Source organism: Mustela nivalis (assembly GCF_964662115.1).
Source record: "Mustela nivalis genome assembly, chromosome: 3".
Classification (NCBI taxonomy): Eukaryota; Metazoa; Chordata; class Mammalia; order Carnivora; family Mustelidae; genus Mustela; species Mustela nivalis.
Window position 1 is genome coordinate 149,399,667 of NC_139022.1, and position 72,089 is coordinate 149,471,755.

At 36.1% G+C, this 72,089-nt stretch overlaps 1 long non-coding RNA gene across 1 annotated transcript; it reads right to left on the minus strand.

Annotated features, from left to right (window-relative positions):
* Positions 1 to 26,817: 26,817 nt before the first annotated feature.
* Positions 26,818 to 57,368, minus strand: LOC309862211. Its single transcript, XR_014310357.1, has 3 exons — positions 57,274 to 57,368; positions 55,594 to 55,662; positions 26,818 to 26,931 (listed from the first exon to the last, which is right to left on the minus strand). It is a non-coding gene; the product is annotated as an uncharacterized lncRNA (long non-coding RNA).
* Positions 57,369 to 72,089: the final 14,721 nt, after the last annotated feature.

Sequence of the window (72,089 nt, forward strand, 5' to 3'; positions counted from 1 at the left end):
CCAAAAGACCACCAGAAAAAGAAAAAAAAAACTGGTAATCAAATGAACTTAAGTTAATCAGACTCAACTACAGATACAAAAGCTAGAGAAAATAATAACTGTATAGAGTTTGAACTATGTCTTAGGCTGGAAAGTTTAAGGGAGAGTTTTGTTTTGTTTTTTTAAGATTTTATCTATTTTATTGACAGAGAGAAATCACAACTAGATGGAGAGGCAGGCAGAGAGAGAGAGAGGGAAGCAGGCTCCCTGCTGAGCAGAGAGCCCGATGCGGGACTCGATCCCAGGACCCCAAGACCATGACCTGAGCCGAAGGCAGCGGCTTAACCCACTGAGCCACCCAGGCGCCCATAAGGGAGAGTTGTATAAGGTTTGAAAGTTTGGGTTCCAGTGATATAAGGCAGATCTTTCAGGTGAGGAAGTGAATTGGGATTGAGTAAAGTCTGAGATGGAAAATCTCTTGCTGAAAATTAGTTAAAGGACTTTGGATTATGCCAGTCCTTTTTCTTATATATGTTCTATAATTACCATGGATATGAGAATGATAATAGTAATAAGCACCTAATGATGATAATTTTAAAATGTGGTTTTCCTGTTCATTACCTGAACAAGCATTGTGTGTTGTTTCCCCCTGAATACCTATCTTGTGAAAACCTGAGCAGAAATAATAAAATTTTAAGTGTTTTCTACTTTGAATTAATTGAAGATACTAAGAAATATAAGGTATTGAGGAATTAAGGAGTGGGCCAAATGAGGATTAAGATTCCTAATCTCATTGTACTATTGCAGCATGCATTGTAGGAAATATCATCATCATCATTATCATCATCATCATCATCATCATCATCATTATTATTTTGCCATGTACCAGGTGATGGATTCCATGATGAGGGAATAAGAATTAAATGTGACTGGTAGTGACTCTTGACTCCATTGTAAGAAGAAACTGAATACATTGTTAAAAATCTTCCACTAAAATGTGTTTCTTACTATAAAGATATTGTTATGTATAATATAAAATATACAATAAGGGGCACTTGGGTGACTCATTCAGTGAAGTGTCTGCCTTCAGCTCAAGTCATGATCCCAGGGTCCTGGGATCAAGGCCTGCAACAGTCTCCTTGCTGAGCAGGGAGACTACTTCTTCCTCCTCCCCTTTCACTCACGTGCATGCTCCCTCTCCCTTTCCCTATCCCTCAAATAAATAAATAAAATAAAAATTAAAAAAACATATTAGAATATGTAAGATATATGACAATGAATTAACAACAGAAAGCCTTAATCTCTTAAGTGTTTTGTACAGAACACAGAACGTTAGACTTCCAACCGGAAATGTGAAAGATTAGTTTGCACAGCTCTCTGTTTTTGCTGATTTATTTTATTAGGTTTTGTTTCATTCTACAATAGTATATAAACTAAATGTCTCTTTTCATTTTTCCATGGTTATGCTTTTCTTGAGATATGTCGCACCCTTTCTTGGATTGCCTTCTTGGCATTCCATTTCACAGACTTGATCATGAGTCCTTATTGACAATATGTGTGCTTCTCTGATGCCTGGATTATCTTCGTGGAACTGATTATAATTCATTTCTCATTACGATTAACTTCTACAGCTGATCCTGTCACTGCTCTTCATGTACGGAGTATTTCATTACTCAGTATTTTAATGTTTGTTACTGAAGCTCGCAATAACTATTTAAAGTAAAAATGTTGATCTCTTTTATCAGAATCCTTCCCAAATATTTGATAATCATTGCTAAAAAGCCTGATAACCAAAAGAATGTATAACTTGAAACACACGCTGAATACCTGAAAGGTATGAAGATTCTTGCCTTTGCTTAGGGAAATGCTCAAGAAGGAAATGAAGGAGCCTTAAACTAAGCCAACTGTTGGCAGAGCATTGTACATATGAATGTAATATAAGAGCAAATATATTTTTTCTGGACAACTGCAAGCCAAAAATGTGCCAGGTTCTTTCATAAATATTATTTTATCATTTTAAAATGTGAGGAAATAGCTTCATAAAGGTGAAATAACTTGCCCAAGATTACACCATTATTATATGATACAATGAAACTTCAGTTATATTCTAATCCCTCAAAGTAATTTTGTTCCCTATTTTGTCATACTCCATTGTTTCTAAACCCTATTCTGTGACTTCTAAAACATGCTCTAAGGGCAAAGGATGTATCCCATGATGCCGATATAAGCCGTTCAGATAAGACAACCAGCTAGAGCTGATTTAAAGTCCATCCAAGAGGGCTTTCTGGAAGAATGTGATCTCAGCAGTACACAAACACATAAACACAAAACTAGGGATTCTGATAGATGCAGAGACGTATTTGTTCCTGACAAGGATGGATCTGTGAATGTTAGATTCCCAGTAATGGGTCTGAGGCTCAGTGGTCTTCAAAGCACTCATGGAAGCTTTTCAGAAGAGAAAAATGGGTTCTAAACGCCTACCAAACCCAGAGAGCACCAGTGCTGGATAACTTACGAAATACAAATCAGATTTTTCCCTCTGTGGCGGGCAGAATCATGCCTGCTCTTCCCCAGAGATGTTCCTGCCCTAATCCCCAAAACTTGTGAAATGCACCCCCTACAGCAAAGGGTCTTTGCTGATGGAACTAAGTTGAGGATCTTGAGATAGAAAGATTATACTAGATCATCCAAGTGGGCCCAGAATAATCATAAGGGTCCTTATATGAGAGGCAAGAGGGTCAAAGGCCACAGAAGGAGACGAGAGCAATGGAAGTAGAGGTTGGGATGCCACACTTTGAAGATGGAGGAGTTGCTGTGAGCCAATGAAAAGATGTGACCTCAAGAAGCTAGAAATGACAAGGAAAGACTTTTTTCCCTGAAGCCTCCAGAATGAACACAGCCCTGACAAGACCCTGATTTTAGACTTCTGACCTCTAAAACTTTAAGAAAACAGTCTCTTATGGTTTGTTTCCCTCTCTCGTTTCATCTTGTTTCATTCTTCCCTTCCTTCCCCTATGACCCTCTGTCTTGTTTCTCAAACAGTGAAATCACATGATAATTGTCTTTCTCTGATTAACTTATTTTGTTTAGCATAATACCCTCTAGTTCCGTCTATGTCATTGCAAATGGCAAGATTTGGGGTTTTTTGATGGCTGCATAATAGGGGAGTGGTAAGGATGGGGTGGTTGGACATTGGCTATTGGAGGGAGATATGTGCGAGTGCTGTGAATTGTGTAAGACTGATGATTCACACATCTCTACCCCTGAAACAAACAATATATTATATGTTAATTTAAAAAGGGAAAAAAATCTTTAAGAAAACAAATTTGTGAAATATGTGTTATTTTAACTAACTTTGTAGTCTTTTGTTACAGCAGCAGTAGGAAACTAGTATTACTTTCCTTGTCTCTTCTTCTTCAATTCTAAAGGGTTCAATGAAGAAATTTAGTGGAGAAGGAGAAGGCATGTAATTCTAGCTTGGAAATAATGGTAGAACCAGAGAGGTGACATAGTCCATGGCCCCTTCTTCCAGCTGCAGGGGTCCAATCCAAAACAGTGCCTCACTGACCTGGATAGGTTAGTTGCTGAACTGATTGAGAACTGATTGACCAAAGGACATTTTGTCAGCTAGGAGTTATGAGATTTGTCCCCAACTTCACCCAAGGCTCAGGGATGGGCAAAATCATATGAGAAATTGAGAAAAGACTTTTCTAATTACATCCTATGAGTCCCACTTTTTCACAATTACAGCAGCCATTGGAACAAGGCTCACTTTGAATTAGGTGACGGCTCTGTTGCCCCTTCATTCTGTAGGGCTTAGATTTCCTCTAAACACTCCTGGTTTCCTGATTCCTGTGAAATGTCTTCGCAATTGCTTTTGCAATTGCTTCCTACATTACACAGTTCCAATGAGATTCTCAGATTCCCCACATTCAGTCCTACCTACCTTGTGTGTTATCAGCCTTTGAAAACCCCTCTTGTTTGTAAACATAATAATATCCTTGTGGTAATTGTCAAAGCACAATTTTCAAAATGTTAAAAACATCATTGAACGCACAGAGACAGTGAGCATGAGCATACGCAAAAATTGTGTTTAACTCATTAATGAGGGAACCAATAGAATTAAAAATAGAAATTTTATATGGTCAGTGAAGAATGGTGTTAAGATTAGATCACTGAATTTGATTCAGATTAGATTATATTCTACAGAACAAGAAGACTATGACTGTGGAAGTCATCAGCTCTGACAGAAGAAAACCAAATCATTGTACCTTATCAGTTTTCCACAACTTAAATTCTATACTTCAGAGCTATACAATGCCTGGATCCTAGTCAGTTTTGATTACTACAGTGAAAGTTCTGTTTTCCAAGGGACTCAGGTGTGTTGGATAATAATTTGGCCTCATGTTAAAATATTACACAATCATCTCGCTTATTTATTTCCAAGCTCAGAATAATCCTTTGTAACATCCTTAACAAATATTAAAGTATCTAAAAAATTAAAATTACTAAATAAATATTGACATGAAGGAGATCAAATTTTGCTACAAAATGTGACCTAGTTTAAAATGAATTTTTTGTTTATCTAATCCCTGTACTGGATTGAGTTACATCTATTTGGTTAAGCTGGAATTTGTATTTTTCTGAATCTCCTTCTCTGTATGGTTCTAGATGTGACCTGGAAGGGGAAAGGTAATTAGTGGCTGTGATTCGTTGAAGGACTCGGGGATAAGTTAACAGTGATGTTCATGTGCAGAGGTGCCTGGTAGATCCCAGGTAGCCCGTCACTCCTCCTCCCTGCTCTCTGATCAGCTTGCCCTCCTGACCGAGCACTGGGCTGAGCACCACTCTTCCAGACCCACAGACAGATGCTTGGCGATGGCTACACAGAGGCTGAGAGCTTCTTGTTGACAGTTTCTCTCCCTGGTGTCCTTCTCTGCCCTTATTTCATAGTCTGGTATGCTTAGCTTCTATATTAACCTTCAAGTTCTGACTCTCCCATTCTTGCCAGTGGTTTTAACAGATGAATTTAGTGACTCTGTACCCAATCCCTAATCTCTGCTCCAGATCTTCCCTTCACTAGCTCCTCCCACATTTCCATAAGATCTAATATCTGTAAGAAATCTCTTACTTCCCAAATGCTCAGAGTGGCTCTGCTTTCCTAGCTTTACCCTGACAGATTCATTCCTATTGTCTAGAGCTATGATCTCTAATTTCAACTCTCTCTTCTCATCTGAGAAGATGAGATATTTCCAAACATATTCTGACACTAAATTTATGATAATAATAATACTGACAGTAATAATGATAATAGCTAACACTAATACTCATGAGGGATTAGCATTATTATAAATGATTTGCTACTAAATGCTTTGATGTTTCTCATTCTCTTTAAGACTGTATCCTATGTTTTTGGAAAAAAATCATGTTTTAAAACATGAAAATATTCTTCCTATTCCTGAGGTCGTATTAGTATAAAGGGATCACAGGGAAATCTAGGGGTGTAATTAGTAGTATGGAGTGGGTAGCAAGGCTAGCCTGGAGCTTGTTTTATTTATGTGGTAGAGCCATTCCTAGTTAACTGTCATTATTGGCTCTCTAAGATGTAAAGAACCATTGCTAAGAAGGCCCCAAAATGCCATATATTGCAGTAACAGAACTTGCTGTGAATTTGTCATGTCAGATGCTTTGCAAAGCTGTTTACATTCTATTTATATTATCTCATATAATCTTGCCTATGACTCCAAAAGATAGGAACTACCAGCCTCTTTATATAGGTGAAAAACTGAGATTGAGAAAAGTAACTTGCTCAAGGTCACACATTATATATGTAATTAAGACTTCCTGTTGTCTTCCTATATCTGTTCTCTCCTGCTGCTAAACCTCCATCTTAGCTGAAGAGATATTCACAATAACAATGACTACATTCCCATCCTCCTTGCAACCAGGTACATCCATTTGGCTATATCATGACCACTGATATAAAAGTAGAAGTGGTGGGGGTGCCTGGGTGACTCAGTGGGTTAAGCCTCTGCCTTTGGCTCAGGTCATGGTCTCAGGATCCTGGGATTGAGCCCCGCATCAGACTCTCTGCTCAGCTGGGAGCCTGCTTCCCTCTCTATCTCTGCCTGTCTCTCTGCCTACTTGTGATCTCTCTCTCTGTCAAATAAATAAATAAAATCTTTGAAAAAAAAAAAAGTAGCAGTGGTGGAAAGTTGTCCTTTACAGAAAGACTACAGTCTTTCTTGCCTCTTTCCTGATTGCTATAATGCAGATAAAATGGTTGGATCTTCAGCAGCCAGATTGGCTTTCAAGATGACATTGGAAATAGCACTCAAACATAGTATGCTGTAAGAATTTTGAGTCCCAATACTGGAACACCTCAGACACCCGCATCTGAGCTTTTATCTAAATGAAAAATTAAATTTCCATTCTATTCAAGCCATTGTTATTGGGGTTTTCTATAACTTGCAACTGAACCTAATTTTAATTAGGTTAAATTAAATTAAATTAAATTATTTAATGAAATAATATAAACTTTTTATGTACACATGCAAAAATAAAACCAAAGAAGCCCACTACCATTCATTTTTACAATTCTTTTTCCCTGGTGGTAGATTGGAAATTAGAAATATTTCTCAGCTGTTATCCATTTCCAGCTTCGAGTCTGAGAACTTACATTTATCAGGAGTCCCTGAAAATGCCAATTTTATGCCAACATGAACTCTCATCAGAGTACTAAGAATGGAGAGCTATTGCTAAACTTCAACTGATTTTTTTTTTTTTCTGTAATAGCACATTGGTGGGAAAATGCATGACTCAGGATCATGAAAATGAAAATGGCTTCTATCCTAAGTGACATTCAATTGTAAAGTTGGACTGGATTTCTTTTTACAAACTTTAAAAGCATAGCCCTGATTCACTTCAAAATATGACTGCCTAGGAGGTTTTTTCTGTTCCTTTAGACCTAGGACAGGCTGAACTGGCTTGCCTTTGGCTTACTAAGAAGAGTATATAGGTTATATCATAAGAGCATTTTTTTTTTTAGCATAATGAAAACCAGACTTGCAGTTATAAGTACCAGGGATGTAAAGTACAGCACGATGACTAGAGTTAACACTGTTGTACGAAATACAGGAATGTTGTTAGAGTAGATCCTGAGAGTTCTCATCACAGGGAGAAAATATTTATTTCTACTTTTTTCTTTTCCTTATATCTTATCTGTATGAAGAGGAGATATGTAAGCTCAACCTATTGTGATAATCATTTTACATTTTATGTAAATCAAATAATCATGCCATTGGGTTTTACACTTTTCCAGTGAATGTATATTAATTATTTTTCAATAAAATGGGGGGAAAGTTATGAAAATCAAAAGAGAATGCTTGGAAAACAAAACTCTTATAAATGTGACGTGTAAATGTGCAGACAGCAAGGCTCGTACACAACCTACCCAAGCTCAGAATAGTTTTTGTAATTCTTGCCATTCTTGGGGCCAAATATCCAAGATCATTGACTTTTGTTGCCAATTGCAATTTGAAAGGCAGTGGGTCTTTAATTTACCAGTTAAACTGATTTCTGCTGGGCTTTAGTAAATATTGAAAACGTATACATGTAACTATGGCTGACTATGCACTCAGATCTGGATGAGGGGAGAAAAAGAAATTCTGTGTTAAGAATTGATCTGGGTATTGTCTTGTGATGACCCTGTAGGAAGTAGAGAAAACCACCTATGTTTGGGATTTAAGGTTCAATGAGACAATTTCTCTGTAAGTTAGCTCTCCTTAGATTTCTAGGTGTCAACATTTCATCATTAGAGCTTCATTTGGTTATAAGATTAATATGTCTCTTGTTTAACTTTAAACACTCCTGAAGTGAATAACTTGTTAAGTACATCAATCATCAATTTCTAAGTATGTACATCAACAGTAAACTGTAGGAGAATGAGAAGCATTGGACTAGCACAGAGCCTTAGCATTCCTGTAGGCAGACCAGCTCAAAGGGCTTTGTACTTGTGGGTGGAAGTGAGGAAAAACAATAGAGCACTGAACTGACTGCTCACTGCAGTGAAAAGAGGAGGTGGTAGGATCAGAGATTTGTTTCTCCTACTGACCTCCATGTTGATTTCAGGTCACAAAGCTGGCGATTGAAATCAAATCAATTTCCTTCTCAGTAATACTCTCTCCATGTGAGGAAATACACCGTTGAACCCAATTGAAAACTGAAACATAAACTACTCAATCAACTGAATATCTAATATATCAAAATGGCTTTAGTAAAATGTTTTCCTGAGTTCACTAAATTGAGCAACTTTTTTGGCATCACCAGAACTAAGCCAGAAAAGGAAGACATAGCCTTTCTTTCTTTCTTTCTTTCTTTCTTTCTTTCTTTCTTTCTTTCTTTCTTTCTTTCTTTCTTTCTTTCTTTCTTTCTTTCTCTCTTCCTATAAAGACTTTTATATATTTGGCAGAGAGATAGAGAGAGAGAGCACAAGCAGGGAGAGGGAGAAACAGGCTCTCTGCTGAGAAGGGAGCCCAATATGGGGCTTGATCCCAGGACCCTGGGATGATGACCTGAGCTGACGGAGCCCCTTAAGCATCTGAGCCACCCAGGTGCCCTAGATTGTGTCCTTCTTTGAAAGCTTAGGAAGAGCATAAAGGGTGAAGACAATGGTTAACTGAGTAAGTCCTCCCACAAGGAGCCTTGTACCAGTGTGTTTGTCCTTGTTACTAAATAGCAATTCCTCATTTACTTGGTGTGGCATCCTGCTTCTTTTCTAGAAGGAACCAAGTTTTCCAAAACTTAGAATCCATTTCCACTTCATCAGAGGCAAATAAAAAGATACATTTCTACTTTCAGGAACCCTTTCAAAGAGTTGAGTAATAGAGAAGAAAAACATAATCCAGGAACCATTTCCCCACTTCTAACTTATAATACTGGGATCTATTCAGAACTGAATAACATAGAGGAAACACAAAAATAATCTTATGAGGACTTGGTCCAACGCTGGCCTCGCTGGGAGTTCTTTATCCGAATCCTGAATCCCTACCCCATGCCAGAAGGATGCAGGGAAAGGCCCAGTGGAGCCAGAATTCATGCCTGTAAAGATCCAGGTTGTTCAAATGGGAAGCAGGTTTCACTTGCCAGTCGTTTCTTTTTGGTTCTCACTATTTTTTTTTTTTTCATTCTTAGATAAAACAAAAATCTAATGGTTTGTTTATTTAGAGGTATAGGACCACTTCCTACGGCCCCTTCCCTATGAAAGCAGATAACTCTGTTATTGCACATTTGACTTAATAGAGCTGCTGCTTTTAACGTAGTAATCCTTGCAAATGAAAATTGAGTTAAGGCAGCCAGTCCGAAATGGAGACTCTAAAATAATGAAAAACAAATGCACAGTAGATGACAGGACCCAAGAATCCAGCAGTGTGCACTTGTCTTCATTTGGAAAATTCTGTTTCTGTTAATGTATAACTAGGGAGCCCGACAGGGGCTACAACAAAAAATAAGCTTCCAGGAACTCTCTTCATGTTCATGAGCTTGAGATCACAGCCCGGTTTCCTGTTTCTTCATTAGTAGAGTGCCATATGGCCTGTTTCTGCGGCAAACACATTAAAGACCATGAGAAAAATTGCCCATATTGCTAGGGCTTTAGTCCAAATTACACAGAGAGACATAAGAATTTCTGAGTGGTTGTTTTATCTTGTTTTCTTGTGTATAATAATCATCTCGTATTAAAGTTCCTGCTACTACAAGAGGTGACAGTGTGCTGGATTCAACTGTAACTTTCAAGAAAGAAAATTATTGGGGCTCCTGGGTGGCTCAGTGGGATAAAGCCTCTGCCTTCAGCTCAGGTCATGGTCTCAGGGTCCTGGAACTGAGCCCCGCATCAGGCTCTCTGCTCAGTGGGGAGCCTGCTTCCTCCTCTCTCTCTGCCTGCCTCTCTGACTACTTGTAATCTCTGTCTATCAAATAAATAAATAAAATCTTTAAAAAGAAAAAAAAAGAAAATTATTTTCTGCTTTCAACTGGCATAAATTTATTCACATAAAATGGTTTCACAAATATCTTCCAAGTTCATGTTTGTAGGATCAGCCACCATACGTATTTTAGAAAACATATATTCCTGGTCAGAAAGGAGGGGGAAAAATGCTCTTTCATTTCTCTTTACTTAAATGTGTGAAAAGCTTTCTCTGTTCTCTGCTACTCAGAGATAAAGCATTTGGAAAAGACAGTTATTTGTCAAGAAGGTCGACAAGGGGTCCAGACTTCGGAAGACTGACTCACCAAATAAAAAATAAAAAAGAACTTCCTGATCAAACTTCCAAAGTTTAACCATATTAGCACATTTAGACTTCCTCTACTTGTAATGGAAAACAACAATTTTCTTCCAGGAACGTCATAGCCACGAATGGCTTTCTATCATCAAGACCTGCCCTGTAAAACAGAGGAAAGAGACTGTTCACAGTAGAGAGCAACTTCAAAGAAATGTTAGAGTTTTCATTGCTTTGGAAGACTAGATGTTGGACTTCTATAAGGATGCAAAGTGAGGTTCCATCCATAAGGCCACAAGGCAAGGGATCGTTGCTTGCACAGTCGGACACACTCAGAATCTTTACATTATCATTGGGAGGAACTGAGGAAGAGCAGAGGGAAGAATGGCATGGAGAGTGGCGTACAGAAGGCAACAGTCGACGCAGTGATAATTTAGCCTTCTCAGAAATATGGGGGGAGGAGTCAATCTAATCCCGGGGAATTCCAGAGATTTGGGAGACGTGGACACCCCTCAAAAAGTGTGGACTGAAACTTCAGGCTCTTTCTGTGGATGTTAAGAGAAATCCTATGGGAGGATTTAGATAGGGTTAGGTGTCCTACTATGGCTTCCCAAAGTGCCATGTTCATAGTATAAATGAAAATGTACAGGGGTTTAGAAGAAGAAGAAAGTCCACATACATTCATTCCCTTTTAGTTAAAATCTGTGCTTTAGTCCCAGACTTCTGAAGATCATCTCTTAAGCCAAAGGGGCCTTTGAATACCATATCAAACCAAAAACAAGAGGGCATTTTTAGAAAGGAAAGGGAAAGGCTTTTATTGTGTTTCACATTATTCTACATAAGACATCAATTCTATAAGTTGAAAGCTGTTTTATAACTTAAAAAGCCCCCAAATCTCTCTTTAGAGGAATTGTCCTAATGTACATAGGGCTGCTCTCCACTTTATGACTCTCCAAGCTACCACTCAGAGACAGTATCTTCCATATCTTTAAGTAGAATTGACCATTTCTTCTCTGGACATGATACCTACATGGTACCAGTTCATGGAGGAAAAGGGGAGCAGGACAAGGTATATCAGACCACCTAGCATAGTCTTGCTTCTTAACAAACAACTCTCAGTGGCTTAACACAATCCACTGGGCATCCACATGGGGTCCATCAGAGCCCAGTGGAATCTCCCAGTGGGTGACTCAGGGACACAGGCTCCTTCTATCTTATGACCATGCCACACCCAAGGCCTTCTGAGACACACATACTTAATAATTCTGTATAAAATAATTTAAATTTCCAGAATCAAAGACAGGCTGTGGTCAAATCCAAGAACTAAAAATGCCGCACCACCAACTACACCATTACCGCTGCTGTTCTGAATGCTCCCCACCCCTGCTCACCTCTTCTAATGCCGACTGTGCTCAGAATATGAAGTATGTATTTAATAAAAGGACATCTGGCTCGTTTTAATGTCTAAATTATCAAAATTTTATGCGTCCATGTCAGCCCCTGGTGTGTTTACTTTGAAACAGGTTCAAATAAAGTTCACTTGACAGAAAGCTGTGATGACTTTATGGCATTTATTAGCCTGCTCTACTGGTCAGAACATTAAGTGAAGTCAGCCGTCCTGTTCATTAGCGCCTTTTGGACATTATCTTACTGTAAGTATTTTTGAAAAGTCAGGGCTCGTTTTCTCTAGCTGTCACACAGAGGTGATCCTAGGGTAAAACAGGGCATTAAAATACTCTGGACTCCGGGGTATGACACACTTCAGTGCTGCCATAGTTTCTGCCGTGACTCAAAAGGGTAGCAGAGTTGGAGGGGATGGGTAAGATGTTGCCCTGGGACCTGATGTTTCATAAACCCCAGACTCACACCTTAATTGAAGCAGTGTTCCAACCCTTGAATAATCCTATCTGGGAGACTTCTGCATTCGAAATGCTTGATGGTCAATTGTGATGTCTCACGTCACCCATGTTGCTCTACAGTAGACGGTAGGCAAGGACTGATAGACATGACCATCCACTAGACTGGAACAAAAGAAGCAAATTCGAGAGCTATGATGTGTATTTCATTGTTATGAAAAAAAAAGAATAAAATTAAGCTCAGCTAATATTAATATAAAGCTTGTTGCTGTCAGACTTACCCAGACCTCTGTAACAGAAAGGGGTGAACTATTCTGAAGAAAATGTGGAAGTCCCACAGCCTTCAGGGAAAGCAGTTAAAAGGATTATACTGTAATTTTAATTCAAGTAATCCTTAGTTTAAAAATGGGAAAATTCTATAAAATATCCTTCTAAGAAACTGGGAATTGAATATAATAACATTGCCCCTATAAGCCCAAGTGATCCATTCCAAAGTCACAAAACTGACTTCTCCTGGTTTTGTTCACCTCGTTGGGAGGGGTAGAGAGCAATGGTCTCATAAGCTGATGTCACTTAAGATGTACCTGGGAGAAAAAATTAAAAGATAATTGTTTTATTTCTTTATTGTAAAGAAGGCAGTTTTTAGATGATTGGTAACACTTTTTAAAAAAAATCTCTGCTGTGGAAAGAGTATTTTGAAAATGGATGTTTGAAGAAGTTTCCATCATTATATGATTTTGAGGCAAAAAACAATGAAGTATGCAATGTTTAAAAACTTTGGAAAAAATCACCTGGATCTAAAATTTTCTGACTCATTTAAGATTTTTTTTTTTTCAAATGAGGGGTTTCAATGAATTTTGAACTCACTGGTAAAATTGTACAAAACCCAATTGTTTTGTATGAGTAACAAATTGACCCTGAGGACTATACAAATTAATCAGATCACCAAACAACCCTTTTATTTAGTTTGTGACTGAGATTTTAAAATAATATCTTGAGTTATTAAACATAGCCAATCATGCATTTGTTTTATTTGAGTTTGCATACATTTGTGGGGATGGTCCTCTACCATAATCACCAGTAGTAGTAAGTGTCACGAGGAATTACATAGAAATCAAGGGAAAAAAATACTGACTTACATTCAATTACATTCCTAACCTCCCCCCCCAAAAGCAAACAAAACAAACAAACAAACAAAAAAACAGTCCACCAGCCTGTGTGAATTCAGTTTTGTTTTTATTTTAGTTTTTATTTTGGTGGGGGAAAAAGGGTGGCTGCAAAGAACTAAAATTAAAATTAGTTTAAATTCATTTCTCCATATTATTTTTAGCTTCCATTTCATTTTTATTTAAAATTTAGTGCATTATAATAAAAATACATATACAATTATAAATTAATCAATATACATATTGATTATAAAAACATGCTTAACAGATACATGCTCAAATATTTTTTACTGATGAAGGAGTATAATAAAAATTTTAGAGGTACAATATAAGGCTACAAAGAAGGGTATACCAGTTTATGTATTAAATGAGCCTACAGTATAAGTATCATTGATCTCTGTGTCTCACCCTTACTCCTTAAAAATCTTGCTTCAACTTGCAAATTTATCCAATATGTCTTATAGAGATAATGAAAGAGTATACAAATGAAATTCCTATAATGTTCCCATCCAACCTACTGATTCTTTCAAGGAAACCCTAAACAAGTTCTGTGAAAATCAAGTATGGTGCCTAGTTAAACTTGTTACAAGTTAGACAAATATTTTTAGCATAGATAATTGTAATCCTATCAATCCTCAGATTTTTAGCCTCTGTCCACAGTGTGAAAACCAACGACTGCATTATAAATGACAATAATAGTAATAAATACAATTATTATATGTCATGTCATTTCACAAATTAAAAATAACTGAGTCTCTGAGAAGGCTATCACTTCAATGACATGAGCCCTAGATTTAGATTAAAGGGACCTGCTTTTTGTACTGATTCTCCTTATTATTACCTAATCGTAGATGAATCATTTACCTTTTTTCTGCTTCAGTTTCTCCACATGCAAATTGAAGCTATCTGCTCTATCTCAAAGGCCTGGTGAAGGCATCAGATAATATTTACATGCTCTGTATAAGCTATAATAATTAATATTTGATATAATTTGATAGGATCATGTTATTATTTTATCTTATAACCTATATACCACGATCAGACGTGAGGCTGTAGAAATAGAAAGATACACAAAGAACAGGAATATAGGTGCACCTGGGTCGCTCAGTTGTTAAACATCTGCCTTCGGCTCAGGTCATGATCACAGGGCCCCGGGGTTGACCCCCACATCGGGCTCCCTGCTCAGTGGGAAGCCTGGTTCCCCTGTTTGTGTTCTCTCTTTCTTTCTGTCAAACAAACAAATAAAATTTTGTCTCTTTCTGTCAAACAAATAAATAAAATCTTTTTTAAAAAATAGGAATATAAAGATTAGAATACTCAATCAATAATAAGAAAAAAAAAGCATAGATTGGAAAGGCAGATGTGTTTTGATGGATTAAGTCCAAACCAGGTACAGATCTATGAAATGTACATTCTGCAATTGTAGCACAACTACTATTTATTTTCTACTTGAGTCCTAGATGAAGCTGATATTTGCAAGCACTCAGGTTATTTGTTATATAAACACTCATCTAGTAAATCAATCACAATTCAAAGCAGATGTACTCGTGGACTGTTGTTTTGAAAATAGATTGCTGCCCTAGGCTGTAATCATTATATCTAGCTGAGTTGGTGAAAGAAGTCACAAAGGTAGTTCTCTGAATTATTTAGCTTCATAATGAGTGATGTAATTTCTCTGAATTTTGTATTTTTACAAACATTTGGCTCCCTGGATCTGGGTTCCAAGAATTTTGCAGTGTTTAGTTGAGGTCATTATCATCTAACCCACTGCTGGTAGTAAAAAGCAATATAACTCATGATCAGCTTATAAATCTAATTCTCTTGCTCAATTTTATATGATTCTGAAGTGCTTTTACTGGACCACTGTCTTAGAATAACAGAAGTTGGCCTAATGATGACTATGAAAGGAGAACAGCGAACATTTTTTTTTTTAGAGTAAGCCTTTTTCTGTAAAGTATCAGATAGTAAATATTTTCAACTTTGTGGGTCATTCAGTCTTTGCTGCAACAACTCAAACTCTGACATTTTAGTGTAAAAGCAGCCATAGACAGTCTATGAACAAATGGGCAACACTGTGTGCCAATAAAACTTTATTTACAAAGAGAGACCATGGGCCAGATTAGACCTGCAAGACAGTTTGCCAGCCCTGATCTAGAGAATACTTGAGCCCTATAACAGGCATTACATTAATGAGTTTTATAGATTGTTTCATTTGCTTTATTCTAAAATAAAAATTAGCACCTACCTATTCTCAAACTAACTTCTTCATATTTTAACTAGTGCTGCACACATCTATACTTTTTGTACTCATTAAATATTTCTTAAAAGGAGGTATGTAGCTTCTTCCTCACAACACTTAATCTTACTCGAATTCGCTTTCTGCCCGGAGTAATTGGCTTTTACCTACAATCATTGTGCTGAGTTGAGTAAAAAGTGATGATGCTTTTCTTCTTAGAGTTCAAACTCAGAAAAAATATAGTCCAGACAAAAACAAAACATATCAAAAAGAATGAAATCTTGCCATTTGCAATGACATGGATGGAGCTAGACTTTATTATGCTAAGTGAAACAAGACAGTCAGAGAATGTCAATTGCCATATGATCTCACTCATATGTGGAACTTAAGAAAGAAAACAGATGAACACGTGGGAACGGGGAAAGGAAAAAAAGAAGGAAAGAAAAGAAAAAAGGACAGGGAAGAAAAGAGGGAAACAAACCATAAGTAACTCTTAACGACAGAGAACAAACTGAGGGTTGATGGAGGGAGGCAGGTGGGTGATGGGTTGGATGGATGATGGGTATTAAAGAGGGCACTTGTGATGAGCACTGGGTGTTGTATACAAGGGATGAATCACTGAATTCTATTCCAGAAAGTAATATGGCACTATATGTTAACTATTAAAATCTAAATTAAAAATAAATTATATTTAAAAATTAGAAAAAGAAAGAAAGAAAGAAGAAACAAAAGATACAGACTTCGGAGAGGGCCTGGCTCATGAGAGGTCTGGACCTCCCACCAGAATCATAAACATACAGGGGCCTTAACTGGGCTTTGCCATGTGTTCAGTCCAGGTGGTCTCAACAACACCATACTCAAGGCAGCATCCTTGGAGCAGCTCCCACTGTGGGAACAGTGGGAAAAATGTATATTTTGGAAAAGTAGGAGGTAAGGAGCCTCTGGTTGCCTGGATCCAGCTCTCAGGTCAAGATGTGGTCATGCTTGTTTGATTACCTCCTCCAACATAAAGCACCATACATAATTTCAGATACACATAATATCTGTATTTTATCTTTTCTTTCTCTTTTTTTTAAGATTTTATGTATTTATTTGACAGACAGAGATCACAAGTAGGCAGAGAGGCAGGCAGAGAGAGAGAGGAGGAAGCAGAATTCCCGCTGAGCAGAGAGCCCGATGTGGGGCTCAATCCCAGGACCCTGGGATCATGACCCAAGCTAAAGGCAGAGGCTGTAACCCACTGAGCCACCCAGGAGCCCCTCTATTTTATTTTTAATAATCCTTTTTATTTATCACATTTAGAAAACTTTTTATTAAAGGAGGCACCTAAGTCTTCACCCTATTTTTTTCTAAGTATACTTTCTTATAAATATTCAAATAAATCAGACATTTAGCTCACATTAGCTTACCATATTTTCATACTGTGTTCAATATTAACATGTTCAAAATTTGCTTTTAATATAAAAGTTAATTTTAAAATTCACCTTTTTTTCAATTTTTATAACGTGTTCTGGGATTTAAAAATCCTAATATACCAAGACTATTCAACATCTAGAAAATAATATTGATCCATTGAGGATCTTTTATAATTGCAAAAATAATGTTCTCTCATGGGAATAAGTTATCACTCTGATCTCACATTTATCTCTTTGGCCCCTCTTTCTAGATACCAAGGAAACCTTTAGTAATTGACAACCTATTGATGTGGGCTTGGCATTCAGCTCAGAATCTACAAGGACTGAGTACAACATAGATACTATCATCCTCTCATTAAGCGCTTTTCAGAAGAGTTCCTTTTAACACTGCAAATAACTATGATGAACAGGCTTTGAACTTACAGAAATGGGTATGTAAATGCACTTCCCAGAATAAAAAAGTTTTGTGTTTCTTACATGAAGGCTTGAATTACCTGCTTGATTATAAACAGGATAGTCAAAGCTTTAGCTTGTATAACAGTCTTGTCTTATGGTGTGTTTCCAATTTGGCAGACTACCATATCCATACATGCTTGATGGAGAAACTAACTTTTCCAGTGAACCACAGAAAGTCTCAGCTTATCTTAGTAGTTTTTATTATAAGTATTATATTCACACTTGTGTTCAATGTTCGTCTCAAATTCTGATGTATTGCTTTGCAGTGCCCGGAAGCAAAACACCTACTCTTGCCTTCTACCCTTCCAAGCCGATTCAAGCTTCCTCATGATTTGTTTCTAGTGCTTCTGTTTCATTAACCATAGATCTTTTTTTTTTCCTCACTTTTCATCTTTGCCTTCTACATTGTTTTCTGTTCATCTTTACTATCATACTTTTTCATTTCCAGTCAACCTAGCTTCTGTTTCAAGGGCACTTTTACAGTTTCTCAGTGGTCGCTCTCATGGGTCGGTTATCTGTATACTTCTTACACTTAACAAACATCTTACTAATTATATTAATGGGAAGAGAGGCATAACATTATTTGTTTAAGTAAATAAGCACTTCAAAATCTGTACAAGTACTAAAAACACTCTTAAACATGAATGCTTGTGTATTTTTAATTATTGAACAACTTAAATAAATGCTGAGGATGATACAATTCTTTTCAACGGTGACTACTTCCCACTTCTCAGAATCAATATTTATAAAAACAATGCATGTTTTCCACGTGATGGCAAGGAAGTGGAGTGCTTGCTGGCTGGATTGGTCAAGCGAAAACCATACCCATTTGAATCTGAGGGAATTTTATGGCACACTTAAGATGAAGTAGATGACAAAATTTTATATGCTATATTTTTCAAATTGTGTTTTGAAGGGCCTCTGCAATAAAAGAGCGTATCTAGTAGTTTTTAGAGCACTGAAAACACTGTGAGTGTGAGAAAAACAATAAAGATGTATTGCCAGCAGCCCAGAAGAAGGACTGCTTTTGTGTCAAGTCCTTCTTTGTTTTTAGTGTGTGGCAGGGTGCCTAGAACTTGGCCATCCAGAAAGTGTCTGTTCAACAAATATTGACTTCGTTACAAAGCAAAACCGAACAGCACAATGATCGAAATACCCCTATTACTAAAACACTATTCTGGACTTCTGAGAAACACAAAGTCCTTGAGAGAATTTATGGGAGGGGGGTATGCTCTTTCCTATGTGGTTTTTTATTGTGGTGTGTCTGATCCAAAGTGAGTTATAATTCTTACCAGGTCATTTAAAAATCCCTTCTTTTCTGAATTTTGTTGTAGAACTATTTAGTCGTATGAAGTAATGATTCTGAGTATTTTGTAAAGCATTCTTTCTATCTCAGCCCCAACTGTGTATCAGTCGTTTATAATTCTAAGTATTTATATATTTCCCAAAACTTCAATTTCTGGGCAGACTAATGAAAACTGTAACCAGAAGACCCACCATATTTAAAAATAATGCCCTAAGATTCTACCTTTTAATAAAGCACAGACCAAATCAACCAAATCAAGAATAAAGAGTGAGAATAAATGCTAGTCCTTAGCAAGGGGTATGGTTTCTCCCATTCCCATGCCAACCATCATTAGTCTGGGAATGACGGAAACTGGCTGACAGAAAGCAGAGAAGTATCTTTGGGTAATGAGATGGCAGGCATGTGGGGCATGGTTGGGTGGCTAACTTACCTGGCCAGTCCTTGTCTGTGACTTATTCATCCTAGAGTCCTCCTCTGCCTCCCTACATGGGTTAGCTCTCCCTGTCATGTGTTCCCATAGCAACCCGTCCTTCACAATTCATTTTATGCATCAGGTAAGTGTTTTTTTTTTTTTTTAAGATTTTATTTATTTATTTGACAGACTGAGATCACAAGTACGCAGAGAGGCAGGCAGGGGGGAGGAGGGGAGAAGCAGGCTCCGTGCTGAGCAGAGAGCCCGATGCGGGGCTCAATCCCAGGACCCAGGGATCATGACCTGAACCGAAAACAGAGGCTTTAACCCACTGAGCCACCCAGGTGCCCCACTTCAGGTATAATATTTGGCACATGCATCAACGTCTGCCATGTCAGATTATAAATTCCACAAAGGCAAACACCTCACCTATCTTGTTCATTGCTGTTGGCCCAACCACTGGGACAGTGCCTGACTTTTTGTCAGCATTCAGCAAATATTTATTGAATGCGTGAATTAATTAAAATGCAAACCACCTGGGAGATTAAAATTATGGGAATTGATCAGCTTGCTGCGGCGACTGCCAATATAATTTGAGTACAGGAACTAGAGAGGCTTTGCACATTAAAATCATCTCCCCTCCTTCCTCTCCAGGGTGTTTGAAATTCCACCTTTAAGGCATTGCCTCTATAAGACACAGTCAGATCAGATGAAATTTAAAACAAAGAACCCTGTTTTCGGTCTAGTAGCCTAAAATTATTTCTAATGGGAAAGTTCATCCAGGGCAAACTACACTGGAAGTTAGCAAAGAGGGTGGTGAAGAAGACCACCAGAAAGGTGCAGAGAGAAGGGAAGGGAAAGATGAATGGCGGTTTCACCTGGAGCCTGTGACCCTGCCTATGGCTGACTCCCGACCAGAAGGAGCCAGGGAAAGCTTGTGATAGCTCACACGTCAACTGATCTGGATGAGAGGCTTAAAAAATAGAAGTGCGGCTCAGGACAAAATGTGTCCCTTTGCTACTTTTCATCTGTCTGTTCCTGTTTATGCACATCGTATCATGTAGGGAACAATCTTTTCACACATCCTTCTCATTTTTTCATGATATTACCCTGAAAAGTGAACTTTGTGTACTTAAAGTTGTAAGAAAAACAGTCTAGAGGACAACTTGCTTTTAAAAATTAGTATGTAGTGCATTTACCTGGAAATGAATGGGTTTTGTCTACACTAGCAGACTTTTGTCTGCTTTTAAAAAGCACTAAGGGCTCAAAGTAAATGTAATATTCTTTGACTGAGAAGAACAAATTGTTCCCTTTCATATCATCAACCACATAACAGGATGAAAAGGGACATCCTTGACCCTGGAATCATTTGATTTTGATTTGTTATTGAATGTACATTGAAGGCCATTTTAAAATATAGTCATATACTATTAAGGAGTACTTAGATTTCTTAGTAAGAAGTCCAAAATGCATAGTTTTTTAAGTGTGAAATGAGAGATGAATCTTATCATTAAATATCAAGAAAGTCTTTGGATACTGGTGATGCGTATTGAAGTTCATTCCTTGAGAAATTAGACTTTAAGATGTGGAAAGAATACAAATTCGAAAAGAAAGTTAAAAGCAATTAATAACCGATGATTAGGGCTAGAATCAAATTCCAAATTTTAAAAGTTATCTTAAAACTAAAAACAAAACAAAACAAAATAAACAAAAAACCTTCTGGGACATTTTATAAACCATTAATTTGATTCTTTACTACCTGAAGTAAGTAAGACATATGTGTTCCTACTCCTGGATAAATGACCACTAACAGATAAAAGTAACAAGAGGCCACGCCAGGGTTGAATTTAATTCTCTTAATATGCCCTTTTGCCTCAGAACATTTCATGGTTAAAGTGAATTCATTCCCATGTTAATATCAGTGAGACATGAAAGTGATTCTTTTCCCTAATCATACCATTGTATTCAACCCAACACTTGAAGAAACAATATCATTAACTGTGTGGAGAAACCAAGTAAGAATATTAGTCAAATAAAGGTATAAATCATTGCCTTCTTATAATTCAGCAATACAATTTTTTCTTTCCAGAATTCTTTGATACGAAGGTTTGGAAGCTGAAGTCCACCGAAGACAATAATTAGATGATGTCTTCTCTCTCTCATCACTGAACTAATAGGGCGTTTTGTGGATAAACTTCAAGAGCGCGGAGCAATGGTGTGCCCCCCTCGCATCCAGTAGACCCAGCCATAAGTCTAGGTAAGCCAATCACTAACGGTGCAACCAGAGGCAACCAGCTGCAAAATTTAAAACAAAAACATTTCCTGTGTTTAAAAGGAAGTATCCTGTACCCTTACCCTCACTTTCAGCCTCCTTACCCCCCCGCCAAGGCAGAAAAATCCCACAGAATGAAACTAAAGAGTGAAACAAATGGACCATGATTCCATTAATCATCCGTCTTCTTTTAAGCAAGTTGACTGAGCAAGAATTCACATTTGCAATATCCTAAGGAGGGATATGAAGATGTTAGGGAAGAGTCAAGTGAACAGAGCAGAAATGGAAAGGAAGGGGTAAGGTATATCAGAGTCTAGGGAACCCAGTCTGAAAAAAAGTGATTGGTGAACATGCAGTCAATTCACATATATAGCAAGCTTCTTAGAGAAGATGTGCACAGTATAAACTTCCAAAGCAAAACCTTTATCTTCTTATGACATTCCGTTATATTTAAGAGTATTCAAAGTTCAACAAAAAATTTGCAAAGTAAAGAACAGTTTTATATAAACCTAGCTCAGAAGTCAGTATGCCAAAGTACTTCAAAGATCTCTCTCTCTCTTTCTTTTTCTTTCTCTCCATATATATTTATATATAAATATATTCTATATATTCTATATATTATATATTCTATATATAATATATTACTATTACCATTTATTGCATCCTGCTTATTGCAGAAAATATTTTCATAACCTCCATGCAGCCCATCCCACCCCATTTAATATATTAAATATATATATAGAATATATTTATATATAAATATATATGGAGAGAATATATTATATATAAATATAAATATACTTATTTCAAGTCCCGAAGCCTATATATATAATATATATATATATATATATATATATGGATTTGAAAAGAGAAGCTTAAATATTATCTAGTCAAGCCTCTTAATTTTAAAGGAAAAAAAATCGAAGCCCAGATAGTTTATCATTTGCTAACTCACAGAACTAGTTAGAAATGAGGAGTTCTGATTCCCAGGTGGAAAAAACCACACACATCAGCAACCATGCCCGACGTTTCATTGATTCTAGTAGAAGCTTTGGTCTCACTCTCTCCAAAACTGTTGATCCATGGCCATTAGGCAGGTCTTCTCTTCTTCTAATTCATCCCCCCCAACACCAACTTTAAAATCAGATTATCCAAAATTTCTCTGCATGTCCAGTTTCCTAAATTCTCTTCAAGATTCTCCAATAAAATAATTTGCTTCAAGTTTTCTATTTAATGAAAAAACTCCACTCCAACCTCTAACAACTAGACTCCAACCAAGATGAGTCATCAGGTGAAACTATAGAAGCAAGAGAGGAACTTGTTTCAAGTCCTGAAGCCTTTCCTGAGGGCAGGGGATCAGATGGTTTAGCTAGAAGAACAGTGCCACCTTTTGGGAAAAGAGAGTATTGTTCCCTCAGATGCTTCTAAAATGGCTATTTAAAGGAATGTTCTCAAACTGAGAACACTCAAATTTAATCCTCTCTCTTTCTTTTATTTTCATTTATTTTGCTGACATCAAGTATAGAGAATTAGATTTGGGGTTAGTCGTAATCCTTATTCATGACATAGTCATCACTGTTGCATTGAAGGCAAGGTCTGCTTTTAGTTAGTTAGTTTTTGAATTAATAATTTTTAACAATGTAATAGGCCTGATGAACCCACCACCCCCAAACAAAGGCAGGGCCCCTGGCAATAACCTCCATGCAGCCCATCCCACCCCATGTCCTTGCCTGGCCCCCACCCAGAATGACGGGGCTCATGCAGGCCTGGACCGGATTTGAGGCACGTTTGTCGCAGGCAGCAACAGTTCTGAATGTTTTGTCATATTGAACTAACAGTTATTTTTCTAAGTATCACCACTGAACACTTGCATGATTTTTTAACAGATTAAAGATTGGGAAGTGGAGAAGCAAGAAGGCAGTTTGTTTAAGGCCTGAATTCTGGAGTCAGACCACTTTGGGTTTAACTTCAAGAGTCACTACTCACTACCACCACTTGCTTTCACCCTGACAAGATCTATAACTTCTCTTACATTTCATCATAATGAAGGACAATAGTAGCTAGTTCTGTGAGAATGTGCTCTTGCAATAATGAAAACTGGCCTAGTGCATAGCACAGAGAAAATGCTCAATATACGCAAGTTAGTATTCTTTCTTTTTTTTTTTTTAAGATTTTACTTATTTATTTGACAGGCAGAGATCACAAGTAGGCAGAAAAGCAGGCAGAGAGCCAGGAGGAAGCAGGCTCCCCACTGAGCAGGGAGCCCAATGCAGAGCTTGATGCGGGGCTCAATGTGGGGCTTGAGGACCCAGGACCCAGAACCCTGGGATCATGACCTGAGCTGAAGGCAGAGGCTTTAACCCACTAAGCCACCCAGGCACCCCACAAGTTAGTATTATTTCTATATATTAGTTAGTTATTATTTCTATCTACTAGTCTCTGGGAAGTACTTTTTTAAGTATTATGTTTAAAATATATAGTAATCACATTTCATAAAACAAATTTCATGTCATCGTGGATCTTTAATCCAAGGAGATGAGGACTATTATTACAGGTAATAATAACAATATGCTATATTTGTTGAAGCTACATGGTTTTTAGAATGTCTTTACTTCATCTGATACGTAGAAGAGTTCTATGAGGTATGATGGAGAAGGCAACATTATTTCAAATTTGGACAATTAAGATTTAGTGAAATTAAATAAGCGGTAAAAATGCATGGCACGCAGATGCCTGAAATCATCTGACATTCAATAATTCTGTCTTCCGGGTCCTCCATTTTGCTCTGAGAATGTGGGCAGTGTTTTAAGGACTCTCTCCTTTATGCAATCTGGTCTTATTTTGTTACTTGGAACAAGGTAGACCACTCTTTCCTAGCCAAGGAAATATAGCATATGGTTTCCTATCATGAACCATTTCTTTCAAAAATCAAACACACACCAAAACCTTTCCCTTAATTTATTTTTATTACTATTACCATTTATTGCATCCTGCTTATTGCAGAAAATATTTTCATTTCCTTGGAACCTGACACATGTCATTTGCCATTTCTCTTGTTTTAACCAGCAAGTCCTCCAAAGCATTCGAATGGCATTCAAATTCAGAAACAACCTTGTAAACTTTTCCTGAGGTGGAAGTGATTGGCCTAAACAGGCCTGTACTTCCTGATGCATCCTAATTTCTAGGTTAATAAAGACAGTTGTCTACTTAGAATTAAGAGCTTCATTATTTTATACTATTTTATTTTCAAGTTGAATTAACATGAAAAATAATATTTTGCAAATAAGTCAAAGTTTCTTTAGCTTGGCTAATATGAATAGACTTCTATCAGTACTTCAGAAATGTCTAATTTTACATTTAAGTGTTCAAGTCATTCTGTTTATATTCTATTTTCCATGCAACCATCAGAATTATACTTTATAATACAATGTGCCAATCATCCACTAAAAATGTTCTAATAGCTTTCATTGTTCTTTGAATTTGAATTCAAATTCCTTTCTGTGGTCTTCAAGGTTTATATAGCCTGATTGTCCTCTCCCCTTCTAGCTTCGTTCCCACCATTATCTCCTCCCTCAGTGCTCCACAGTTATTCTGATCTGTTTTCTACTCCTCTAGCCTTCCAAGATCTCTCTTTCTTTAGAGTCTTAGCATTGGAAGTTCAAGATGGTGGGGTGCTTCTTGCCATTCACTTCTCTGCTCAAAGATCATCTATTAATAAAGGATGTCTAGTTTATCTAGAGCACCCAATCTAGATTTTTCACCATCCCAAACAACTCCTTGTGTTATTCTTTGCATACATTACCTAAAATCATCTTGTTTTTGAGTGTATGGTTTCATTTTCTGTCTACTCCTATTAGAATATACCCCAAGTGAGAATAGTGAATTTGCATATCTTGTTTACCTCTGGTTCCTTAGCCTCTCTAAGGGTTCCTGGAATATAAGAAGTACTTAATCAATACTTAATGAAAACACAAATGTTGGGATGAATTGATAAGACATCTATGGACAATAGTCTTAAATCTCTCTCCCTTTGAACTCATTCTGTCCCCACGTGCCTTCATGTTTTGGAAATTGTAAGGTAAATAGTGATTCATTCCATAGTCTGCGGTGGGTAACCCTTCTTGTACTCCAGAGAATTAGATCTTCCTGTTTGTGAGTGATATAGTCACATCTCTCATGCTTACCTGGTTTCCCCAATGGGAAAACAATGCCAACATCTGCATATAAAAAAATGAAGTTTATTTTAAAAAAAACTAGTAGGTCAGACAAATGTGGTAAGAGATCTCACAGAACCAATGGAATGTAAACCCAAATGTAACCTTGTGGATTTCACAAGATAGATGAATGCATCTGAGGTAACATGATAGAGGGTCCACAGCTCCCTCTTCCTCCTGCCTCCACCTCCAGCCAAAGAGCCAACTTCTGAAAAGTCTCATAACCAATGAGTGACTTAGAAGTACAGTGCAAATCCTAGGGCTATTAAAGCAAAATAGAAGTAGGGACTTTCCCAAGTCTAGATGAACATAAACTTCTAAATTGAGGCCAGGACTGTCCTCTTTTCTGAGGGCGAGTGGATGTTTGAGTTAGCATTCTGTTTCAAAGCAAGAAAATCTAAATTACTGATGTTCTTTAAAAACTAGACATTGCTTTCTCTCTCATAAAATCTTCAGGGATTCCAGGTTCTTATCAACGTGCAACTCTGTCATTCTCAGCACGTGACTTTCTCCTCATCATCCATATACTGTTGAAACTCTAGCCAATGTGTCTGCATTTTAGCTGACAGGAAAAAGGGAATAAGAAAAGCACACCACCTCCCCTCCAGAATATTTCCATTAAGTCATACACAATGCCTCTATTACATCCCATTATCCAAACCTTAGTCATGAAACCATAATAGCTTCAAAAGGCCAGAAAATATTTAACCCAGGCAGCCATGACTGCAGCTACAAATGAGACATTTCAGTGAAAATAAAGGAACAGATCAGGGCTATCTGGTCTGAACTAGGAGCTTCTGCTATACAGAATAAAACCATCTTCTGGGGTTTTCTGCCCATAGTATTGAGTCTTCTACTTGCCCCATTTAGGAATCTCAAAATAAGAGTTGAGCTTGAAGCACTGCAGCATTGCTCTTTGGGGCAAAGCTGTTATAACTTATTCTGCATCTAGTTATTGTGCTCAATGTTGGCTAGTAGGAATGTAGGTTTGACACTCTAAGAACAAATACGACAACTTGAGGGCATAGGTCATTGTAACCAAACCAAAGGAGAGTCTGTCTGCCCAATTCACAGCAAGTCAAAAAAAACTGACACCAAACATCTGCAGTGAAGAAACATGGGCTCTTCACTGTTTGAGCATCACCCAGGAGAGGGGGGAACTGATGCTCTAAGTCTCAAATTCCCTGATGGCTTGCACACGAAGGTTCTTAAGGGCAGAATTTGGGGCAGATATCTCCTGAGAAGGTGAACACCAATGATTGGAGACCAGGAGATCGTGCTAGTGTTCTAGTGCTACTTCATCTGGTTTCCCTGGAGGTCTTCTTCATCTCAACAGACTTAGAATCTGGAAAAAAAAAATAGACATCTATATTATTTATGTTAGAGAATTTATTAGGTACATCTCGTGATTGAAATCGCTAGGGTAGTTCCGGTTATCTATTTGTCCTACAGGTTTCTTTGGATGATAAGCAAGCATTCCTATCCCTTGGGCCTAAGGCTGTGGGTGTCTTGGCCAGTCTGGTTATGCCTAAAGTTGATATGATCCCCCATTGTTCATTCTTTCATCTGAACTGAAAAGAAAAAAATTTAAAATTTTTATTTAAAAACTTAATTCCTCTGTTGTCATTTTATCAATGCACCTGGCATTAAAAATAAAAAACAAACAAACAAACAAACTTGGGCATAAGCCTTTAAGAGACACAAAACAGATTCCTTCCTGCCTACCTTTCCTTTTCTCTGTATCTCTTTCCTTGATGACTAAGCAGTCTCAGAGTTTCAGGGATCACCATATAGAAGGGTCAGCAAAGTATTGTCTGCTGGCCAAATTTAGCCCACTGCTTATTTTTATAAATAAAGTTTTTATGAGAACACAGACAAATCTATTCACCTATATATTGTCTATAACTGCTTTCATTCTCTAATAGCAAAACTGAATAGTGACAGAGATTGTTTGGCCCACAAAGCCAGAGATACCATGTGGCCGTTTTACAGAAAAGGTTCACCAATCCCTGACCTAGAATCTTGGACCAGGACATACTTTAGGGATGACCCAACGGATAGGTTCCCACCTTTGATCCTTCAAAAAATATAATACCTCTTTTCCCAAAATACCTTTTAATTAAAAGATTGTGTCTACTGAAATGTATTTGTTAATTAAATGATTTAATGCACAAAAAGACTTTTGATCAGAATAGCTGCTCAGCACAGGACAACTGGTGGGGCCACATAAAGATGCTATTGTTATTGCCATAAAAAGTAAAGAGATGGTTTTACACAGACATTGTACCCAAATTGAAGAGGATATATTTGATTTCAGTTAAGCTTTATTTAAAATACAGTAAGGTTTTCAGATTCCCTTGATATTCTAAAAGACTCAAAGATTCTCTCCAGGTTGAGAATCACATAGGTGAAGAAACCAGCCTAGAGGAGGCTCTTGGTCAATCCCACCAGTTAAGATTTAACAGCAAGACCCAGGTATCCAGACTCATCTTTCCATTCATTACTTTGCCTACTGCCTGAATGCATAAGAAACCAAGAAATAACAGGTAAGTCTCCTACTCTCTCACTAAATACACGCCAGTAAACGATATGTCAGAGGCCCTCACAGAAAGAGCGGGTTGGCTCTGAACATTGAAAAACCAATAAATCTCTTGGAAGGGTTTTGTTGTTTTTTTTTTGTTTTGTTTTGTTTTTCAAGAAAGACAGGAAAAAATATACTGTTTCAAAATGTTAATGGATAGCCAATCTGTTTCAACACCTAACTTTCTAAGTGCAACAAAACCAAAATACCCTTAATCATTACCAGAGTAAAACAACTATTGGAGTCTTCTGGGCTCTCCCAAGGAATTCAGGTGACTTTTTGGGATAGCTTCTTCTGCTTTTCAACATCACATTATCCCCCTGCCTAACTTTATCTATTTGCCAAAAACAAAAAACAAAAACAACAACAACAACAACAACAACAAAAAACGCATTCTTGTTATTGTGGTCTTCTTTCTTCACAGCATTGAAAATTTGCAGAATAATTTGTTCAAATTACCAGGAGTGATTCCAACTGTATCCTCCACATTTGCTGGCAACTTTGGAAGTGTTTTGCTTTGAAACAGGATTAAGCCTTTTACTAGTTGGATGAGGAAAAGGCCACACAAATTCCTTGGCAAAGAAGTCTCAGAATCAAACTGTTTTATTTTTCATTTTAAATGTATTTAGAGGTGATGTTGTTGTTCTTCTGTGGTTCATCATTCTATTTAGAAATAACTTAGAGTGTCAGCAAGGTGACAACAAGCATTATTTAAGAATCTTTTGCTGTTTTAATTTACTAGGGATACAAATGGAAAATAGAAACCAACAAAAACAACAAAAAATATTTTACCCTTTAAATGATCCAGAAATTATAATACTAAGAAACTCTAGTGACCACCTAATTCAACCTCCTAGAGAAGAAGACATTCAGCTAGTGTGGTCAAGGACTTGGCCGAGTTGTGGAAGGAAGAGCTCTGAAGAGGAAACCAGGAGAACTGGGTATTAGTAACCGTAAGACTATGGATAATCGAGCACTGCCTTTCTCATTCATAAAATGAGAGAGAGAGAAGATGACGTTGGAGAACATCTCCATCTGTTCAACTTTAAGACTCCATGACTTTGATGAGACTCTAGACCATTCTTAGACCCTATAGCTCATGATCTACAGTGCAGTGATATTTCTGCTAAATCATATAGTTACCTTCTCAGATTTGATCAAAGTAACCAAATTGGACTAACAGCTGTCTCCATAATCCATCTCCATGTCTTCTTTAGTACCATGGTATAACTATTTAATACTTACAACTTTAATAATTTATACACCTACCATCTCAATTCATTTCATTCACATATTAAACATTAAACCAATTCTTTTCAAGTAACTACCAATGGTCAGCATTATAAAAAATACTAGGGAAAAATTCTTGATGATGACAAGGTCTCTATCCTCAAGAAATAGCTAATCTATATGTGAATGGGGAAATATTATTCCCTCTTTCTGATACATAAGAGACACAAAGAGAGGTGAATGATTTGCCATGCCACACAAGGAGAATGGGGCAAACTTTAAGCTAGAACTGAGAGCTTCTGGCTTTTACTTCCATGGCCTCATCACCAAATTCAATTAGGCTTGCCTGATACTTTTTTTTCCCATAGGATTCTTCCATTCACTATCACATGTAATATAAAAAAAAAAAAAAAACCTCTAACACAAAACTTTCCCATAAACTAAAACTGCTTCAAAGAAGTATAATTCTTTTTATTTTATTTTTTAAAAATATTTTATTTATGTATTAGAGAGAGCATAAGCAGGGGGAGCAGCAGGCAGAGAGAGAGGGAGAAGTAGCCTCCCAGTGAAGCAAGGAACCCGATGGTGGGCCTCAATTCCAGGGGACCTGAGCTGAAAACAGATGTCTAACCAACCATGCCACCTAGATGCCTCCCACCCCCAAAACAGTATAATTTTGAAGTCAGGCTAGACTAAACTGAAACAAAAAGCAGTGATGTAAAAAAAAAAAAAATCATATATTCATAACTTAATTCTTTAATTGCTATAAGTATGCCTTCTTAGGATTAAGAAAGAACAATTTTTGGTCCACTGCCACCACCTCATAACTCTCTGTCTTATTCCCCAGAAAAATGACTAAAACTCTGATTGATGAATTTAGAAATTTTGCTTATTTGAATCTTTTCATTTACTTCTTCTATTTTTGATAGTTTTCTGAATCATTTTGTGAGCTCAGTGCTCTAGGAGCATCTAACTGTCTGAATCTGAAGAGCTCCAGCAAATAAGCCCCGGTAACTGTGAACTGCTGCTGTCTAAGGCAAACGCTGTAAATGAAAGATCTTCTCCTCTGTGGAGAATAGGAAATATGACTTTATACCTGAAGATTACCTCAACAAATATAAAAATTGAAATACTCATCTGAAGATTTATAGACTATCTATCTCAAATTTATTAGATATTATCAAATTTCTATCTCAAATTTATTAGATATTATCAAATTTCTAGATATCGAAAACTTCCACAGTTGTCTGGTTTCTCCTGTTCATTTTTCTCATCACAATTTGCATAAAATTTTAGGTCTGCCTGATGTTACATAGTCAATGTCTTAACCAGGGAATATTTGTTAGAACCATAGATTAGGCTGTAGCCGCAATGTGGGTTCTCTATGAACTTAAACAACTTAAAAACAAAATATGCAAAGAACACTTTTCATCATCATTAAATGTTATGAAATAATTTTTTCCAATTTGTTATACCTACATATGAAATTTGAAAAGGAACAAAAAACACCATTGAATTATTTTGTGTGAGATATATTCTGTAATATTCTTAAACTAGATTCAAAAAACCATGCCTGTACAGTAATAATTGAAAATATCAAATTATATTGATTATTTTCTGTATCTTAACCTATTGACATATTCTTAACTACAGTAGATATACTTTGATTGCTTTTTCAAAAGTTACATTATGTTTTAAAATTCTATTCAAAACGCAAATGTTCCTGGCATCAGAGAATTGAGGAAATACTAATTCAAAGACAAAATCTTTCCATTTTGTTCAAAGGTGTCCTTTAGCCTTTAACTTACACTCATTTCATCTGTGATTAAGGAAAATACAAGAAAAGAAATATCAAAAAAAAAATCAGCATGCTTGTGAGATACTTTTGTCTATAACTTTTAAGTGTCCCATGGAAACACTGCTTTCTATAGATTTTATTTCAATTGAAGTCACCCTATTTGGATGCTTTTAGAGTTGTATGCTTTGAGGTTTGTGCAAGCAGACATATTTCCATTTCTTTCTGTACCTTGGTAAAATGATATCGTCCCTACAGCTTTGAGGCACCATTCATTATCAAAGTCCAGTTCAGTCACTTGAAATGACAGTAAACTTTCCCCCTTCTTTCCCATTTTCCTCTCCTTCTTACACTGTGGTCTCCCTCAAAGAAAGCCCTTATCATAATTTTAACTCAGCAAATCCAAAATACTTCATTATGAAAATGTTCCATTTGGGGTAAATAATCCACAAACCTAACTTTGAGCCTTCAAGGAAAACCATGGTGGCTTTCCTCAGTTGAAAGGAAAAATAGCCATAAGTTGTTCTTTTTTTTTTTTTAAAGATTTTATTATTTATTTGATAGACAGAGATCACAAGTAGGCAGAAAGGCAGGCAGAGAGAGAGGGAAGCAGGCTCCCTGCTGAGCAGAGAGCCCGATGCGAGGCTCCATCCCAAGACCCTGAGACCATGACCCAAGCCGAAAGCAGAGGCTTTAACCCACTGAGGCACCCAGGTGCCCCAAGTTGTTCTTTTCAAACCATCCATTAGCATTAAACTTGACTTTCAGCAAATGCTCAGGGGCCGGCAGCATACACAAGAAGAGATTCTACAAACGTCAATGAACAAGCTCTGTGTATACACTACATGTATGTATATTTCCCCTATTTTAAGATGAACTTCCATTCTCTCCAAAATAAAAAAGCTATTGTTTATCCAACTTTATAGTGTGTATACTACAGATCCAAATTTGGAATCACACTCAGTGGTTCTCAAACTTCAATTTTCACATTCATTTAGGAGCTTTTAATTCTTAGGGAAAAAAAAAAAAGATTTATTTATTTATTTATCTTAGAGAGAGAGTGGGGGTGAGGGGCAGAGGAAGAAGGAAAGAGAATTCCAAGCCAGAATCCGTGCTGAGCCCAGAGCCCCATGAGAGCTTGGTCTCACAACCCTGAGCTCATGACCTGAGCCAGAACCAAGAGTCAGTGCTTAACTGACTGCACTACCCAAGTGCCCCCACTTAGGAACTTTTATTTTATTTTATTTTAAGATTTTACTTAGTTATTTGTCAGATTGAGAGAGAGCACAAGCAGATGGAGCTGCAGGCAGAGAGAGAAGCAGGTTCCCTGCAGAGCAAGGAGCCTGATATGGGACTCGATCCCAGGACCCTGCGATCATAAACTGAGCCGAAGGCAGATGCTCAACTGAATGAGTCACTCCCGAGTCCCCCACTTAGGAGCTTTTAAAACCAGCAGAAGCCTTGGTTTCATTGAAAGATTCATTCTCCTTGGTTCAGGGTACAATCTGAGTATGGTTATTTTTTCAAAATTCAAGGTCTGTATGTTATCTGCAGCCAGGATTAAGAACCAGGGACCCAGGGTAAAAATAACTTTATTACATAGCATTTAATTGACCTCTAGAAATTCACTCAACCCCAATATATGTTATGTATGTCACACTTAGCCAAATATTTTCTACTGGAAAATGCTATCTCTAAAAATATCAAAGCATTATTTGTTCAACATTGTTTGAAAATCATGTCATGGGAGCAATATTTCATAATAATTCTTCCATTATTTCAGGAAAGATCATGAGTTCCTTCTGAAACCAGAAATTTGGTCCTTAGTGGTAAGTGGGTACTGATCAAATATGCACAAAAATGCAAAGAAGAACTGTGTGGTAATTACAATTGTGACATAGATCTTTGTTTATTGGTATTCATAAAATAACGGTAACTGAAATACAGAGATAGAGATTAAATAATATCACATCAAATGCCAATAATGTTTTTGTGCAAATGATATCTTTGGTTATATTTCTTTATTCCATAATGTTTGATCTTTAAAGTTAGTATGCATACTTTTAACAAAATGACAAATAAGAAAACACAATTTGAGAGAAAAGAGAAAGGAGTAAGAACAAGAAAAACAGAAAAAGAGACAAGGTGGGCAAAAACTTGTGTGGATTGCTTTGGGAGCATCAAGATTATTGCAGGTCTTGAAAGATGACCTTGTAGAAGCCTTGAGGAAAAATCGATTTCAATTTCCAAGGTGTGTTTGTAGCAAGCTGTACAATTTGCTTGTCAACAATAACACTGATAAAACCTTTTGAGACTATGAGAATAGTCTCAGAAGAAATGTGTATTATTGTTAGGTGTCTACAGTTTTTACAGTTCTATTATCTACAAAAGGAGATTCATAAATGATAGATTAGTTTACACAGTCTAGTCTAGAACGAAAAGCTTTGAAAGAATGTTTAAGGATATAAGAATTTATCACGTTTGGGAAAAAAACTAGACCATTCTTCCTGATATTTCTATGGCATTCTTTCATTAATATAACCAGTATTTGTTGAATATCAGCTAACTAACAATCTAAAAGTATGTTAACTACCTAAAATTTAAATTGGAATAAATAAATAAAAACAAATTGCAACTTGTATTCCTCCCCCATCCCCCCCACGCAAAAACATTTTAATAAACATAATTTTCCAACACTTAAAGAAAGGAGTGAGCAAATACCTATTTATTTATACAAATCCTATCTTCCATTTTAATATTACATTTATTATGAAATGGTGTGGAAGACAAATTTTATCTCGGACATAAGACCCATATTCTGCAGCTCTCTCGGAGACCCAGGCAAGGTGGACATGGCTGTCCCACTGACCTTCCCGGTACTGCAGAGCCTGACTCACTGATTTAGGGAATACAGAACCAAGAATCAGGTATCCACAGAAGAAAGAATGTCTCTTCTTTGCCAAGAAGATTAATTCTAGTTAATATTAAAATAGTATATTAATAGTTCTAATTTAAAATTGTTACAACTACTCAAAGACCATCATCTCCTCGAGAGCAGGGATATTGGCCATCTTATTCATTAGATGTGGCCACTTCGCCACATCTGGCAGGAAAGTCTTTGAACAAAGGTTCATTGTTGAATAAGTGTGTGAACAGAGTTTATAATTAGGAGATATACTGACATTTTCTTACCGGAGGAACTTTATAGATAATTGTTTAAAAATGTAAACATGTGTGCATCTATGTATTCATGATGTAAGATGGTGTACTATAGTGAGAGGTGAGAAATGAGATGACATATGATTTTATGAGGAGGTATTCATTAAATGTTCATTCGTTTCCCTCTTTCCATTGTATTACACTTCTTCTGATTTTAAAATCACTAAATACATATACAATTGGTTATGTATATGTATATGTATATTATTAAAATAAACCATCCTGTGTACTTTAAGTTCCATTTTGATCTTTTTATTGTTTTATTTCCCCAACTCTTACCATGATATGCAATAAATATTTGTCAAATAAATAAATAAAATATGAGTGAGTAAATAAACAAACATCCCAATATTATTGGACAATGTTATTAGAAAGTAAAAAATAAATAAATAAACAAATAAAAGCAAATTACATTGTATGTTTATATCAGTATTCCATTTTATCCTGCAAAAGTGAAAGAATGAAACTGGGAATCGTTTTTCTTTCAAAGCTATTACATGTGATTCTTTAATCAAGTCACTTTTAAATCTTATTTTAATTTCTATAAGGCTCTACCCAAGATACAAAGGAGATACAAAATTATGATAAGCAAGTCTCTAGAAGCTTGGAATACATTACAGAAAAAAACAGCACACACACACACATTCTAATGTAAAGAAGATATAACTTTATAATGGCAGTGACAAGCAGTACTTTCCAATTAGGAGGATTCTTTGAAGAGATTTGAACTAGACCCTATAGATCCTGCCAATTTCAATAGTCAGAGATTGCACAGGGGAGGGAGGACAGTCTCCTAGCATGGTCACACAAAGTAATTTACTGTCTAATGAATGGGTTAGTTGAACTAATATAAAAAATTCAGGTAAGAGAGCTATGAAAGATAAAGTTAGACAAATTCAACTAAAATAACCAATGGAGAGCCTTGGTTACCCATTCAGGGAGACTGAATTCTATTCACTGAAACACGAGGATACACGTTTGAACAGGTTGGGCAGCTTCTAGTGACCTGGCCATTTTGCACCTTCTCTGACTTTATCTCCTACGAACCATCATCTTGCTTCCTCTACTCCAGTCATAATAACTTTCTTGCTCTTTGTCAAATGCATCAAGACTTAGCTGCCTTAGGGCCTTTGTACTTGCTGCTTAGGTCATTACTCCTGCCGTGCTTTTCCTCCAGATCTTTGTTTAGGTGGGTCCCTCACTTCATTCTTGCGCTGTTCCCCATGTTCCTCAAATAGGGACTCCAGCATTGTATCATTTTATATCCTGCTTTGGTTTTCTTTATAGCATTTCCTAACATAGCTCTTTCTCACAAAGGGACACATACATTTTGTTGTTGTTGTTTACTTGTCATATGTCTCCTGTATAAGAAGGTGAAAAATAAATTTTGCAGCATGGTTACTCTGACTCTGTCATGTTTACTCCAGAGCTTAGAAAATGGGTAGAATAAAAGGAATGTTTAAGTATTTATAAATGAATTAATAGCATCTTAATAGAATAATTAACTAGCAAATAACTAAAGAGGAATTTTGGGAAGATTGGCATATACTATAGGAATCTATGACAATAATCAAAATAAAGGTTAATAAACAAGCCTGAAATGATCACCACAGAGAGTTAAAAAAGAAGAAGAAGAAAAAAGGGTGTAAAAGCTTGGTTTGCCCCCTAGGTTCAGAATCTTTATCTGTAAATAAGGATTGTTGAACTAGAGTTATGATCTCTCATAGCTCTCCAAAATGTGACTGCAAAATATGTGAGTCTAAGTACTATCGGGAAACACTGATATCAGAACTGAGGGGCAGGGGGGCACCTGAGTGGCTCAGTTGTTATGCTTCTGCCTTCGGCTTGGGTCATGATCCCAGGGTCCTGAGATCAAGCCCCACACTGGGCTGGCTCCCTTCTGACTCCCTCTGTCTGCTGCTCCCTCTGCTTGTGCAAACTCTCTCACTCTCTCCCTTTGTCAAATAATTAAAAAATAAGTCTTAAAAAAAAAAAAAAGAACTGAGGGACAGGGAAAAGTTGAAGAGCCTCAGAATTCTACCATAGTGGTTTGGAAAATGATGATGTTTGTCCACAACTAGAGGATAGGAACAGGAAGAGGAGTCAGAAAAAAGCCAGGGACATAAGGAAGAGAAGAAAGAGGTAGAAAAGCTACATTATGGATCATGTAGAAGAAAAAGGAACCATTTCAAGAGAGAAAGATGGCTGATACTGTCGTTGTGGGGAGGCTGGGGATGGTGCCAGAGAAGACTCTCTTTAAGAGTTGCTGGATGCCTTTGGAAAGAGACATTTCAATTGAGAGATATAGACTCGCCGTTCTTGATATTAGAAAACATAGTTGTCTTGTATGATGTTGCTCCAGTCAGTGAACTTAAGCCCAAATAGTCCAAGCTCTGAATGCCCACACCTGAGCCTGTACTCATTCAGCAAAGCTTTCCTCCTTCTCAGTCATTGTCCTATCTTAAAAGTTACCACCTAACTAAATTCCTCACTAGAATTCCGAGTATTCTATCCATCCATAACTTTTGCCTTGCCCATCTCCAATCCATTCTCTAGAAAACTGTCAGAGATATCTTTTTAGATTTTCCCTTGAATCATATCGTATCACCTGCTCAGAAACCAGCTGTGGTTTCTCACTCACCTGTTAGAAGAAAAGATTACGTGATCTGACCATGCCCCACTCTGGCCTGTCTTGTTCTGTTCTCCCACACTCCCATATCCCCTACTTCCTATCATCCCATTCCTAAAGCTCTAGCCACACTGTTCTGTTGTATTTGTGGCATAAAAAATACCACAGATTTGGTGGCTTGGGACTATACACACGTAGATCATCTCAAAGTTACTATGGGCCAGGACTGTAGTCCACCTGAGCTTGGTCGTCTGCCTTCAGGTCTCACCAGGCCGGGGCGCAGTCAAGGGGCAGCTGGGCTACACTTTCATCTATAGAATGAATGGGGAGAAACTACCTCCAATCTCATTTGTAGAGTTGGCAAAATTTATTTCGTTGCATCTAGAGTAAGACCCCTGTTTTCTTGCTGGCTTTTGTCTGAGAGACACTCTCAGTTCTTAGAAGCCCCTCCAGTTCTGTGCCACATGGTCCTCTCCAGAGGCCACTCTCTTCAGAGGCATTCTCACAATAGGCTGCTTTGCTTCCTCAAACACAGCAACAGAGGAGAGAGTCACGAGGCCCCTGTTACACGTTTTTGTCTAATTAAGTCAGGCTCATTCAAGATAATTTCACTTTGATTAACTCAAAGTAACTGATTTGGGACTTCAACTGCATCTAGACAATCTCTTCACCTTTGTCATACTCTATTGGCTGGAAGTAAGCTATAGGTCTCCCCTGCACTCACAGCGAGGAAACAGCACAGGGCATAAACATCAGGGTGGGGACTCTGAGACTCTGGGGACCAGCATAGCATTCTGTCTACCACAGCCTTCAATGCAATCTTTCCTGTGGCAAGATTTGTCTACACTGTTGCTTCAGTCTGTTTAGTCACTCTTTACCTAGTTAATTCCCAAACATTTTTCAGAACTCTGTTTGTATATTATTTCTTCATTTTCCTTTCTGGACTATCCTACAAATACTACATCCTTTTATTTTTTGCTGTAGCTTATTTCAAAAGCTTCATTGAGATGAAATTCACATATTATAGAGTTTAGCTATTTAAAGTATGCAATAGCACAGAGTTGTGTGATCGTCATCTAATTTTAGAATATTTTCATTAACCCCAAACAAAATTCTATACCCATCTGCAGCCATCACCCACCCCAATCCACCACCAGCTCTAGTCAAACATGAATCCACTCTTTGTCTCTATACCTTTGCCCATTCTACATACTTCGTACAAGTTGAATCATACAAATGTGGCCTTGATGACTGGCTTTTTCACTTAGCATAATGTTTACAAGGTTCATTCATGTCGTGTCATGTTATCAGCACTTCGTTCTTACTGCATTCAATTCAAGTAATATTCAATTGTATAGATATATCACATTTTGTTTATCCATCAATTGTAGAGTTTTAGGTGGCTTCCAACTTGAAGTTCCTATGACGAATGCTGTTGTGAATGTTCATGCACAAGTTTTTGTCTGGACATATGCTTTCAATTCTCCTGGGATATATCCCTAGGAGTGGAATGACTGAGTCATAAAGTAATTCTATTTCAGAAACTGTCAAACCATTCTCCAAAGTGGCTCTACCACTTCAGATGGCCACCACCTATGTATGGAGGGTTTCCACTTTTCCACATTTGTCAACACTTGCTACTCTCCTATTTTTTTTTGGAGGGGGGGGTTAATAGGTGGATTTTACCAAATATTTAAAATTTTTAAAAAATCAGTTTGACATAAACTTTCAGAAAATTGAGGAAGGAACACTTCTTAATGCATTTATGGGGCCAGAATTACCCTGACACCAAAACCAACTAGGCATTAGAAAAAAAGAAAATTATAGAACAATAGTCCTCATGAAAATAGACACAAAATTCTTAAGAAAACATCAAATCAAAATCAACAATATATAAAGAATAGTGCATCATGACTAAATGCGGCTTATTGCAGAAATATAAAGTTAGTTTAGCATGTTTCTGAAAACAAATGTAATTTGTCACATTAATAATTAAAATAGAAAAATTATATCATTTTTAGAGATGCAGGTAAAAATGTCTGACAAAAATGAAACTTCATTCACGATAAAATCAGCAAACTAAGTACAGCAAGAAACTTCTATCTGTAAAGGACAGTATAAAATACTTCATAGCAATATTGTACTTGAAAGTGAGAGACAGAACTCAATCCTGTCAAGATTGAGAACAGGACAAGAATATCCTCTCACATTTTTTTTTTTTCAACATCATACTGGAGTTTCTAAGCAGTGCATTCTTAGAAAAGAAAAGTAAGTAAGAAAGAAACATAAATATTGAGAAAGAAGAAGGAAAATCATCTTTATTCACAGGTAACACGACTCTGTGCATTTCAAAGTTCCCACATCCCCCCAACTACTAGGGCTAAGAAGTAAATTTAGCAAGGTCACAATATACTGTCAAGAGATAATTCCTGCTGGGTTTTTCATGTTTTTGCCTGACCACAGGGCATGTGGAGGGTATCTGACTGATGACTCATACTCTGGGTATTTGTATTGGCCTCAGCAGGCTGGCTAGAACTTCTGTCTCTGTGAAATCATCCTTGATAGTCAGGGCTCAGAGCTCTCTGCCACCCTCCCTTTCTCACTAAGCTCACTTTTTCCATCTTTATTATTATTATTATTATAGCTACCCTAGCGAGTATAAAATGGCATCTCACTATGGTTTTGATTGGCATTTCCCTACTGACTAATGACATTTTATCATGTTCTCGTTGGCCATTGGTATATCTTTTTGGGATAAAAGTCTATTCAAAATTCTTTGCCTACTTTAAACTCGACTGTTTGTCCTTATATTATTGAGTTGTCAGAGTCCTTTATATATTGTGGATACGAGTCTCTTATCAGACATATGATTTGCAAATATCTTCTCCCATTCTATAGTTTGTCTTTTCATTTCTTGTGGGTATCATTTACAGCACCAAAGTGTTTTATTTTGATGAAGCCCATTTATCTAATTTTTTTCTTTTAGGTCTTATGTTTTTGGTATAATATCAAAAAAAAAAAAAAAAAACATTACCTTACTCAAGGTTGCTAAGGTTTACTCCTGTTTTCTTCTAAGAGTTTTCTAGAGTAGCTCCTATAATCCATCTTGAGCTCATTTTTGAGAATGGTGCGAAGGAGAGCTCCAGTCTCACTCTTTTGCATGTGAACATTCCTTTGTCCCTACTAGTACCATTTGTTAAAAAGACTATTCTGAATTGTCTTAGCACCTTTGTTGAAAATACATTTGCCATAATATAGGTTTATTTCTAGACTCTAATTCTGTTCCATTGATCTATATGTCTATTCTAGTACCATACCATTTTTATTGCTATAGCTGTCTAATAAGTTTTAAAGCCAGGAAGTATGAGTCCTTCAACTTTGTTCTTCTTTTTCAAGATTATTTTTACCATTCTCGGTTTATATCCATTACTTTAAGCCTTTGAAAACACACCCTTCCAGGGGCACCTGGGTGGCTCAGTGGGTTAAAGCCTCTGCCTTTGGCTCAGGTCATGGTCCCAGGGTCCTGGGATCGAGCCCCATGTCAGGCTCTCTGTTCCTCAGAGAGCCTGATTTCTCCTCTCTCTCTGCCTGCCTCTGCCTACTTGTGATCTCTGTCTGTTGAATAAATAAATAAAACCTTCTAAAAAAAAATGTATAAAAAGAAAAAAAAAAAAGAAAAGAAAACACACCCTTCCAGCTTATACAGTTTCAGACTGAAATGTCTTTTTTAAGTCCTTCCTTAAATGCCAGACCATTCATCCCTTTGTTTGGAAACATGTTGCATGCCTCCCCAAATTATCACTGACAGTAATCAACAGTGAGCACAAAAAGCAGCTGGAAATCAAGGACAGGATGGAAAACAAGGGCCTGTTAAGCGAAAATGACAGATTTAGGTCACCAGAAAGTCTTTGAATAGGATGTTGTGGGAACAAAGTGATTGTCACAGTGAAAAATTAGATAATAAATCTTAGAATAAATTCTTAAAAGTTTCCTTGTGTTTTCCTTTTCCTCATGTGGACTGGGTAGATGGTATTGACTAAGTTAGTTCATTTTCTCAGACTCCTGCAAAATGAAATAAATCTGTGCTGTTTCTCATGTTCTCTTTGCAGATCCTGCCTTTTGGCCTTTTGTAGCTAATGTTCATGAGATTTTCATAGCAGCTGGAAATTGTGTAGTTCATGCTTTAATTATGCTCAAAAGAAAAAATAAGTTATTATTTGGAGACACACTTATACTGAGAGAGTTGCAGTAAAATTATCCATATATGAAGCTTTTGAGATCACATCTCTATATGCCAAGTCTTTATATAGTCACATCAGACCCTGTCAGGTGGCCAGAGAAGGTTACTGCTTTCATTTTACAGAAATAGACACTGAAGTTCCAAGAGGTAAATTGACTTGCTTCCATAAATGAGCATGGCAGGGAGAGAGCAGGATCAAAGTGCTGTTTGTTGGCCTCATTGGGTCACTGTTACAGGTTGAATTGTTCATTTAATGGAAGGAAACTTTCAGAACTATAGTGCAATGAAAATGATTTTTAGAAGTTTTCCATCAATCAAAAGGAATAATTGACACTTGTTCTATTTATTTACTACTGAACAACAAATCACCAGGCAACTTAGTGGCTTAGAAATACTGTAGTATTTAGCTTTAATATCTCCAGTTCCACCATGGGTCTGTGTAGAAGACTGTCTTCTGCTCCATGGGGCATCAGCTCAACTAGGGACTATAGCGTCACTTCCAAGATGGCTCCCTTTCATGGCCGGCAAGTTGGGGGTGGCTACTGGCTGGGAGTTTAGTCATGTGTAGTTATGACTTGACCTTCGGAGTCTCTTGATATGAAACTCTCTGAAGCTGCTTGAGTTTCCTAACAGAATGGTGACTGAATTGAGCAAATGTCCCAAAAGAACGAGGCAGAAAAATCACCTTTCATCATTTGGCACAGAAAAATCATGAAGGGTTATTATCACTGACAACCAGATTCCAGTGCAGAGAATATAGACCCAGCTCCTTGATGGAGGGCAGTGTCAAAGTGAAGTTGTAAGAAGACCGTGTAGAAAGAACATGTTGTTGCAGTTATCCTTATCACAAGAGTGCATAAAGGAAAGGGGAAAAAACTTTCCATAGAGCTGGTTTCATATGAAAAGCTTTTTGACAACAATATTTGACACATTATTCTCTTAAAAACTGGGAGCCAAAATATATCAAAAAATTAAAGCCTCTGAATTTATGGGTTTTGCAAAAATCAGGAAAAATTAACTTGAACAGAAGGTGAAAAAACACTACCACTTATTCATTCCACCGTGGCCAAGCTTTTGATCATTGATAAATCCTAGTTTGCTCATCTCTAAGTTGGAATTATTATGACAGTTGGGAGAATATAATAAAGTGCTTTGTGTAAAGTAGAAAGATATCAAATGCATTCAGATAACATTATTTACCTCCTTCCTTGAGTATTGCATTTCACTCACTAACATCAACAACCTTTGAGATCCACAATGTGATAAATTAAATAACAAATATGAAAAGAGATTATTTCTGGAATTAAATTCCATTGAGAAAATTCTAGATAGTAGGCTATGGATTGATTTATTAGAAACTATCTTTGTTTCCTATTAACCAAAAATTTCATTTAAAAAATCTCATTTAATAAGTCAAGTGCCGTGTGGGTATACTTTAGTCATGCTTTAAATATTCACAGGCAAGATGTTGCCTACCCAAGAAAAACACAGTTAAGGAAGCCTCAGGGAACAATAAAATAAAAAACAAAAATAGAAAACACCCTGCTCTGTATCCAGCAAAAACAGGAAATAGGTTGTATAAGGGAAATAACCAAAATGGGAGCATGGAAGACACTTAAAGGACTTACATTGAATTAGAACCCACTAATTCAATGTGATCAGGATTAGATGCATTATTTTATAAGCAGTCGAAATATTAAAATATTTGTGTATATCATTATTATTTAATTGCAGTTAATCAAATTAATACAAATAAAGGTAAATGCAAGAAGGCTAAGAAAAGAGCAAGAGGAATGATTAAAGTTTTGGAAAATGATAAGCAGGAGGGCAAGTTTGACACATGAAAGTTATGTAATTCAGTCAAAAGGAGAAAACAGCCAAGGACTTATTAATAATTGCTTATAAATATGTAAATACTTTCTAAAAGAATGTCTGCTTTTCCTTTGCTTTTCCTAAAATGTGAATAAAGGGGTTAAACCCATGACAGTGCTTTAAGTAAGATGATTTTTAAGCACGTGAGACAAGCTATAGAATTAGGTTTACAATCAGTCTCGAAAGGAGGGAGAAACCATTTCACTCCTTAGTATTAACATTTTTCTAGGTAAAAATCACAAACTTGACTGATGACAACTACTGATATATGACATTCTAGAAACTAGAATTCTATGGGGAAAAAAAATTAATTACTCTTTGAAAAAAAAATTATATATGGCCTGATCATTTATGCAAAGAAACAGATATGTGCCATTCTGTTGCCAGTCCGTATGGGAATTTCTTTGATGGGAGAATTGATATTTAAAAAGTCATTGATCATCTTGGCCATGTTGGAGAAAAGCAAGTGGTAAGACACCTAGGAGAGCATGCAGTGACAAAAGCAGGAGCAGTTTATGTGTTGCTTCTGAGGGGAAGGAGAAAGATGGGTGTCAGCCAGGACAACAGAAGACTAAACCGTGTGAGCCTGACCTTAACACACCACGTAATCAGCACATTTTTAAAAACTTGACAGTAGAATATCAACACCTTGAAAACGAAGGAAATCCTGTTATTCGCAACAACACAGATCAACCTGAAAGGCATTATGCTAAGTGAAATAAGCCAAGAGAGAACTTTAATGTAGGACTGGGGGTGGGGGGGGGGGCAAGTCAGAGAAACAGAAGAGACCAGCATTTGCCAGGGACTGGACGTTGGTAGATAATAAGTTTGTAAAAGGTTACAAACTGACAGCTGTAAGATGAATAAGGTCTAAGGTCTCATGTAAAACATGGTGACTATAGTTGACACTGTTATCTTATAACTGAAATCTGTTAATGGAATAGAACTTAAATGTTCTCAAAAAAAGGTAAATATGTGAGATGAGGGATGTTATTAAACTTAATGGGGGGACTCTTTCACATTGTTTACCTATATCAGACCATTACATTCTACACTTTAAATATCTTACAATGTTATTTGTCAATTATACTTCAATAAAACTGGGGGAAAAGCTTGTGAAATGCTTGCTTAGATCAGAGTAAACAGATTTCTTATGAAAACTGTTGAAGGAAGTGGAGATTTGCATCTCTGTGCTGTGGGAACTGAAGTACCCAGTGAGTTGCTAAGGATGGAGTGGTGGGTGCAGTCAGTAAGGGGGCCAGGGATTTTCAGCAGAAGATTTAAAGACATTAATAAATGAACAGGATGTCTGCTTTTAAACAACATAAAAGACACAATACTCATCCTTGAAAAAAAAAAAACAACTTTTTGTTGTTGGTCTAAGTGCTAAATCCCAAACAACAAAGAACTGTTGAAATTTAATAATATATAAATAAGCTACAAACTGGCACATGTCTAATACTTATCTTTGAATAAGCGTTATATTCTACATGGAAGTTAATATGGAGAAATCCCAGTTAAACCAACAGCCCTCAACACGCACAGACTCGGGGTCATGTGGTCATCTCAAGACTAAGAACTCAATTTCTATTTCTTTAATTTGATAATCACGGGAGTACCATTATTTATTTCAAATTAACTGTTCAAAAGTACAAATACATTATATCAGAAGTGATCTCAAGTTTTCCCATGCAATACATAAAAATTATAATTTTTTAGTGAATATATCATTGGAAAGTTGTTAGAATTGGCCCAAACAGACATGATAGTTTTGCAATTTCCTGAATTTATTAAGAAATGGAATTTTTTTTGGATCTCTCCCTAACATTCTTATGTTTATAGTTTTTTCCTAAAAGAAAAAGGACATTAGTTTAAAAAAAAAAAAACTAATGAAATTTGAATAAAGTATGGGGTTTAGTTAATAATAATACATATATCAGTTCCTTAGCTGTAATATATATACCATTATATATATACCATTCTAATGCATGATTTTAATAAGGGAAATTGGGTGTGGGTACAAGGGAACTCTTTGTGCCATATTCATATTTTCCTATACATCTAAAGTTGTTCTAAAAATAAAGTTTTAAAAACTCTTAATTTTCTGACAATTTGTATGACTTGCTGCATGTAAAAGAAATATTTTAAATTAAAATTCATAAAAAATTTATTTTGATGAGTTATGAACAAATATCACTGAAAAATTTGACTATTCTGTCTATTGAACATAAATGTGCAAAGAAAAATAATGTCTACAAAGTTATTTCAATTTTTCAGAAGTGAGGGATTAAAACAGATATGTAATGCTATTATTCATTATTGTGATAGACCAAAATATGGTTAAAAGTGTTTATTTCTTATTCCAAAAAGAGCACCGATATAATTAAAAATATTAGTCCATTATTTTCCCTTTCTGTATTATTTTTGCTGACATAATTAAATATACTTAATATATATATGAAGTACAATATGAAGTACAATAACCAAGAATTGCCATTATCTTTTCTGGTCTCTAGTATTGTTTACTGAGCTTCATGGTTCGTATTAAAAGTATTTTGTCCGGTAGAGGAGAGATTTACTAAAAAAAATTATCTACTCCAAATTGCCAGTAAACAGATCTAAAGAACCTCAAGATAGAATAAATTCTGATAATTAATAAAAATTTCATCAAGGGTCATATTATGATCCCAGAACTGGGAAAATTCGACTGTTACCTTAGTTACATACTCAAAGCAACAACAAACAAAACAAAACAAGAAACAAACACAAAGAAATTAGGATGAGGGTATGTGTATAGAAACTAGGTTTTAGAGATACCAGAGTGACCAAAGTTTTATATCTAGAAAAGGAAATCTTTCCAATCTTTTCAGTAACTATTCTTCTCAAATACATTCTTTCTCCATTTTAGTCACTAGTTGTCAGGATTTTTTTTTCCCATCCTAACATGTAGGATTATTACTGTTTTAATGTGGAGACAGGGGAGAGGGAAGACAGAAAAATCAAATCACGGCCCTAGTTGTATATTGGGATTTCTGAAGTTCAGTTCATGGTGTTAAAATGATCCTCCAAATGATTCATGATTCTGAACAATCTATTCCCCAGGGTGTATGACCACATCTACTTGCAATCTCAAATAAGAATCCCTGTTGTAAAGAATCTTCCACTTGCTGCACATTTAATGGATATTGAACATACATTGTATGACAGCTGGGTTTTTCAACTGCATTCTTACCATTAGCTTATCACATTACTGGTATCATAGTCTATCTCTGAGGTTGGTTAACCTTATGGCCATGCTGGGTGCTCTCCCCATCTCAATTTCAAAAGTTTTATAAACAGTATTAAAGATTCTTAGGTTCTAGGACATCACTGTCACATAACACATACTGTCTGTCTTCACTTTTGGGATCTGACTCTCCTCACCTATTAGAAACTTATAATATTTGAAGAAGGAAGAAAAGGAAGAGAGGAGTGGGATTTATTCCCAAAAAGTTTAAAAGGAGAATCTGCAGTTCTTCATTATTTAAAGCTCTTGTTTTTCATAACCAGATTTGGTGTCATTCTTAGTTTTTAGAGCATTGATTTCACACTCTCATTTCCCAAATTTAGAAAATAAAGACAAAAGTAGATCATAAATTCCACACTCATATGGTTTTCCGACTTTAAAGGATAATAAAAATTATTTCCTAGTTTTCCTTTGGGAATATTCATGTTTAGCTGAATGTGTGTCCTCACTTGTTGTACAAAATATGCTTTATCTATATATCTACATATACAATATCCTTTCAAGTTCAATAAGAATGTTTGAAGTTCCTTCATAGCATCATATACTTAATAAGAGAAATTATTTAAGTCCTTTCTCATGAAGCCAGTTTTCCAGTTTCTATTATTTTTATAACTCTCCTTGTGAGTGAATACAGTCATTGCAACAATAAGACAGCCATCTAGAAGGTTCAAGTTAGAGAAAAAATAAGCCATCCCCTAAGTTGGTCAAAGCATTCAGGAGCTCTCTCAGCCCCAACAAATGGGACCCATGCTTATTTCAGCATTTGAAGTAACAAAGTGCCTCTGGGCTCTGCCAAACATGGACACAATATATTCTCCTCCAAAGCCTATATGTTTCTTTCCCACATAGTCTGTTCCCAACTTTAATGAACTGTGTTCCAGAGGTCCATTAATTGAGTCTATTTGGATTTGTAATGCATTTTCCCAGAGAAATGTGAGGAGCATGTTTCCAGGCCTGCCCACAAACTCTATTTATTCATAGAATGTTAGAGCTAGTGAGACTTAAAAAAATCATTTAATCTAACCATTTTAAAACCATAATGTTACTGAAATTACTATAATAGTTGCCCCCAGAGAGCCTCCGGAGACCTTCTTGAGTTCGTTGAGGCTCCTCTGTGTCCTGACAGGGCCAATTTATTTACAGTTACAGAAGACGACATCCAGGAAGTTGTACCAAGAACTGGGCTTATCTTGGGAAAATCTCTGTGAAAGCTAGAACATTCTTTAGGTTTGGCGATAGATCCATCAGGGAAGGGGCACTAGCAGCAAAGCACAGTGAAATCTCTCGTAGAAGGGTCTCACTAGAAAGTAGGAGGTCTCAGTCTAGAATTTCTCTACACAAACCAGACTTTATCTATTTTATCAATGCTTTTCCTTGACTGAATTAACTTCACATGGTAGTTCTCCTGAGCAGACAATAAAAGAAAAGTTCACCAAGACATTATACCCACTCAGGGAATTTGGAGTGGCAGTAATGTCATAGCATACATCTTGTGTGATCTCACATTTATTTTCCAAATGCCTTGGTTCAGGATTATTTACCCCCTATAAACTCCATACAATATCAGGGAGAAATCAAACTTAACCCTTAGATGGCAGAATCCAAATGGAGCAAAGTGACACTCATAAACAACTTCTTCGTAGCAAGAAAGATCACAGAACAAGCTTGTTTCACCTTTTTTTAAAAAGCCATGTCCCTTTTACTTAATTATCTAAAGAGAATCTTATCTTATTAACTCCCGTTTGTTGTCTAAAGAAAATCTCATCTCCTTCATTTAATTTTCCCTAAGATGACATGGACCATCACAAAGAATTATTGTCTTGGGACCAATCAAATGTTTAATTTTTTTTTTATTTTTTGGTTTATTCTTGTGTTTTGTTGTGTTTGCATAGAGAAAACAAAAACCTATAGTATTCTATTTGGTTGTTTATTAAGTATTATAATATTATGATCACATAAATGGAGGCCTTTTACTTCTTACTAGTGAAAAGCATTCCAGCTAATTCTTCAGGTATTTAACACAAACTCTGGAATCAGACTCAAAATTTTGTCCCACTAACTTAATACTCATAAACTTGGGGAAGTTACTGGATCATGCCAAACCTTAGTTTTTACCGCCAGTGAAATGGTAATTATAATAGCACTAAATTCATAGGGCAGTTTTAAGCATTAAAAGAGCAGGAAAGCTCAGGGAAGATGGCAGAATAAGAGGACCTAAGTTCACTTTGTCCCACAGATACAACTAGTTAATACACACATCAGTGTAAATAAACAAGGAAGTGAACCTGAAGACTGGCAGAACAGACTCTCCAAAGCTAAATGTAGAGAAAGAGGCAATATCAAAGAGGGTAAGAAGGGTAGACACACAGTCAGAAGCTAAATGGACCCACTGGACTGTCCACAGGAGAGAGAGACACAATAAATGTGAAGAGGGGGAGGAGTAGATCCCCATGTAAGTCACCCCAGGCATGAGGGACCCATACAGGGAAGACAAATCCCCATAACATTTGGCTTGGTTTTATGAGTTCTTACTATCAGAAGTGCTTAGCAATTGGAACTTTAAAAATCAGTGGGTTCATTTCTGTGAAAGCTGAAGGGCCATAGGAAACTGAATTCCCACTTTGAAAGAAACAGCATAACAAAACAGCCATGCTGAGATACAGCACAGAAGCAGCAGTCTGAAAAACACCTAGGGCATATGGAAAAGAGACTAATTTGGTAATCTCAGAGCATGTATTAGATAGGCAGGGCTCTTCAGAGACTTCTCCAAGAACAAAAGAGCTGAAGGGTGCCATTTCCTTCCTCTACTTCCCCCCCAAGCCTAGATACTTGAACATCTGTGGGAATCAGCTCACTGCCAATACTCTCCAGCCCTACCCCCGCACACTCCTGCAGATCCATCTCCAACAACCTGGCTAGCCTTGAATGGAATTTTCCCAGGCACATGAAGGTACCCTCCTGGAGTGAACCAGAATAGACTTTGAAGGCACCATGCAACTGACCTCCCAAGTTTCCTGTGGACCTACGCCCTCCAAACTGGGTGGCCTTGGAGAAATTTTCTCAGGTAACTGCAGGTCTCCTGCAGCAGACCTGCATGGACCTTGCTGGCATCTTGTTCCCATGTTCTCCTACACATCTGCCCCATCCCCATTGAACCATTGGCTAGAGCCTATCCAAACCTGTGCCACAAGCTTGGCATGTGCCAGCAGTCAGACAAGAGTCAGCACCACTCCAAAGTGACTTTCACCCCAGGGAGAAAGGAAGATAACCACATACACCAGTTCCACTGCAGCCCCAGCAGTGGACTAGGGGCAAACATCTGGTTAGACTGCAGGCCCCACACACCAACAAAACTTCTCAGGAGACAACACAGGGGAAGTGACCTGCATTTACATGCTACTGCATCTCTGGCAAACACCTAGTCTGACTCAACTCAAGCCCAAGGCAGCCCTAGTCTGGCCCACTATCAACACAGAGATCAAACTCATCCCACAACAGGCAGAGAGAGCTATTGCATATTACTGGACTGGAAGCAAACACAGCTCAGCCACAACAGTAGGGTGCACACAGCACACATAGGAGACACCTTAGAAGTGCCAGATTCTGATGATCAGGGGACATTGCACTGCAGGGCACTATAGATAATCTTCTTCATGAGGCCACTACTTTCAAGAGCAGCAGATGTAGCTGACTTTCCTAACACATAGAAACAGACACGAAGAGTTAGACAAAATGAGGAGACAGAGGAATATATCACAAATGAAAGAACAGGCCAAAATCATAGCAAGCAAACTAAATTAAATGGTGATAAGTAAATGCCTGATAAAGAATTTAAAGTAATGGTCATAAAGATACTCACTGGACTTGAGAAAAGAGTGGATGATGTTAGTGACATCCTAAACAATGAGATAGAAAACATAAAAAAGAACCAATCAGAGAAGAACTCAAAAACTGTAATTAAAAATACACTAGACAGAACAAATAGTAGAGTTGAGGAAGCAGGACAAAGGTTCAGGACCTGGAAGACAGAGCCATTGAAAGCAATCAAGCTGAAGAGGAGAAAGAAAAAATGATGATTAGAGATAAAAATAGAGGCAGAGAACCCAGTAACACCATTAAGATTAATAACACTTGTATCATAGGGGTCCCAGAAGGAAAGGGGAGAAAAAAGGGGGGCAGAAAATGTATTTGAAGAAATAATAACTGAAACTTCCCAAGTCTGAGAAAGGAAACAGAAATCTAGATCCAGGAGGCACAGAAATCAAGCAAAAAAATCAACTCAGTGAGGTCCACACCAGGACATATGGTAATTAAAATGGCAAAAATAGTTATAAACATAATTTTAAAGGCAGCAAGAGAAAAAGAAAACAGTTATATACAAGGGAAACCTCATAAAGCTATCAGCTGATTTTTCAGCAGTAACTTGGCAGGCCAGAAGAGAGTGACATGATATATTCAAACTGCTGAAAGGAAAAAAAAAAAAAAAAAAAAAAAAACTTGCAATCAAGAATATTCTATCCAGCAAGGCTGTTATTCAGAACAGAAGGAGAGGTAAAGTTTCTCAGACAAGCAAAAGTTAAAGGAATTCACCACCACTAAACCAGCCCTGCAAGAAATATTATAAGGGGCTCTGTGAGTGGGAAGGAAAGACCATATGCAGAAGTGAGAAAAGTAGGAAGCACAAAAGCAGTAAAATTAAGTGAATCTATAAAAATCAGTCAAAGGATTCACAAAATAAAATATATGAAAATATACACATCATATATCTGAAATGTGGGTGAGGGAAGGAGGAATAAAGAATGAGTTCAAACTTAAATGGCCATCAACTTAATATAGACTGCTATATACATATGATGTTATATATAAACTGAATGGTAACCATAAATCAAAAACCAGTAATAGATAAGCAAAAAAACAAAAAACAAACAAACAAACAAACAAAAAACAACAAAGAGAAAGAAATCCAAGTATATCACTAAAGAAATCTAGCAAACCATGAAAGAATAGAACAAGAGAAGAAAGGAACAGAGAAGAACTATAAAACCAACCATAAAACAAGTAACAAAATGGCAATAAGTACATATCTATCAGTAATTACTTCAAATAGAAATGGACTAAATGCTCCAATCAAAAGATATAAGGTGATGGAATGAGTAATAAAAAAGACCCACCTGGGAGGGAGACAAACCGTAAGTGACTCTTAATCTCACAAAACAAACTGAGGGATGCTGGGGGGAGGGGGTTTGGGAGAAGGGGGGTGGGATTATGGACATTGGGGAGGGTATGTGCTTTGGTGAGTGCTGTGAAGTGTGTAAACCTGGTGATTCACAGACCTGTACCCCTGGGGATAAAAATATATGTTTATAAAAAAATAAAAAATTAAAAAAAAAAAAAGACCCACCTGGATGCTGCCTGCAAGAGACTCACCTCAGACCTAAGGACACATGCAAGTTGAAAATAATGGGATGGAAAAGCATTTATCATGCAAATGGAAGTGGAAAGAAAGCCAAAGTAGCAATACCACCATTGGACAAAATAAAAGCTCTAACAAGAGACAAAGAAGGAAATTCTATAATCATAAAGGGAAGAACCCAATAAGATGATATATAACAATTATAAATAACAATTATATATAATTATATATAACAATTACATATAACAATTATAAATACTTATGCACCCAACATGGGAGCATGCAAATACATAAGGGAGCTAATGATAAACATAAAGTAAGTAATTGATAGTAATACAATAATAGTCGGGAACTTTAACACTCCCACTTAAATCAATGGAAAGATCATCCAGACAGAAAATCAGTAAAGAAACAGTGGCTTTGCATGACACTTTGGACCAGATGGCTCTAATAGATATATTCAGAACATTCCATCCTGAAACAGCAGAATTCACATTCTTTTCAAGTGCATATGGAACATTCTCCAGAAAAGATCACATACTGGGCCACAAAACAAGTCTTACAAAATTAAAAAAGACTGAAGTCACACCATGCATTTTTTCTGACCACAATGCTATGAAACTTCAAATCAACCACAAGAAAAAATCTGGAAGGAACACAAATACATGGATGTTAAATAACATGATACTAAACAAAGAAAGAGTCAAACAAGAAATCAAAGAAGAATTTAAAAAATATATGGAAACAAATGAAAATGAAAATACAAGGGTTCAGAGACCCCTGGGTATCTCAGTCTGTTAAGCGTCTGCCAGGGTTCTGGGATCAAGTCCTGCATCAGTCTCCTTGGTCAGTGGAGAGCCTGATTCTCCCTCTGCCGGTCACTCTCTCTGCTTATGCTCTCTCTCTTTCTCTGACAAATAAATACATTCTTTTTTTAAAAAAAAAAAAAGTGTAATTGTTCAAAATCTTTGGGACGCAGCATATATTTAAAAGCTGTTTTAAAAGGGAAGTGTATAGCAAGACAGGCCTACCTCTGCCTGCTGCTCTTTCTGCTTATGCTCTCTCTCTTCTCTGACAAATAAATAAAAACACACACATACACGGTTGTTCACAATCTTCAGGATGCATCAGCAAAAGCTGTTCTAAAAGGAAAGTGTATAGCAAGACAGGCCTACCTCAAGAAGCAAGAAAATCTGAAATAAACTACTTAAACTTACACCTAAAGGACCAAGAAAAAGAAAATCTCAAACCAGTAGAAAGAAAGAAATAATTAAGATTAGACCAGAAATAAATGACATTGAAATTAAAAAAAAAAAAAAAAAAACAATTCACAGATCAATGAAACCAGGAGCTGGAACTTTGAAAATATCTTAAAGATTGATAAAACTTGAGCTAGATTCAACAGAGAGAGAGAGAGAGAGAGAGAGAGAGAACTCAAACAAAATCAGAAATAAAAGAAGAGAAATAACAACAAACATGGATATTAAAAAAAATTATAAGCTAACAAATTGGACAACCTAGAGGAAATGAATAAATTCCTAGAAACATATAACCTTCTAAAACTGAACCAAAAAGAAATAAAAAGTTAGACAGACCAATTAGCATTATGAAATTGAATCAGTAACCAAAAAACTCCTAACAAACAGAAGTCCCAAGAAGATAGCTTCAAAAGTGAATTATACCAAACAATTAAAGAAGAGTTAATACCTATTCCTCTAAAAATACTTCAAAAAATGGAAGAGAAAAAAAAGCTTCCAAACTTATTGTATTAGACCAGAAACCAAAATCAGGTAAAGACAATTAAAAAAGAGAGAGAGAAAAAGAGAAAGAGAACTATAGGCCAATATCTCTGATGAACAGAGGTCCAAAAATACCCCCCAAATTATTAGCAAAGTGAATGTATTTTAAAAAATCATTTACCATGGGGTGCCTGGGTGGCTCAGCATGTTAAGCCTCTACCTTCGGCTCAGGTCATGATCTCACGGTCCTTGGATCGAACCCCTCATCGGGCTCTCTGATTAGCAGGGAACATTCATCTCCCTCTCTCTCTGCCTGCCTCTCTGCCTACTTGTGATCTCTCTCTCTCTGTCAAATAAATAAATAAAATCTTTTTAAAAAATCATTTACCACAATCAAGTGGGACTTATTTTTGAGAAACAAGTGTGGTTCAATGTTCATAAATCAATCATGGTGATACATCACATCAATAAGAGAAAAGATAAAAACTATATAATCATTTCAATAGATGCAAAAACAAACAAACAAACCCAATATTTGACAAGTACAACATCAATTCAAGATAAAAGATCTTTAAAAATTAGGTTTAGAAGGAACATAATAAAGGCTATATTTGAAAAACACACAGCTAACAATATTCTCAATGGTGAAATACTGGAAGCTTTTCTCCTACGATCAGGAACAAGACAACTTTGTCCACTCTCACCCCTTTTATTCAATGTAGTACCAGAAGTCCTAACCATAGCAATGAGGCAACAACAACAATAATAATTTAAAAAAAGAAATCCAAATCAGTAGGGAAGAAGTAAAACTTTCACTATTTGCAGATGACATGACACTATATATAGAAAACTCTAAGGATTCCACCAAAATACTACTAAAGTTGATAAACGAATTCAATAAGGTCACAAGATACAAAATCAGGATACAGAAATCCATTGAATTTCTATACAGTAGTAATGAAGTAGCAGAAAGAGAAACTAAAAAAACCAAACCCATTTATGATTTCACCAAAAATAATAAAATATTTAGGAATAAACTTAAACAAGGAGGTGAAAGGCCTGTGCTCTGAAATGATAAAAATTGATGAGAGAAATTGAAAACAACACAAAGGGAAAGATATCCCATGTTCATGGATTGAAAGAACAAATATTATTAAAATGACCATATTACTCAAAACAATCTATAGATTTAATGCAATCCCTATCAAAATACCAACAACATTTTTTATAGAACTAGAATGACTCATCCTAAAATTTGTATGGAACCACAAAAACTCCAAATAGCCAAAGCAATCTTAAAAAGATAAAACTGGAGATATCACAATCGTGGATATCAAGAGATACTACAAAGCTGTAGCAATCAAAGCAATGTGATACTGGCAAAAAAACATACAGAGAGATCAGTGGAACAAAACAGAGATCTTTGAAATAAATCCACAATTATAAGGTCAATTAATCTTCAACCAAAAGGCAAGAATATGCAATGGGGAAACATAGTCTCTTCAGCAAATGGTGTTGGGAAAATTGGACAGCTACATTCAAAAGAATAAAACTGAATGACATTCTTACACCATACACATAAATAAACTCAAAATGGGTTAAAGTCTAGATCTGATCTGAAACCATAAAAATCCAAAAGATAACACAGACAGTGATTTCTCTGACATCAGCCATAGCAACATATTCTAGATCTATCTATGGAGGCAAAGGAAACACAAACATGAATAAACTTTTGGGATTATATCGAAATGAAAAGATTTTGCACAGTGAAGACAAAAAAAAAAAAAAAACTAAACTAAAAGATAACCTATTGGATTGAATGGGAGAAGAGATTTGCAAATTATATATTTGATAAAGGGTAATGTCTAAAATATATAAAGAACTTCCACAGCTCAACACCAAAAACCAAGTATTTCAATTAAAAAATCAGCAGAAGACATGAACAGACATTTCTCCAAAGAAGACATATTGATGGTCAACTGTCACATGAAAAAGATACTCACCATTACTCATCATCAGGGAAATGCAAATCAAAATCACAAGGATATATCATCTCACAACTGTCAGCATGCCTAAAATCAAAAAACACAAGAAACAAGTGTTGGTGAGGATGAGGAGAAAAAAGAACATTCATGCACTGTTGGTGGAAATGCAAACTGGTGCAGCTACTATGAAAAGCAGTATGGAGCCTCCCCCAAATATTAAAATTAGAACTACCATCTGATCCAGTAATTCCACTATTGGGTACTAAGCCAAAAAGTACAAAAACACTAATTTGAAAATATATGTGCATTCCTATGTTTACTGCAGAATTATTTACAAGAGCCAGGGTTCATTGATAGATGAATGGATAAAGATGTGGTATTTGTATAAAAACCTATGAAATCTTGCCATTTGCAACAACATAGATGGATCGAAAGAGTAATGCCAGGCAAAATAAATCAGTCAGAGAAAGACAAATACTATAGGATTTCACTCATCTGTGGAATCTGAGAAACAAAACGAACAAACTTGGAAAGGTAAGGAGGAAGAGAGGCAAACTAAGAAACAGACTCTAAAATTACAGAGAACACCAGAGGGACGTGGGTGGGGTGATGGGTAAAATAGGTGAGGGGGTTGAAGAGTGCATTTATCATCATGAGCACTGAGTAATGTATAGAATTGATGAATCATATATTGTATACCTGCAAGTAATATACCTGAAAGTATATAACCTGAAAGTAATCTAACTTTCAGGTATACAATATGTATATTGTATGTTAACTAGACCAGAATCTTAAAAAATGGTTAACTTTTAAAAGAAGCATTAGTTATTAGTCATTGCTTGCTAAAAATAAAAAAGAATTAGGAGAGTAATGTATATAAATGGCCTAGCATTATAACTGGCAACAGAGCAAATACTGGGGGAATGTGAGTTTTTACAGTTGTTAATATTGTTATTTCTGTCATTAGTTTTATTTTAAATCTAACTTAATTTTTTAGGTTATTTGACTTCTATACAATTTGTGTAACTCTGTTATCATATTTACATAAAACAATCTTTCCTAATTTTCTATAAGTACCATTTTATTTTTAAATAAATTTGCTTTCCTTTAAATGTTGTTTTGACAGGATTCACTCGTATCTCTAATTTGTTTTCATAATTCTGAAGATAGTCACCCTCTTCTTTATTTTGCTATTTTCTACCCAGTTCAATAATTGTTATCACAGCCTACATCACATAAATGTTTAATATCCATTCCTGGAACTGTTCACTATCCAACAAATTCATGAAGGGCAAGGACTATACTTTATTAGTTTTTTTTCTTTTCCTTTCCATCCCCCCATCCACGAAATGCAAGTAAACTTTCCTCCTAATAGATGATTGCTTAATGCACTGAACAAAGTAATTTAGAATGTTTCACCATTAACTATCCATCATCAATATAATTGTCCATTTACTACTCCTCCTGCTAATTGATGAAGATGCTAAGGATATTGTTTTGAAGCTAAGATAGATTACTTTGGGTAAAGGGATCAAGCCCTGTGTTGGGCTCCACGCTGGGTATAGAGCCTGATTGAGGCTCTCTCTTCTTCTCCCTCTGTCCCCTCCCCCTCTCACATGTGCACGCACACACACTCTCTCTCTCTCTCTCTCTCTCTCAAATAAATAAATAAATCTTAAAAAAGAAAAGAAATGTTACCTCTGTCACTTCAGATTTGTCACTACATTGCAAAGTTATTTTCTCTTCAAGTCAAATATCACAGAACATAAGGATGCAAACACTAGCCAGGAATTTAATTTTCTGAGACTATTTGTCGACACTGGGCTGTGAATGTCATCCAGCTAGAACATTTTGTCCTGTCCATTGGAACATGGTGAGACTGAAATTTAAAAATCTGAATAATCTCACTCAATATGCTACTGTCTTAAATAATTGGTGTTATCTTTCCTAGCATGCCTCCCCAGCTCCCGGCAATGACTGTAAAAGATATGACAAAACACATCAAGTGGCAATCACACAGTGTTTCTTGATTTTCTTAAGTTAACTGGAAATAAAGTCTGGTGGAAAGATTTTAACAAGATTTACAGGAAGCAGGGATCTTAGATGCTTTCCAGACTTCTGATTTGTCTGTAATTTTTATGACTTTTCCTATTTTTCACTATCAAATACACATTTTTAATAATAACAAGGCAGTACAACTAATTGACTTCCATTTCAAGAACATTGGAACATTACTCATCAGTTAAGAATAAAAATGAATAACATATTCCTGATATTAAAAGTTATACAGTTTTAAATTTATGGCTTTAGTTCCCTTGAGGAAATTTCGCATTTGCCAATTCAGAGAGCAACATTGCTGTAACTTTTCCTATTTATATTTGCTTAGTCGAAAATATACTTTGACAAAAATACTTTGTCAAAGATATACAAAAATACCATTTTTAGCATTTATCTTATGAAAATCTGATAGGAAAATCACTTTCTAGGATCCATAGTTCACATTTTTATTAAAAAAAAAACTATATGTGTTATCATTTATTTATCTGTTTGCTTGTTCTCTGTCCTTGTCATGCTTCCTGACCTTCCCTGACTTTGGGCTTGTGTGATGTGCTTTGGCATATGAGCCGATGTGACATTATCCACTGTCAAAGATAAACAAAGCCAGACACTAAAGTGGCGAAGATAGATTTTATTCAGTACTGAACCCTTGCAATCAGGAAAAGGGTCCGATGTGAACTGAACTCTACTTTGTGCAGAAGTGACTGCACTTTTTAAAGGGAGAATGTGGGAGCCACGAGGGAGGGTGGCAGAGACATTAGCAGTCAGGAAGGTGGAAACTTATAAAAATGTGGGAAGGGAGTTGGTTAACGTGACCACGCCTCTGGGTTTGTTCATTGGTGCTTAACTGGAGGAGAAACAAATTTGTCTATCTTTATGACAGGAGGCAACAGTGTAAGAAGTTAGGCCCTTACCTTCCCACAGGGACTGGGAGCTGGAGTTATCTCCCTAAATGTTTACATTATGAAGAGACAACCCTCAGGTCCCTGAGGAGATGGTTCTTGTTGGTGGAAGAGCTACTCAAAGAGACAGAGGAAGGATGTATAATTACAAGTTTTCTCAAGAAACCACTCTAAGAGGGGGCTCAGGAGCCTGCTTATCACCAGGTTTGGGCTAAAACAAACTATAAATTTTCCTGGCAAGACTGAGTTTTCTCAGGCGAGCATTTTAGGAGGAGCTGGGTTCATCCTAGGGTGGGAACTTGAGCTATTAGAAACTATGCTTGTGTTTGTTTAAGCTTCCTAGGTCGGGAGAGGGTGGGGAGCACAAAATCATTTGTGCTGAGAAGCTGATTTTTTTTTTTTTAAGATTTTATTTATTTTGACAGAGAGAGAGAGAAATCACAAGTAGGGAGAGAGGCAGGCAGAGAGAGAGAGAGAGAGAGGAGGAGGAAGCAGGCTCTCCTCGGAGCAGAGAGCCTGACGTGGGGCTCGATCCCAGGATCCTGGGATCATGACCTGAGCCGAAGGCAGAGGCTTTAACCCACTGAGCCACCCAGGCGCCCCAGAGAAGCTGATGTTTTTATAGAATAAGATTGAGTCCTAGTTATGAAAAGGCTAAAAGAATTCTGACTATAGTTTGACCAAGGAGAGAGTTTTTGTCACCACACTGACCAGAAAAGCCTTTCAATACCACAGAATGATTTGTATGCTGCCCTCTTTTTTGGTCTTCCACCATGATAATGGTATATCCCAAAAAGTAGCTACCAAAAGACACATGAAACTAAATTAAGCCCAGCAGAATCCAACAGAGCTCAGAAAAGCCTGCTAATAGATCTAAATGGCATCCAGCAGTGTTCTAAAAGTCATAAAGAAGCCCAGCAGAGCCCAGTGAAGACCAAAAGAGTGGCAGATAATCACAACAAGAAATAATGCTGTTTCCCAAAAGCCACTAACATTGAAGTTCTTTACTGCTGGGGCAAAGCTGACTGATAGACCATGGAATCGTTTTCTGGGAAGATGCTTATTCATCTCATCCTTCCTCCTCTTCATTCAACCACGGGAGGTAAACTACATCTATTTATTGCCGAATGAATGGTTCATAAAACAAAGAAGATAGAACTGTAATTAGGTCAGACCTACTTGCTTCCTAACTGCCCCAGGTAATGCATAAAGAACAAAAAGAAAGGGGATGTAGTATCTGTATTATCTGTAGTATGGAGAATATTCTCTTTTACAAAAAATAAAGGTTTTGATTTCTGAAGCTTAGAAAACTATCATTAGCAACAGTTGTTAACCAGAATATATACATATATATTTTTATATACATACATATATATAAAAATAGTGTAACATCTAAGACTCTTCATAAGCTGGCTCCAACTTATATTCATTTCTGCTCTAGCAGCACAGGACAACCCATCTTTCCCTGAAGGTTTTTTCCTGTCTATGAACTTTGCACATACTGTTTGCTCTGCCAAGCATATCTACCATTACATTGCTTTATATAGAGAATTCCCATTTCTCTATGACTTCCAGGTCAAAGATAAACTCCTTTATGAAAATTTTCTCAGTGTAGTTGTTCCCTAATGTCCCATTCAGTCCCCCATATTCATCAAATTTTACCTTAACCAGAAGATCTAGCATAATTTCAAATGTATCCAATGGCCATTTGTTTGTTGGAGTTTCCTAGTGAAGGAAACACTCATCCAACAGCCTAGTTTTATACTTCTTTGACTTTCTGAATGTCAATGGTCTTCATACCTATTCTACTTCAACCATCCACATCAAAGGCATCGATAGAAATTATTTCACCTCTGAAATCTTAAGTTCTAATATCCTTTTTCTGATTACAACTTCCTCCTCTAATGCTTTTCTCCCAATGAGTCAATTTTTTTGTTCTTCTGTTTTTGGTCATTCCATCAACAATGTACCGGTTTTTGTCATACCCCTACGCAGCTTCAACCTCAAGGTACAGCTCAGTAGGGAAATACTTGATTAAACCTTCAACTGCTTTCACTCAGACACACTTACCCTATAGAACTTCAACTATTAATTCTGTAATTTGCCTCACTTTATGTTAACCTAATGCTCTGAGATTTTTACCACAAACTGACTTTCTTTCTTTCTTCCTTTCTTTCTTTCATTTAGGAAACTCTTAAGCTGCCAGTAGTGGAAAAACTAAATGAAAATCCTTTAAACAATAAGGGTTTTTATTGTCTCATGTATAAGAAATCCAAAGGAATTGTGCTTCTGAAGATTCATCAGATTGTTATCTTGGCTTAGTCTTTGGGTTTATGCCTCCAAGGTCACAAAATGACTGCTACAGTTCCATGCATTACACATAGAACAATATTCAGACCAAGAAGATAGGAGTTTATTCCTATTCATTTATTTGAATAATATGAAAGCCTCTCTGAAAAATCCTCTCTGTGTTTCCCTTAAGCTTTATTAGTCATATTTGGGCCATGAGCCATTGATGTAAGTGCGAAAGACCAAGTGAGGATCTGGTACTTTAGTAGGAGTTTGGATTTGTTACCAAGCATTCAGTGGTTTCTGGATAGGCAAAAATCAGGGTTTTCTAGACATTAATAATGTTGCTTATAAATGCATAGTTTCCATTTCAGCTGTCCCTTCAGTATTGTTTGATAATATGCCTCCTTGTTCTAGCATTTCTCAAACTTTAATGTCCGCACAAATTACCCGGGGACGTTTAGAAATGTAGTTTGATTCAATAGGTAGTGTCCTGAAACCTGCATCTCTATCAGGCTCCTACGGGATGCCCAAAGCTACCTGACTGGTTGCTACACTTAGAGTTACAAGACTCTGTTTCATTCTCCCTTTCAAATATTTGTCATCACTCTCCACAAGCTTAGCCCCATCCCTATAACTCACAGGAAATCACCTCATTCTTTGTTTTACAGAGAAAATGGACATCATAAGGTAACGAAACCTTAACTTAAGAGGTAATATTGTATGAACATCGAAAGAATGGCCTTTAAGGGCACCTGGGTGGTTCAGTCAGTTTAGTGGATAACTGTTGATTTTGGCTCAAGTCATGATCTCGGGATCCTGGGGTCTAGCCCCATATTGGGCTTCCTGCTCAGTAGGAAATCTGCTTCAGGATTCCCTGCCTCTGTCCCTCCCCCAACTTGCTCACTTTCTCTCTGTCTCTCTAAAGTAAATAAATAAAATCTTTCAAAAAAGGGGGGGGGGGCTTTAGCATTAAAAAGCTAAGGTTTTCTTGATCCATTCATCTGTTGATGGACATCTAGGTTCTTCTAGAGCGTATCATGCTTAGCGAAATAAGTCAAGCAGAGAAAGACAACTATCATATGATCTCCCTGATATGAGGAAGTGGTGATGCAACATGGGGGCTTAAGTGGGTAGGAGAAGAATCAATGAAACAAGATGGGATTGGGAGGGAGACAAACCATAAATGACTCTTAATCTCACAAAACAAACTGAGGGTTGCTGGGGGGAGGGGGTTTGGGAGAAGGGGGTGGGATTATGGACATTGGGGAGGGTATGGGCTTTGGTGAGTGCTGTGAAGTGTGTAAACCTGGTGATTCACAGACCTGTACCCCTGGGGATAAAAATATATGTTTATAAAAAAATAAAAAATTAATTAAAAAAAAAAGAATGGAAAAACAACAACAACAACAATAACAAAAGCTAAGGTTTTCAACTCTAGTTATATTTCCTTGCCTTCCTTATATTTTTTATTATTTTTTAATCTTTTGAGCCCCAAATTCTTAACACAAAAAAATTAAATGAAAATATTAATGCCAAATTCTTGACACTTTTGAGGATTGAGATCATGTAGATATCCTCATTTCTGTTTCTTCATTATAAAAATATTTTAACTTAGGAAAAGAATTGAAAGGATATTAAGTAGTGTATGCTAATATTAGTTTTGAGTAGAAGAGGAAAAAATACCAAAATAATAATGACTTAAGCAAGTTAGCAACTCATATTCAAGGGTTTGGGGATATCTTGTCAAGTTTGGTATGGCACTCCAAAGTGACGGAAAGTTAAGCTGGGATACATCTAGTTGCTGAGAATATATATTTCAGGTAAACATGGAAAGGAAGATGTACCCATGATGCTACAGGGCTTCCTATGAGATGGTATCAGATTAAAATGACATTCGTTGGCTCATTATGCAAGGTTCCTCTCGTCCTGAGTGGCTGTGGTGCTTGAGATCTCAGGAACCAGATCTGATTCACAATCTGGGCTCAATGAATCGTGAAAGTTCTGCTTATTTTCTCTTGCCCAGTGCACATTTACTCTGATAAATGAATGTAGGTATATTAGAGGAGAGTACAAAGAAAATTCACAGAAAGTACCTGTGAAGTGATTGATTTATCCTACCTCAAAGTTACCCAACTTCCTTTTAATTCAAGGGATGCTAGATCTGAATCTTGGGTGAGAGGTGTTGATTTTATATCATAGCGGCTTCTTGTGGCCAGAACTAGAGTCCTTCCACTTACACAAATGAAGTGTAACACTAGTGGATCACACATATATTATTGCTGTGTTCAGATCCGTCTGATTATTATCACACACTCTCTGTCTGCCTTGATAAACATAGCCTAGAACTTTTAGAAGTTCTGGGAGTTGAGAACTGCCATTGGTCTTTGCCCGAGATTCTCTCATTTCTACTGAAATGTGGGGACTGATTTCAAAAGCCCTGTCTCTACCAGTGCTTATAAACAACAGAAAATTGCCAATAAAATGTTTTTTGAAGCTGCAAATATTCCACTAACCTATATCTCTCTCTCTCTCTCTCACACACACACACACACACACACATAAATAAAGGAGAGGTATATATGGGGCAAATGTGTCAATCTACAATAAATTAGAAAATAAAATACTTCTCCACAATAGATAGTTTGAGAAATATTACTAATGCATCTATGTATCTTCTAAGAGTCCATGAATTCCAGGTTATAGAACTTAGGGAAGAAAATCAAACACTAACAAATGTGATTTAAATAGATGTATATTTCTTTATGTGAAATGTGGAGGTCTTTCACCGTTTGTGTATTCAACATTCCGTATTTCAGTTATGTATAAGCAAAGCAGAAGTTTCCTGGCATCCAGTTTGTACTTTGTCATTTTGCAGAGGCAACCGTTTGAATTTTGCTTTGGGCTGGTATACCCAAGTGAGTCACTGGCTAATAAGTAAATTTTATCTGACCCAACATCTATCACAGTGTGATTCTGTTCCATTGGATCCTTTGTCACCTACACAATTTATAGGAAAGACTTTATATTTCCACTGTATTAAGGAGTATCAGAATTTCTCACAAAGTTCTTTCAAATTCTTCTAAAAGTCAACATTAATTAAACAATCATTCTGGTTATCATTGAACAAGCAAACATTAAAATTGGAAGAGAAAGACATCTAAATAATGTCAAACATGTAACAAGAAAAACAAAATATGTATATGATAGACAATCAAGAGAATGAGAATATAAGACACAAACTAGAAGAAAATATTTGCAAAAACATATTTGATAGATGATTGTTATTAAAAAATATACAAATAACTCTTACAGCTGCTCAACAATAAAAAATGAGCAACTTGAACAACATTTTAAAAATGAGCTAAGACCTGAATAGACACCTCAGCAAAGAAGATATACAGATGGTAAATAAGCACACCAATAAGTAATTTCATAGTTTTGAATAATAATTACAAATAAACCTTAAAATGGCATTGTACTTATTTAGAGTGAGGTCATGGGAATAGAAGCATTGTCCATTGTTTTATAAAAAGCATGCTTCTTACAACACACTCTCTAGAAATGGGACTGATCAGTTCAATACGGAATATTTATCCAGTAATGTGTTCCCTTGCAGTCATATGTTTACCAAAGATTAAAGACTATACACAATGCCAAAGGTTTTGTTTCAATTAAAATGTTTTAATGTTAGTGATTCCATAACTCATTCAGAAAACAGACAATAGGGGAAAATTATGTTTATTAAGAACAAGTGTTGCCTTTACTGGAAGGACGATAGATAACTCAAATTTTAATGCACTCAATATTTTAGAATTAACATGAAAATTCTGATGTAAATATCTTTTAGCCCTTCTGGCTTGTTTTCTGGTTGTGCTATTTGTCTTAGCTCCTCATATCATTTAATATCTGATATCATTTAATATCTGAAAGAGTTGAGTGGGTGTTATTTTGTTTTCTTTCTTATATTCCACATATGAATTCAAATAGCCTGCTCTCATATATGATAATTATTGATTAAACACTCCAGAGAATAAATTAGTGTATGGAAATTTGGTGGCCATTTTCCTGCAACAACTAAGTTATATTCTTCAGTTTTTCACTTTTTTTCCCCAACTATAAAGAAATTTTAAAAACACCTATAGTTAAAGTCTATGGAGAAAATATGGGGAACATCTTATATGATAAAAGTATCATCTTAATTAGATTTGAGAATTCCTAATTTTAATATCATTTATATTTGTATTTTTCAATGATTTGGGCAATTATTTGGAAAAATTCAATCAGAGTCTTACTTGATGCTGTTAAAAAAGAAGATGAAATAAATGTTTGCAATCACAGTAGGATGAAAAACAGCCCCAAAGATACCCAGCTCCTAATCTTTAGACCCTGTGCATGTTACCTTATATGGCAAAAGGGAACTTGCAGGTGTGATTAAGTTAATGATCTTGAAATAGAAAGATTATCCTGGACTATCTAGACTACTCTCAATGTAATCACCCTGGTGCTTATAAGAAAGGGGAAGGCAGAGGGAAATCTGACTACAGAAGAGAAGTGACAATGGAAGAAAGAAATTGGAGTGATGTGAGAAAGGGACCACAGCCAAGAACACAGTCCAGAAGCAAGAAAATTATGGAAGCGGATTCTCCCCCGAGCCTCCAGAAGGAAGCAGCACCCCCCACCACTTTGATCCCAATGAAACTGATTTCTCACTTTTGGCCTCCAGAACTGGGAGAGAATAAATATGTTGTTTTAAGCCACCCACTCTGTGGCAATTTGTTTCAGCAGCCATAAGAAACAAAAACCATATGTAAAAGTTAAAAGACAAAATACATATCAAATACATATGGTGTGCACACTGAAGTATTTAGGACAAGTCATCTGTCTGCAGATTACTTTGAAATGAATAAAAGTAGATTGATATGATGGATAAAGTGATGGAAAGATGGAGAGATATATTTAAAAAGTAAGTCGAGTACAATGTTAATGGTAGACTCTAGATGGTGAGAATATAGGTTTTTACTGTAAAATTCTTTTAAGGTTTTCTAGGTTTAAAATATTTCATAAGAAAATATTGGAGGAGAATCATAGATGAAAAAATAGGCTATAATGACCTGGGAATTAACTAGGACACTAAAGGAAAAAGCTGGAAATGAAAAATGCATTGGATTTGCATGAGTCAAAATGAAAAGCTTTGAGGTAGAACATTTTTAAACATAAACTAAGTTAAAAGAAAAATAATGAACTGGGAGATATTTGCAATGTGTGTGTCACAATGTATGTATCCATAATATGAAAGTAGAATATTGTCACCAGAGGTGTTTAATGGTCTCCTAATAATGCTTGAATATATGAAACTATTGCATTTAGGATTTAGGTTAATATTCTATAGCTGTAGTTCAACTTGGTAGTCAATTATTTTCCTTTCTCAACTTATATCATTATTTTGGGTATTTTTTTTTGTTATTTGTTATTGTTTTGTTATCATTTAGAGACAGTTGTATACAAAGCGTAGGAAGAGGAAACTCAGTTAGAAGTGATGAGAAAGGCGTTCCTTGTCTGTAAGATGACGCTTGTCAGTAATACAGATGATATTCTGGACCTATCGCTGGCAGAACATGTACACTCTGTTAACTCAGAGGTAGAGATGTATTTAAAATGACATAGCCACTGTCTTTCCTTGTTCTCTCTTCCAAGGCATAAAGTTGTTTCTTAGGAAACTAGCACAACATTATTATCTTCATTTTACAAATATCATTACAGGATAAGAAAGTTAAGTAATTTACCCAAGGGTATACAGCTAGGAAAAGATAAAGCCAGAATTCAATATCAGTCTCAGGATTTCTAAGTTCTCTATATATCTAAATATATATGTATATGTGTAAGTATATGTATACGAATGTATATATGTGTGTGTATGTATATGTAGATACATATATATGTTTAGAAGTTATATATATTACATATAACATATCTATGTTTATGTATGTAGTTTTTCAATGGAGATATATAATATATATATCTCAGATGTATATCTGTCCTATATCTATAAGCTACCATATATACATAAAATGTAAGTCACCATTAGTAGAACATACATTTTGAGTTATTTTCCCAGTTGGTGAATTAATTTAGGTCATACCTCTACTGGGTTCTTTTTTGGTTCATATATATATATATATATATATATTTGGTTCATTTATATATATATATATATAAAATAACAATATATGTTCAATATTCAATCAATATATGTGTGTGCATGTTACATGTGTTCTGTATAATTCCATTTGTGGTCTACTACAAACCATACAAATGTGTTTTATATATGCCCATATATATATAAAACATATATGCTTATATGTATATATCAGCTCAATGTTCATCTTCAGTGAACAATATAGGCTTTACCTAAATTCATTTGCAAACTAGGAAAATAATTCAAAACATGTGTTCTACTAATGGTTGATCAGTAGCTTAAATTTTACAGAAGATGCCAACTCATGAGTGTACGCAATCTCTTGGTTGCAAGACACACATTTTTTATTTGTTTTTTTGGTCCTCAGAGAACAGGAAGAAAGATGCAACAGCTTTAAGAGATAGTTTGGGTTCATAGCAGATATATGCGTGGTTGGTGTTAATCCCTGTTTAGAACTGGGCGAAATCCAGATGCATCAGAGTTCTCTCCAGACATTCCTTCAGTGTTATCTTTGGAAAATCAAGTTGCTCTATATTAACCACACAAATGAAAATCTTAATGCTTTAGCCAAGTGAATGGATTTGTTAGACCTTATTTATTTAATCTGTTTCTTCTTTCTGTTCCTTTTCAAATATTTTCTTCTTTAATTGTACTTTCTGTGTTTGCTCATTACCTATCTTGATTATTAGCCAGATTACTTTTTAGAGCCAATAGAATCTGTTTTCAATTTTTGTTTTAGAATGGTCAACCATAGCATTCCCAGCATTTGGCCTGAAGTTTTCAATTAGGTTGCAATGACTTTTAGCTTGAAAATATTGTTGTTCTTTCTGGCTGTATACTTAACAAGGAAGGAAAAACAACTTTCTCCTTACTTTGAAAGTCTTCCACCAAATAATAAAAACCTGACCCAAAACAGTAAAGTAGATCACTTCATTGAATCTGGTGAGAAGTAACTCAATGAAAATGGAGTGGCACCAAAGAATTTGACAGTAAATTAACTTTGCATGTTTTTTAAAGAAATCTAATATGATCGAAACAAGTTCTGAGTTGCGGCATTTAAAAATAACATTTCTATCTTTACAGTTTGATTACTATAAAGATATTTTTGACTTTGACTTTTGTAGTGTTTCATTATAAGAGAACTCCAATTTCAGTCTCGTTTTCAGTTCTATTTAAAGAAGGTTTAACAAAGGCATGAGAAGAATTGATTGTAAAATTTAACCACAGGTACAGAGTATTAAGCTAAATCCTAAATGCAATATTTCTATGTATTTATGTATTTCTCCCAGAGAATACAGGCAGCCTGGGGCACGGGGATTGCCATTTTACCCAAGGTTTACTTGTCACTTAGTAGAAGACTTTTTCTCCATCAATTTCCAGAGCTGCCTTGCCGATTGCCTATGATGCTGTGGCAGGAAGCTGCTGTATCATACCATCATGCATACCAGCGTCAGCAAATGGGCCTCGGTTCATAAGTATAAGACTGCACACCATGCTTCATGAGAAGAAAATAATTTTCTATCTGGTAAATCTTAATAAAAGAAGACATAGATTCATGGGTTTACCACCTGATTATTTTGCTAATGCTAAAGCCAGGGATGTCTATTCTCCTCGATTTTCCACATCCTATCATTTGAATCTAGGGGGTATTGGAATAGATTTGTTGGGTAAGATTTGATCAAATAATACTCAAGCATTATCACTATGATCAAATGTTCTTCAAAGAAACCCTGATGTATTTATTGAATACTTAGGGTTTTATTCAGATTCTGGTTGAAAACTAACACTTCACTAAGGAAAATATATTTGTCAATATACTTAGAATGCCTTTAGGACTCAGTGAAAAGAATAAAGGTATAAAATAAAAATACTAATGCATATATTGTAGGTATTCGACTACCAGTAACTATAAACAAACACCACATCCCAATCATTTCTCTTTATTGGCACTTTTTTCTCATGATTTTCTATGAAAAGGCTGCCAATCCATCTAATCAGAGATAAAATACCAATTATTTTATTCCATCTTACATATTATTATATAATCATAAATACATGACATATTTTAATAGATCTTTAATAAATACCATAACAGCAATCATTCATTGTCAACTCTTCCAAGTACTCAGCGCAATAATTTATGTGCATATTTTTCCATTTAATCCTTGTAACAACCTTAAGAAATAAGCATTGTGTTTATATCCATTGACAGATGAAGAATTTAAGATTAAGTGAGCTTATGTGATTTGCCTAAGTTCGTATTACCAACAAGCATCTATTGATTATCTTGTGTAATTCATGCTATTACTTGTAATTCAATACCCCTGGGGAGTCACATCTCTCACCTTAGCGGGAAGAATAAAAATGACTTCCTTTCAGCCTTATGACTGGATTTCGAAGAATGGCCACACTTGCAGCCACCTGTTCCCTGGAAGAAAAACCAAATGATGAGCAGAAGTAGTCAAACCACCAGAGTCACAGACCAATTACAAACAGAAATTATACTAAGGCGATTAAAAATATAATTGTAAATTTGGACAAGGACTTACCTTTTATAATTCAAACAGAATCAATGTTACTATCCTAAATATACCAAATCTATTATTAGAATCATTAGCTGACTTAAAAGATCAGAAGCAAAGTGTGCAGCTATTAAAAAATAAAAACTAACTAATATGCATTATTGTTGAACAGCCAAAAGGATTCGTTAACTGAGAGCAAATGAATGTGAGCATCATCATTGCCAAGCAGATATATTATCAACAACTACCTTGTCCCTTCCTTATATACTTTGTGATCAACACCTCTTCTAAGAGCATTCAAAGTCTTGCTGGGAAATGTTGTCTCCTTTTCTGAGCAAGTTCCCTGGCCTCACTTCAGCACAGAATCTTGTAAAAAGTAGCCAAAGTCAATGGTTTTTGTGTGTCATACCCTGAAAATAATTCTCAGCAGAAAAAATTGTTACTCCTCAAATACAGGCAAGATTATTCATTGCCAGCAATTTACCAGTATGTTTCTTTCTTCCCCTCCTCTGATTTTCCACCAACTACAACCCTTCCACAACACTTTTTAGTGGTGTGGTAAAAATAGCAGCATGTTAATTTCTCCAAAGCTCATGGGTTTACCTCTAAAAGGCATCCCCCACACCCACAACTCTGAGTCTTTGTGAAAATAATAAACTAGAAATATATATCAGAATGAAAAGTGAGAACTAGAACTGAGACTACCTGTAGCAACATGACTTAGTTGTTCAATAAAACTTGACCCAGGAAAGATAAGATGATACACCAATAAATATTATTTTTTTCAAGACATTCATGTAAATTAATTTATCTAAGACAATAGTTTGGTTACTTGAGCAAAGAGATGTCTTATCAAATAATAGTTTATCCATCAAATCTTCCCATAAGACCCTCATTTTACTCTGTCCAGCAATCTTAGTACGTTTTATCCTGTTACAAACTTTGCCCAATTTCTATCATCTATTCACCTTAAAACACTTGCCCAGACCCCAACACCCTACAACCATATATTCAGACTTTCCTCTATGACATATTGTTGAGATCTGTCAAGGTGGTATTCTAAATCACTGCAGTGACTTCTAATTTATTTGGTTTTACTTCATTAAATGGTTGTTTTCTAATATTTTAGAGAATTCAATAAAAGTGTCAATACGGTACAGAGATCTGAAATCTTCCAAGTCTAATCATCAAGAAAATCTGTTTTTAGTTTAATCCATTTTACAGGCATCTTTGTTATTTAAGACTTCAGGGAGCAGAAAAAGATGGTCCATCACAACCAGAGACTATGAAAATTTCATGGAGATAATATCAAGATTATTTAACATAGTCTCATAGATTGTGAGTGTAGATCAAAAACACTTTTTAGTGGTGAGTTTCAAAGTGTCAGCAGTTTTTTAAAGTGCAAAAAGAGTGCAGAAGACAGAATTTCATTGCTTTTTTAAAAAATTTGTGTGTGTACTTCTCACAAATTAAATCCAGGCTTTGTTTCCTAGAGCAACATTTGGAAGATGTTTTTTAACTAGACCAATGACTAATTATTTGCCCACTTAAACAAAGAAGTAGTTTAGAGAAGGTAATTCCTTTTATCTTGTTATTTTAAAAATCAACTACAAAACTTAAAAAAGGCAAAACAATTGACTTAAATTCATAAAAATAAAATAAATAAAAATAAAAAAGCTTAAGAGAATTAAGCTCTAAGACTCTAAATAAACATTTATTAAAAGCCTCAGTTTCAATAATCTTTATTTTCATAAAGTATTGTCAACTGTGTTATTTAAGAAGAAATCTTTGAGCTAGCTGTAAAATGTAACAATCACATTAATAATTGTCTGTCTGATTACATGGTATAAATACCCTTTCACTGAAAATGTATTGATATCTATGATAACTATACATATCATCTATGTGCACTGAAGCTGTACTGACATATTAGTTGATTAAACACCTTTCAATATTGGCCCCTTTTTCACTCTTAGTAGAAAGTGTTAATGCAGGGGATCTAAGCTGGGTTCATGGACACATAATTTAGCCTTTTACAAAGGGAGGAAAGACTATGAAGACATGAAGACAGTTCTAAATTTCCTTGCCAAAATCCCCAAAATAAAACACTGCAAAACCTACCTCATTAGACATGATGGGAAGTGGGGCAAAAAGCTAAAGAAAAACAAAATGCACAAATCAAGGTCTCAATGACTTAGCCTGTCCTAGAGCCACCCTGTGAAACACTGGACGGTAACAAGAGAGCTGCTCTTCACCTATTCACTTTTTAGACAGGAGAGGAAAAAACAAAGGCTAATTAAAGATTAAAAACTTAATAAATGCAAGGAAATTTTAGCCTTAAAATAAATGGTTTTGTGCCAGCCACTTGCTTTAGCATCGAGCTATGAGACTATCAAATGAAGAATATTGATATGTCAATTAGAAAGAATAACTAAGGATATTTTCAGCAGAGGTATGAAGTCATTCATAACCATACTGTGGAGGTTACTAGAAATAGTGATTTCAATGTTTCTATTCATTTTTTCATTGTTTAGACATACGGGA